This window comes from Harpia harpyja, chromosome 19 (genome assembly GCF_026419915.1).
Source record: "Harpia harpyja isolate bHarHar1 chromosome 19, bHarHar1 primary haplotype, whole genome shotgun sequence".
Lineage (NCBI taxonomy): Eukaryota > Metazoa > Chordata > Aves > Accipitriformes > Accipitridae > Harpia > Harpia harpyja.
In genome coordinates this window covers 8,969,072-9,040,008 of record NC_068958.1, presented here as the reverse complement: position 1 = coordinate 9,040,008, position 70,937 = coordinate 8,969,072, and the positions used below count along the sequence as shown (strand labels likewise).

Below are 70,937 nucleotides of genomic sequence, written 5' to 3'. Positions count from 1 at the left end.
AATTTAGCTTAGAGGTCCTGCTTCTCAAATCCTCCCATATGAAAAGCCCTCAGAGAAGATAGTGAGCCTATGGAAAGCAGCCCAGGCCAGGCTTACTAACTATTCATCAGTATTCCCTTTAGAGAAGGCAAATGTTATTATCCTCTTTGCCAAAAGGGAGTGTGAATACATCTGCTCCTCCACCCACCCTCTTGGCACCCCCTCCTAATGCAAACTCCCACAACTCACCCTCTGTCACAGCTCAACAGCCCATTACAAATGGCTGTGTTTAAGCAAGGTCTTGCTCTTCATTTACAGCCCTCTCAGTCGCTCCGATGGGTTCCTTCCCTGGCCTTTCACAGCCTCCGTTTGTTTCAGGTTAAGAAAATGTCAAGCTCATTTGGAAGTTCCTTGCCTCTCCTTGCTTTGCTGCAGCCGTTAGTGGTCCTCTCCCTGCTGCAGGAAGCTGACATTTACATCGCAAGCTAGGGAGGAGATAATAGCAGCTAAGTCGGGCTTTGCTAATCACCAGTTATGTCCACCTTCAGAAATGAGCTCAGGTGGCCAGAGCTTATTTTCCTCATTTCCTTTCTTTCACATTCTCATATCCCTACCTACCCCTGCCTGGTCCTCCACCCTCCCACCCCATCACCACTTATTTATTGACTGTGGTGGTAAGGTGTCATTCAATGAAATACAGGGTAAAAAAAAAAATCACTAATTTTGGAGACAAGATTAGAATTGTCTGAATTTACTCCTCCTCCATACACCATCATCCCGCCCAACTCTCCCCACCCCTTTTGAACCCAGTGGGAAAGATGCTAAAGTGCATTGCTAAAGAGCTAGCGATTAGGAGGGTCTGAATATGTGATCAGCCCTGCTCATGTTGGAGATCCTGGGACACAGTGGCCTTCAGGGGTGAGGTAAATTCAGTAAAGAAAGCAGGTTGTGCCCATTGCTTTTTTCTAGTCCAAACACGGCACCAAACCATAAAAAGGAGCTGGCATTTCCCGTTACTGGTGAATCTCATGCATATGGGGCTGTTTGACAAGGGGATGGATTAGGTGGCATCTGGAAGTCCTGCTCACCCCTAATTTTCTATGATTCTGCAAGGCTGACATTTAAGGATCAGATCAAGACTGGAAACAGTAGCTTCTGTGGGGGTCTACTAATCACAAGCTTCTTTCAGATTTGAAAATGAGTTTTGACCAGGGCTATTGATTTCCTTCCTTGCTTTGCTTTTTCAATGTGTATGCATATGTGTGTGTTTGCAATTTTAACCTGAAAGACTGGAAGGCGCCACTCCCTCCTCTTCCTGACTTCTGTGCACCTCCCCTTTGAAGCCCCGATAAGGGACTTCATTAAAAAAAAGCAAACTGCAGCAGTCAGGAAGTGCAAGGGGAGGAGAAGTAAGAAGAACTGATGAGGACAGCAAGTGTTTGAAAGCTGAAGAAGAAGAGGAGGAGCTGTGGCAGATGTTGCCAGCTGTTGCTCAGTGCGTGGGTGTCACATCAGCCCACCCCTACAGAGCAGAACAAACCCACAAATTAAGTCATTGTGCTGTGGCCCTGGTGCTGTCCTTTTCTATTTTAGTTGATACCTCTCCCCAGGCCTCTTTCTGTCCTGTTCTCGTAGTCTTCATCCACCAATGTTAGTTCTGGCTGCTCTGTTCTGTGCTCTGGCCATTGCTGCTGTGTCCGATGGCTGTCAGCCAGCTGTGAACAACTGGGAGAGGGGAGCTGGGGAAAGCCATCTTTATTCATATGATTGAAGTCCTCTAAAAACATGAAATCAATGCAGTCTGTGTGTTTTGTATAAAAAAAAAAAAAAATCTAGTTGTTTTATAGCCTCTCTCTTTTCCCTCCTTGAAATTTGCTTGTTTTCCTGGAATGACACTTTGCTTTATCATCAGAAACGGAGTGCTGACATATATTCTTCCTTCTCCATATTACACTGCTCCCTGTATAGAGTTGTCTTCTACCAGCCTCCAGAAGGCTTTCCCTGAGGTGCCAGGATTTTCTGAAGCTCCCCCATGCAGAAGCAGCTTGCCCCCCACTGCCCCCAGCCTTGCCTATCATGCCAAAAATCACATTAATCATTATGATCCCTTCCTTTCCCTTCTTCTCCCATTTGAACAAAGAATATTAGTAAGAGTTTTAAAAGGGAAGCATTTGTATAGCCAGAAGTGAAAGGCCAGCTGTCCATCTAACCTTAAATCTACCCCTTATTTAAATTCATTATGCCATCTTTATTCTTTTCATCACCTACTATTTTCCCCCTAGAACCTTCACCTTATTCTGTATCTAACACTGGCGCCTTTTGAGAGTGGACTAGTGAAATGTAACGTAGGACACTGTTGTCTGTAGGACAGTCACTTCGTTTTGTGCAGACAGTGATCTTTTCTCTTTTTATCTGTGACGGTTCCTCTGTCACCCCTCTGCCCCAATCTTTATTCCCACTCCTGCTCCCAAAAGTCAGAAGAAGAAGGTGAAATCCCCTCAGCCCTTGTAGCTACAAAGGTGTGACCCTCCCACTGCAAGCTCTCCAGCAACATTTCTACCGCATGCAAATTTTTATAGCATATCAATGAAAGGATCTTGAGGCCAAATGGAAATGGTGCAGCTGCTTGAATTGCTTGAGGGGAAAGAAACCCATTCAAAGAGGGTTTTATTATTATTATTATTATTATTATTATTATTATTATTTTAAACATTCAAATGAATGACCCAATCAATTTCAGGCCTCTCTGTTCTGTGAACCCTTCCCTGGAATCCCTGTGTGCTTCAGCTGCAGGACTGGCAGCTCTGCCTTGGAGAACGCAGAGCACTGCTACAAGTGCTGCTTCTCACCCCTGGGTCCCTCCAGCCCCTCTGGGGTTGTCATCTCCCTGATCTGCTGTCCCTCCCAGCCCACGATACGCAGAGGGTTTCAGCACCCAATGCAGGAGAAGCATTTCCCTGAAAATCCCTCTGCACTGGGTGCAAGGGGAAGAGTCCTGGGAAATCTGGTTCCCCTCTCATGAGAGCTGAGTACAGGATGAGTCCTTATCACACTCATGGGGCTGTAAAAAATAAACTTTTATGGGGAGGGGCAGAAACAAGTGGGTCACCAGAGGGGGTTCTCTTCAGCCCATGCATAGCAGAGTAAGCCCATGCAGTATCTGAGTGCTGCTGTGTCTAATATTGGCTTTGCATAATGTGATTAATTGATGGATTTTCAGAGTGTGTGACTAGCACTGGACTGGACTTCAGTGCTTTTTCACTTTGAAGACTCTAACTAGAGACCCTCAGCTTCAATTTAGTGATCAATACTCTGACTAGAGCAAGGCTAAGCCAGCTGCACCTCTTGCAAAGCCACATGTGCCATGCCTCATCTTTATTCTCCTTCTGAGTTCCTTGACCATTGACCTCTCCAGCAGCAATCAGCCTCTCTGGCCCTGTCATTATCCTTGCTGTAATGATGAAATAATAGCTTGCTGCTCTAAGCTTGCCATCAGGATTGTCCTGAGTGCAGATGGCCTGGTATGCTATCCAAGTGAGGGAAAGTGCCAGGGGATGTATCCACAGACTGCAAGAGCATCCGCAGTTTCAGTGGTCCAGCTCAAATGTCCTTCCTCAATGGCACTTCTGCACAGCCTTTGGGGCCAGAGCTGCAAGCAGGCTGGGTTTCAGATGCCATGTGTATCTGTAAGAGTGCAGGTCCATTCCCTCCCTCACTACTGCACAAAAAAGTCACCCTGAATGTGTTTATTGAGTTTTTCTGATGAGGTGCTAGATCCTCATCAGGACACTGTCTTTCTTTGGATTCATGCACTGCCCTTGGAAAAACTACTTTTTCTCTCTGTGCATCTGTTTACCTGTCTTATCTTTTTTTTTTTTTTGTCTGTCTTATCAGTGCTGACTGCAAACTCCGTAAGACTGAGGTTGTCTCCTCAAAGTATTTGCACGACACTTAGCATGATGAGATATCCAGGTCCTACATTAGCAGTGTGAGTGTCTGAATGCATTTGCTGAAAGAACAGGGCATTGCAGGGCATCACACACTGCCCTCCATTCTGGATAGGGCCTTTCTACAGAGTTCAGTGTCTGGAAGGACCTCATTTCCACCTGTTTCCAGGCTCCTAAGAGCTAGTGTCTGCTGCGAAATTCACACTAACTTCCCTGCCCATCCACCTCTTGTTTGTTTGTTATTTTAATCTTCCTCCCTAGTCCACAGTGTGAAGAGAAAGGGCTGATTGACAGCTTAACTGTTTCAAATCAATAGAAAGTGCACTTGGAGATTAAAGCAATTTAAACAAGGTGTTTATGTGGTTTGGAGCTAAAACTGCACTTGAAGGAAACAAGCAAAGGAGCTGAAGGAAGTGGGTCAGCCACGAGACACAGGGAAACTGCATGAGCAGAGGTAAGATTACAACAATACGTTGGGATGGCTTTTTCATCAAAAAGAGATCACTGCTTTCCATAAAGGAGGCCTAATCTCAAAATTGCTTTAGCTTCCGACTGATTGTTCCATCGATTTAAACATGCTGGCCCTGCCCCTCTTTCTATCCTGATGCTCTCTAATCTCTGGCACATCTCTCTCTCTTTCAGTCTCCGATCCACTGTTGTTGTAACCCGGCTGTAGAGACAACCCCTCCTAGAGAAGCACTGTCTTCACCTAAAAGAGGTCCCCTGACTACGTTTGGTTTGCTGGGCTGGAGAACAGACACAAAGCCCCAGCAGTGCTGTGACTTCTGTCTCTATCTGATGAAGTACCTCAGGGGCAACTTTGAAGCCATCTCAAAGATCCCATTACATTTTTTAATCAATGCAAAGGCCCTGTCCCCTTGCTAAATTACTTGATCTCCTCCCTTTCCCAGGCTTTTAGGTAATTGCTGTAGATGAGCACTACTGCCTATGGAGGATAGCTGAGCCAGGGCTATTGATCAATCCAAATGTGCTGCTGGCATGGTTTAGAAGAGCTTTACTAACTTACCCCAGGGGCAGATCAGGTTTTTTAGCCAAATCAAGCGAGTTTCATGTTCTTGCTGTTTTGCATAGCCCTAACGAGGTGGTAATTCAACCCTTCCTTCCCTAGACACCCACTGTATGATGGCAATAATTTGGCCTGGGACATGCCAATCTTTCTCCAGTGACCACAGAAAAAGTCCAGACAATGGGTTTATACTAAGTACTTGATTTCTGGCCAGCTGAAGTTAGGCGGGAGGGATCCCACTGAGTCTCCCATGAGGGAGCATCACCATGCGAAGCAGATGGGTCAGTTCTCCCTACGCTGACTGAGGATCTAACCCTGTGTGGAGGCAATCCTGCAGAAGAGAGAGCAGGTGCTTGGGGAAGCTCGGTGTAAAGGACAGGAAAATTTGGTTTGTCTGTTATTACCATATTAAAATCTTCAATAGATCTGCAGGTGTAGATCAGCAAAAACCCCTGGCCTCCAATCCAGACACAAAGGTTGACAGCTTTTGGGGCCACCACAGATGATAAGAAGTCCTCAGGCCAGCTTTACAGCAACCAGACTGCTGTAGAATAATTCCCGATTTCTGTTAGTCTCAGGGAGGTAATGTCAGGTCCCAATTCTTTAGCAAGGACTTGAGAGCAGAGTGGGTGGTAAATTACTGTTTACTTTCTGTGTCACCAGAAACATGCAGCGGGATTCTGCCTCTCTGGCTTCACAAGAAGAGCATCAAGTAGAAACACCTGCTCCTTTGGTGGTGGAACCGAGCATATTTTGAAGGCCATCCACAGCATTGATGTACCCTGTTTCTAAGTGTTTATCATTTTCTTGGTGATAAGTGTCCAGCTGACATACATAGTAATTCAGATGGCACCACAAGAGCTGTCACAGCTCTGTGCAATTAGAGTGTGCCTTATAACGGCATGCTCCATCTTCCTGGGCGACGTGGTGCTTGCAGACATGCTGCGTGTTATTTGGTTTGTCAGCTCGGTGTCAAGTCTTTCAGCTGTCCTGCCCTATGGACTAGGCAGTGCTTGCTCCAGTGCACAGCCAGCAAAGCTCCTGGGCTTTCCAGGAGCATGTGTGTGTCCATGCATCTTGGTGTGGGTCATGACCCAGGTAACTGGACATGGATGAAAGAGTTCAGATTCGTCCTACCACTGACATAAAGAGATTAGCTTTACTGCTTTGTGAGTCCAGTCGCTGATCTCCAAGGCAGGGATCATCACAATTACTTGCCATAGCATCGTTTTGAATATGTTTTACTGAAAGTCCTGCCTGGTGTTTGACCCATGTCTTTTGAAATGGACGGCTTGCTCTGCAGGGAGGGGGTGGTAGCCTGTGTGTGAAGGGGCAGGACTTTTGGAGATGGTTAATTATAAGGAGCTTTGTTTAACAGAGAGGCTAGAGGTCTGAGTGGAGTGTTGGTTGCCATGTAGAGTCCAGAGACACCCAGGCACTGACAGGGACTCACAAGCTGTGAAACACAGCTCTAACACGGCCTGTCACTGGTGGATGGTCTCCAGCTGAAGCAGTGCCAACTTGGGCTCCTGCCACGCAGGGTCCAGTCTTGCAGCTCTTCTGCACTGTGCAGATGGGGTTTAGCTGGGGACTCCAGGGTGCACACACACACAGCTTGTGGATTTACACCACCAGATCAATCTGACAAGGGGACCCCGTGACTGCAGATCTGCTCATCCGCAGTGGCAGGCACAGAGAGCTGGGAGGAAGCGCTGTCCAAGTAAACCTAGGAGAGCATGAGATACACTCCTGAAAAGATGGCTTTGCCCCAAACACCCTGCTTTTCATTTTCTGGCAGGTGTCGGCCATGCAGGTTGCTCAGGGTGCAGGGGAACTTTGCAGGGAGATAGTGAAAATTTGGGATTAATTCAGTATCAACAAAAGCTTCTACAAAACCACCAGCCTCCCGTGGGCTACTCCCCCTGTCATGGGCTGGGGAGCCTGCTATGAATGGGGAGAGAAAAGTGTCACATTTACAGCTTTTAGCCCCCTCCCCTGCATGCGTGCGTTGTAAATCCTGGGTCCATGCCACTGCTCCCTGCCCACCTCAGAGCTCGTGCACATACATTATCTGCCAGCTGACAGATTCAGCAGTGACAGATTAGTTGAGCTGGAGAAAGGCCATTTGGACCCTGAGATGCTGGCGAGGCTGGCAGAAGAGTCCAACAGCCGGCAGCAGGAGTGCACGGAGTGGAGAGGTGTGCGTTCCTCTTGTAATCTCAGCAGAGCCAGAAAGCCCAGCGAAGCAAGAAGGGAAGTTTGAGCCATGGGGCTGGATAAAACACATTTTACTTCAGGTCCTGAGCTGGCTGCTCCTGCCTGAGGCCTTTTGGTGGCTTGAAGGCTAATCTCTCACCTAAGCTCAGGAAATGCTCTCCAGCACATTTCCACTACTTAGCATCCAACTGTGTTTCTCCGTGAATATAGGCAGTAGGGTGGAACAGCGAGTTTTCAGCCACGCAGGCGAGGAAATAACTCACACTGTGCTATTGCAGTGCTGTGAGCCCTTTTCCCCACATCCAGCATGCTGGCAAAGGCTTCCACGTGGAGATGGAGAAGCTGTAGGGAGATGCAAGTGTGATTGCACAAGTTGGGAGCAATGTTACAGAGACGTGTGAGAGCAAAGCAAGGTCAACTCTGACACCTCTTCGTGCAGTATCAGTGGATGCATTTGCATTGCCAGCCACTAACCTGTGCCAGTTTGCACCAGCTGAGCACTTGGGCCATGAGTTTTGTGTGCTGCTTGCATACAAAATGTTTTGCGTTTCCCTGTGTTCTGCTTGTAAAAAGAAAAAGGATTGTATTGGAGCTATAGGAAGGATGTCTTCATCAAACATGCTGAATAAATACTGTGCCTTATTTATGAGGCTTTAATTCTCCACCAAATTAGAACCTGACTAAAACATGAATCTATTCCCCAGTTCCTCACACAACACAGAAAACAATGCCAATTTAAATCCAGATTAATTCAGTTTTTGAAGGTAAAGGCAGGTGGAAAAAGCACTGAGCTCCCACTGTGGCTAATTCTTAGGAATGTGACAAACCAAACTGTCTCCATTTAGGTGCTGGGGAGGAAGGTGCAGCTTGGCACCTGAAGGTGCAGATGAACCATGAACTAAGGGAGATGGAGATACATCACCCAAGAAAGTGTCCCGTTTGCTCACGGTGTGCTTGTCACATCCATGACATCTTTCCTGGACCCAGGATGCCCTTCTATGATAGCCTTCCTCACCTCACCTAAACATGAGGAGCTATTTGTGTAGACAGTAGGCGCATGACATTGCGAATCAAATGCCATGGTTCTCCCTGGGAAAAAAGAAACTGTGAAAGGAGCTCCAGATTTCCCAGCTCATCTGATCTCACGGATCTGTGAAAATCTCGAGGGTGAAATGACTTGCATGGAGACCTCTGGCTGCTCCCGATGCTGTTTGCCTCCACGGAAATACAGTTCCCTCCAGCTTGCTTTTAGGAAGCCCAGTAATTGTTGCCTTATGTGGAACTGACTTGTCATGAAGTGCCATGCTGAATACCCATCACTTTCCTCTCAAACCATGAGGCCCAGTCTTTGAGATGTCAACTACAAAAGAGCCTCTACAGGAACAGAGACTATCAGTTGAAGGGCACCAAGTGCCACCAAAACTACACTGCCTTTCTTCTTGTCTGCTGCTGGCCAGACCCACTGGAGATGGAGAAGATCTGCTGGTGGGGAATGGTGTGGCTGTTGCATTTCAGGGTGCAGGCAGCAAGTATTTCCTTAAACCAATAAGCAAGTGGGCTCTCAGAGCCTGCAAGGAAACATAGCATTGTTCAGTAAACTGAATGAGACCATGTTCATTGATGTGCCTCACTGCACCGGTGAACACCTGCATACATTATGGTGGCTGCCAGCAGGCAATTCCAAGGGTAATGGCAATAACCCAGTCTAAAACAACTCCCCAGTAGTGTGAAAGGTGATGGGAGAAGATGGGGAAATTTCCTTCCTAAGGCTATTCTTTCTCTGCATTCTGAAGTTTGAGATTTCCATTCCCCCATTCACAGGTATAATGACATGCTCTTAATGGCTGTAAAATTACAGAGCTCTTTTTTAACTCCAACTACAGCATATCACTCTCTGACATCCTGCAGTAGTGAATTACATGAGCTGACTACACAGTACATCAGGTGTGGTGGGTTTTTTTTCTTTTAACCTGTATTAAATTTGCCTAACCATTAATCTAATGGAATAAGACTGTAGTTTTCATATTATAAGATAAGGCAAGAAGAGCAATAAATTCCTTTTCACTATAACTCGTATAATTCTAAAATACTCCTGCCATTAACATTCCTCCCCAGGCTAAATACCTTCTGAGAATTCTGACCACATGGGGTACTCACAGACAAACTCCACTTAGGCCTTCAGTTGCCTTTGTTTCCCTTCAATTTTTCAATCTCAATTAAACATTGACATCTTCCCCAGTGTGAAATGACCCAGAACATACTGTGCTAGAGTCTAAGTATATCCAGGCTAAATTTGGCCAAATCTTTTCTTCAACAGCTGGGAGACATGGGCAGTGGCTCTTTACCTAATGCAGAAAATTCAAATCCCAATTCCCAAAGATCAAATTTCTTTCTGTTCCCTGAAGCAGTAGAGCTGTACTGTGACTGTCTGCCCAATATCCTCATGCCTGGAGAAACATTTGAAAGCCCCTTTGCTATCATAATTTTGATGATCTAATGTGATCCAATCAGTAAAGATTTGCTTTGAGTTGAATATGTTGCTAAACTATCTTTACAAATCAAGAGCCTAGGTACTATCCTGGATGTTTCACCACTTTGGAGTATCAAAACCAGAACTCCCAACAGGTTACAGGAATATGACCTGTATGAATAATATGAATTGTTGGCGAATAACACATTGGAAAGACCATTCCTGACATAATATTAACCAAGTTGGATCTTTCCTTTTGTTCATCATACCCTTCCTTGGATGCTGTAGTCTTTGCTGATCCCAGACCTCTCATATCCTGTCTCGACCCTCTGGCCACTGCTCTGCCTCAGATCAGCAAACACCAGCCTTCAAAACAATCAGATCTCAGAAAATAATTTTTTAACTGGGAAAGTCCAGAATGACTGCTACAATAATACTACTCTGCAATTATAGAGAATCTCAGAGCAATCTTAAAAGGTAGGAGAGTATCATTAGCTACGTTTCACAGATGGCAAGCATGGGGAAGGGAAATGATTTATTTGAAGTCATACCTCAAGGCGGAGATAGAGGCAGGAAAGGAACCCAGGAGTCCTCACTTCCAGTTCCATTATAGAGTGTAAGTGGAAACCCACTGAGTGCTTACAAGCCTCTCCAGGTACAGGAAACACCAAGGCTGCTCTAGCAGACCTGGCTGCTGGCCAGCTGGAGAAAGAGAGCACATATGGGGTCCAGCTGAAATAAATGAAATCCTCTCATGGGAGTTTCAGACTTAATTGGCTGTTTTATGACCAAGTAAGCTAAGAAAAATCTCAGGCCACATCCCTTTCCTGTAGCTGAGCAGGCTGTGAAGTCCAAACCAAGTCCCATAAACACTGCTTGAGCCTCCAGAGACCCTCCTTCTGGTTTGTGCTTAGCAAAACCTGTCCCTTCTTCTTGCATGAGATTAGCCTTTTTTTTTTTTCTATGAACTCATCTCAGTGGCATTGACAAGGGAAACCACCAGGATGAGATTTGTTGGGGCTGCAAGCCTTCTGTGAGGGTAAATGCAAACATGTTTTCCTGACACTCCGCCTGCATACACCTTCCACTTCAGTACAGTCAGCTCCAGCACCAAAAATTAGGCTCCCTGGAGACCTACACAGCAGGCAAGCTCTGAGAAGCTCTATCAAGAAACCTGCTGTCCCCTAACAGATGTGACCAAGAACATGACACATGCCCATGGTTTGCTTCTCTTTGCCCATATCTCCCATTTGCTTTTCAGTATCTGCATCACTTTGACTTTATTAATTTCCCGTTTTTCTTTCGATCTCCCTTTTTCCGCCTCTCTTTCTCACTCTCCCCTCCCCTCCTGGGCTAAGCCACTTTGCCCAGGCAGTTTGGCAAGGGGAGCTGTACAAATGGAATAAGGTGGGGTCACAGCATTTGAGCTATTTTTTAGTGGCATAATTACAGCCCTTGGGGACCTGGGTCGAATGCTGGGATCCATCACCGAGCAGAGCAGCTACTCCAGTTCGGGGGAGGCTGTGGGTACCAGAGTGAATGTCCGACACAGATGACAATAGAGTCAGGATAAGATCCAGAAAAACAGCAGGCAGGATACAGAAGATCTCCCTGGAGCTGGTTGCTCCCACAAATATGCGTCAGCCCTTGCTTAATGCGTAGCCCAGTGGCCTATATTTGCAAAAGGTAGTGGCAAAAGGGACAAGGAAGCTCTAGTCATTTCAGGGGAGGCACAAGCCTTCATGATAGAGACATGCAGAGAGGTAGGAGAATATGCACGCAGCAGAGGGCTGTGGGAAGGAACTACAATACCAACTAGAGGAAAGCAGATATCCAACATGCAACACCCTTGGGATCAGTCTACGCTTCTAGCATAATGATCACACAAACTCAGGGCTCCTGCCACTAGCCTGGAAGATAACCTCTTGCCATCCTCCCTTCTAGTATGTCTTAGCTAAAGGCAAGACATAACCCTGGTAGTGAAGGCACATTGACACTTAATGCTATCCAGTGTTTGGCAAGGAGATGCTATAATGCAGCTCCTAGTATAAAAATCCTACAGAAGACAGACCTCCGACTGGCAATGAAGACATGGCCCTATTCTTTTTCCTTTCACCATTTTCAGGGCTGCAAGGAGCAAATCAGACTTTTTCCTAAGTGCAGAAGTGCAACCTGCAGAGTTTAGAAAGGGCAGAGCAGGGCCCTGCTCCCACAGTTTGTTTCTAGTTTGTTTCTCTGAAAATGCCTTGAGTGTTCTATACTTATGCTGTTGTCAAAGGTGGCAGACAAGCCAGTGCTGTTATTGTGCTGAGGGAGAGAAATAGAAATAAAAATAATAACCATGTGCCTTCACTGTGACTTGGAGTCATGGGAGGGAGTACAGAAGAAAGAAGGACCTGTGACCTCGTCTGCTGCCACCCCATGTGAATTCAGAGGACTTGGTAACATTTTAGATATCAAATACAGTCTCAAGTAGTCTGATGAAGCCTGATACTTCCCCTGTCAAACACCCAGATATCACAAGACAAAGTCTTCCCTCTGCACAGGTTTGGGCTAGATTTTCAAACCAGGTAATCACTTGGTGGTACTGATTTTTTCAAGGTCCCTAATCCAAATGCTTTGGCACCTTTGGAAATAACACACTGAGAATTTGCTTCATCTGGCAACACAGATACCTACAGCAGTGAGCTATTTCGTCTTCTGTTGTAGACAGGGGAGAGAAACAGAAACCTCTAGGGTGCAATTCATCCTGTGCTGATGTCTAAAACAGGTGAAATGAATCATGCCCTTGACATGCCTCTTGCGTCCATGGACTGGAAAGGCAGCCTGGTGCAGTGAAGCCAGACAAACAGCACTATGGACATCCAGAATGAAGAGAGGAGACTCTCCAGGCATTTCATGGGAGACACTCCAAAATGAAAGCAACCAGAAAGGATTATTCGGGAACCTTTACCCATCTTTGTACAGATAGACTGGGCCATTCCCCTCTTCTTTAGCTTCTTAGCATTTGTGGTGCTGGGCTCAGAGGACCAAGCTCCCAGCACATCACCTTTTCTGTGGGGAGAAGGCTTGCCCCAAATGGTACCACGTTTCGCTTGGGCTCTAGGTCTCCACCCCATCCTCACAGGGACCTTGAGAGAGACACTTGGCTGCTCTTCCACTGGCCTCATGATGGAGCCAGAGCAGCGTGTGGACGTGGCGCAGTGTGCCAGGGGAGCCTACCTGCCAGGGAAGGGGCGTGAGCATCCATGCAGCTCACTGTAATTTCTCTAATGGCTTTCTTTGGCTTGATAGATATTGAAGGAAGCTTGTTGCCGGGGCAATTTCCATGGAGAGATAATAAGAGATCATTTTCAAGTGAGCGAAACTTTAATGGCACATTCTGGTAATGAGGCAGCAAGGAGAGTAATGAGCGGAGACCTCAGAGTGCGAGCGCATCATGAGAGAGGGGGGAGAACTCTTAGTTCACTGCTCAAGGCAGACATCTGAGGCCTGATCTTTGTCTCCTTGAAGTTAGCCTGGAGTTTTGCTGCTGACTACAGGGAGAAGAGGATTAAGACCTAAGTGCTGGTAATGGGGCTGGATGGCTCCATAGAGATGCCCCAGTGAATTCACTGGGGAAGCTGGAAGACTCTGGTAGGGCTCAGGCACCAAACGCTCCAACCTTCTCCTTCAGCAGAAGGTAGGTTGGAAACGAAAGTCGAAGGAAGCCTGGATACTCCTGTGCACAATCATACGCTTTCCCTCTGAAACCAATAGGAAATATTTTAGCCTGTGTGTGTTAAGGGACTGCATTCCTAGATGGGAAGGAAGGGTGTATAAGGGAGGGCGAAGGTCCTGTCTGTTTTAAGCTCTATGTTCTGTGATGGGCATCTTCAGAAATCCGTAGGAAGCAGGTCTGAAATTCAGGGTAGCACCAGAGGGTTGGTAAGCAGACATCAAGGTCCATGGATAGGGAAAGCCAATGATAAAGAAAGGCTAAGAAAAGCACTCATCCCCTTCAGCTTTTACATCCGAGGAGGAACTATATGTATTCCTCTGGCCAATTGTGTGAGTATAAATATGGAACGCAGCAGCCAATATAGAGCATAAAAGCCACTTCTGAATTAGGAGAGCAAACTGTGCCCATGTTAGACCAGCCAGTGCAAAGTCACAGAGCACAAAAGACCATGGAGAACCTGTGTGGGGCCAAAGATACCTAAGGTCCAGGATTGTGTTTTCTAGTCAGTTCTGAATCTCAGATAAACCTAGGAAGATTTGGCCAGGAATTAAACTACAGAAGAGGCTGTGGATGTCCTTCCTCCACCTGGAGGCATGAAGCACCTTCAAGCCTCTCAGTTCCTTAAATTCATCTCTGCAGCTTGGTTTTGGCCTTGCTCTTAAGGAAGGCCCTCAATCAGCTACTTCTTAAGGGCAGCCAAAGCCAAAGCCAGTTGTTTACCTCCTCTCAAAAGAAGGAAGGTGAAGGGTCTGCTTTCCTCTAGCTTTGTTAACAGTTGTTGAATTAATCACAGCTTTCTCTTCAAAACCAGAGACAATCTGTCCAATTAACATTAAAGCTCTGGCAGTCGCTTGCAATGGTGGGGAACTTTGCAAGCGGCACTTTGACAACCGTCGCTAATAAGTCTAACATTTTTAAAGCTGCTCACAAACAAAACAGCCCGGTCACACCTTGTTAATACCCTATGCTCCCTGTTTGCATGAGCAGTAGAGCCAGCCTCCTTTTTATTCACTTTTATGATGAATCTCAGCAGAGCCCAAGTCCCAAAATACTTCTCCCACAGACCTCTGTCTTTGTCTGTCACATCCCACCACCACCACCCTGGGTTTACCTAGGCAACTCCTTTCTCCTGTAATATACCCCCAACCAGGCTTTAACACTGGACTGCACCTGAGTGAACAGAGCTCCATGGAGCTGTAGGTCAGAAAAAATTGGCACATTGAAGTGTTAGGTCCAGCAGAAAAGGTGATTAATAATGTCTTGTAGGGGTCATGCCATATGAGCAGAGAACAGCAGAAGTAGTAAGGTGTGGAGAAAGAGTTATCCAGTTAACTACAAGCCTCTTAGTCTAACCTTGACTTCAGATTTCAAAGTGAATTTTGAAGGAAAGAACAATTAAATACCCGGAGATAAAGGGGAAATGAGATAAGATGCAACATGGGTTTACGAAATGTAGATTGTGTCAGCTGAACATGATAGCTTTGTTTTGATAAGATACCTGATTTTCTAGACAAAGGAAGTGCTGCTCATCTCCTTTATCTAGACTTCAGTAAGGTATCTGATAGGTGCCATGTGGGAAATTATTAGCAAAGCTGGAGGAAAGGAGGATTAGTAAACTGTAAGGTGAGGTGCAACTCTCTGGAGGGAATTTACCAAAAGAGTTTCTCACCGAATAGTTTTGGAACTGATCTTTTCTTCTTGTGGATGATCTTGGCAGCAAAAGCATCATCCTGAGGCTAAAATCACCCCAGTGACACAGAACTGGAAATTTTGGCAATGCAGAGGAGAATGCGAGTACAAGTCTGAAAGAACTAAGTGACCTTGAGAGTAAGAATAATTTAAATGAGATGGAAAACAAGAAGTTTGAGATGACGGGTCACAAATCTGAGGATTTGTGATAGCCTCAGATATAATATAGGAGATGATGAGCTGCAAATGATCAAGGACTGTGGTCTAAGTGACTGCAGACTGACTGAGATGTCAGGCACAGAAAGGCAAATGCTATTCCTGGATGTATCAGGAAGGATATTTCAGCAAATACAGACAAAAAATGGTGTCATTGACTCTGTGTCTGGCTTCTTAAGGTCAAGATGGATAAGCTTAACCTTGCATGAATGCAGAGGAAGGCTGGATGATGATACAGTAGATGGAAAACAGATCGCAGAGAAGAGATCAGAAGAGTCAGGAGCAGCATGTTTAATTTGGTGAAACGCAGTTTGACATGGGAGAAGTTCCAGAGAGGTAAAATGGCTCCGTAAGCTGACGGGATACAGCTCCTGAAGCAACCATAGCACGAATGCAGTCAGACCAGAGTTGGGAGAAAAGGTTCCCTGCCTGCTGGTGGAAGATACAAGGACAAAAGAGAAGGTTTTGAAGTCTGAGCTTTTCCTTTTACACCTGCAATGACAAGGACTGGCCTTGCTAACCCAGGAGGTCCCTGATGTTCATGTGCTCCCAGGCAGGGCACTCCTCCCTTGAGTCTTTCCTAGTATTCTGGACAGCTTTCTCATTCCTGATGCTCCTGAGAATCCCTTCAGGCTCCTGCCAGAGAGTCAGTACATCTGTGTGGGAAACTGAAGTGATGATTGCAGCACACGTAGGAAAATCTCAAGTCTAATAGAGCCAGAACAGGTAACAAAACCAGGGAAAACAGGTCAGCAAAAGAGTTAGCATGGTGTAAGAATGCAAGCTATCTGTCCGGGGTCCTGGTGATCTGCTTGCTATCCTGTGCTATTGCATTTTTACTGCTCTGGGTTAGCATTTCTTGCCACTTTCTTCCTAACTTACATCAACATATAAGACAATCACCTCTGCATTTTGCTGTCTAAAGATGCCTAAAAAGGTAAGCTGGCATTTGGAATCAGGTGTGCTGATACAATTTGTGCAGTGCATGTTTTCCCCTTTCCTGTTGCTCCTGCATTAGAGTAATTTTAACCAGCATATGCTTTTTTTCTTTTGCTTTATATTTGCCTCATTTTCAGGCCTTTTGTGAAACTGGGACAAGTGCTTTCTGATGAACCAACTATGGATTTGAGGAGCTCGCTGGGAAGGCTATTTACTGGGTGGGTATGAACTAGGCTCAAATCTAAAAGAACTGTTAATGCCTTGTCTGGCACAGGGCTATCACACGTGTCACAGCTTTGATTATTGCTGCCTGCCATGCTGGGAGGTCAATGTGAGATGAAAGAAGATTGGGAAACAGTCAAATCTGAGCAATCAAGGTGATATGTCCCTGGAAGGGGCTGGGAGGGAGAGAGGCAAAGGCTTTGGTGAGCCTGCAGGTTTTCTTCTCAGCTTTGAACTAGCAGGACACATGTTGTAATAACATATAGATGATGTTATGGTAGGCAGAAAGCTGTTTAAGGAAATTTTTACAAAGTTTTTTCCCCTGCTGTAATGATTACACTAGCAGGTGCCAGCCATTGGGGAACTGCTGGGCCCTGAGGAAGGAAGAAGCAGGAGCTGTGGATTAGGGATTGTCAGTGACTTGTTGCCTCTTAAAAAACACTAACCTTCCTGTATGCAAGGGGGTGGAGGACTGCATCATGTCGTGGACGTGGGCTCTGCCTGTCTGTCTGCCCCATCTCTTTAACATACATGCAGGGGCAGCTTGTCCTTTTGATGTACATTCTCCCTTGTATGTTGGGAACTCTACTAAATCGTAATTGTCACTGTTATTTTCCCTGTCTGCAGCTCCCCACTCTTTTAACCCAAGTTCTTTTCATAAACTGCACAGGAGAGAGGCTGGTGGGCAGGATTTGGCTTAGGGCGTGATGGTTTAGCTTCAGAGGGGATGGGGACAAGCAGTTAGGGCAGCAAGTGGCACCTTTGCTCCTATGCTATATGCTTATGCCTGGCCAGTTGCCCCAGCTGGTGATGCTTCTGTGTCCGCAGAGTGACTCACATGCTCTCCTGGATCCACCCTTGCCATACCCCCTAAAAAATGCCATTATCTGTATTTGTCAGAGCAGGAAACTGAGGCACAGGGAATGAAAGGGGTCCAAAATCAAGGTTTACAGCCTTAGAAAGTATTCAGGAGTTTTTAGCATTTGGTGCTTCGTTCAACATGACATGAGATTTGGGTTATCTGATCCCTGTGTCTGAATGACAGGAGCATCCCACCCCAACTCCATCAGAGCTGTCTCAGCCCAGCACGCAGGTGTGTGCCTGCTGGCTTCTGTGTCACCCACTCCCACCCCTGCCCCTCTCCTTGCCCTGGCAGCTCAGGAGCTCTCTCTCTTGAGCAGGTCTGTATGGGGAAGACAGCTCTGCTAAGGCCCGAGTCCTCTTTCAGATACATATGTAGAGTGTCAGGCTTTATCTCCCTGTCTGTGTTGAGCTACCAGATAGGAAGCCCTCCTCCCCTTCCTGCGGGATCACCGTGTTGGCAGGTTGATGGCAAACCTCCGAGTGTCAGTATTTGTTCCTTCCAGAAAAGGTCAATGCCCAGCACTTTGGGGCTGTGGCACCACGACCTTTTCAAAGCGTGGACAGATGGAGTGGCTCTGTGGAGAAAGGCCAGGGCAGGAGGGCAGCTGGCAGTCTTTCTAGGAGTCTGTTTTAGTGGCAGAACATACAAGTCTCCAAAACACATACACATTTATGGCCAGCTCCTCAGCTGCTCTGAATTGGTTTACAGCCAGTGACTTCAGTGGTGCTGTAGTGCTTGAACCAGCATTCAGGCAACCCCCTCCTATTTGCACGGTGCTTCTCTAGTTCCTCCGCACACTGCGAGACCACTCGACTCATTTTCTCATCGTGCTCCAAAGGTCAGCCTTTCCTCTCTCTGGTGCTTAGAGAATCTTACCCCCATGCAGGAGGGGTAAGAAATGGAGGCACATCTGACTTCTCCACCTGGGCCATCCAGTCTTATTATCCATCCCGCACACAAACCAACCCGGGCACAAGGCTGTAAAGCAGAGGGGATAGGCTTTAGCTGCCTGCCTGCTGTTAAGTGCCATGCATGGGACCACCACTAGGGTGTATGAAGAGAGGTCAGAACTGAACTTGCAGGTGATGCACTGTGCTGCCCCTCTCAAAAAGATGCTTTGCTAACATATTTCCATGAAATGAAGACAAAAGCTAAATTATATTTGCATTTCAAAGCCTGTATACATCTCACTGTGTCAGGATAAGAATTACCTCCCCCTTGTATCAGTATTGTGAAAACAGGTTGCAGGTGTATGGCTCAGAAAAAAGAAGAAAATTATTTAGTCCAGGGTCCTAGCAGCCACATTTTCCATGTGATTTTTGGATGTCTTGGTTTCAGGGTGAGACGTAAAAGTGTTTGCTAACTGTTTGAACTCAGTGAAACACCTATCTCACCATCCTGCAGATTCAGAGCAAGGCTCATGCTCAAATGCATGGCAGAATTGGGGCCCAGATCTGGAGCTATTGCAGAGATGAGGAGAATAGATAAAGCAGATCCCATGCCCTCTAGAGAACACAATTGGGTAAAATTACCTTACTGGCCAAATGAAGTGAAGCACGGAGTAGGTTTAATTTGTGTGTTATGTTCTTGTTAATAACAATATCTAATTAAGGCATCTGGCGACAACTTAATGGGCAGAAAAGGAAAAAAATCAAGAAGGCTTTATCGAATTTTTATTTCAACTCCAGCTCTCCGGATTTGAATGAATCCATCATTGGAGACAGAACCTTGTTTGTCTGAATCCATCTTCAGCCTAGTAGTGTAAGTTGTAGCTTTATTGTCTAGGACCTGCCTCTTAAAATTAAACTCGTCATTCTTATGAAGATGATTGCTTGAAGGGGATATTAACCTTTACGATGTGATGATGGAAGTTGTTGTTGTTCATTGCAAGAGCCCGTGAAGATTGTTGGGAGCTGGAAGTGATGGAAACTGGACTGGGATCTGGCAACACAGATGAGAGGTGGAAATGGAGTTTGTCTTTGATAGGGCTCCTCTTGTCCCATTTTTCACATCTGATTTCATTGTGGAGTTATTATTATTTATATATATTAAAAAAAAATTTAGAAGAGCCTGAAATCTTATTTGTATGTGTGTGCAGCATCTCATGCAACAAGATCCCTATCCCTGCCTAGGAACTTTATGTGATCCTAAATAAAAGATAGGTGATTTATCAATAGCAGAATGGTTAGTTTTGTTTGTTATGTGCTGCACATTCCCTTTCCTCCTCCTGCTGCTGGCTTGCAGAAGAGATAACCATGTTGTCCGCAGCCTCTTGCCTTTGCCTTTTTCTTCCTGTTATCTTTTAATATGGAAGACATCAAGGCTGTGCATATCAGTATTGCAAGCGCTGGACCCTCAGATTGTTTCTACACTGCAACCCAAAAGTATGACACCAGCTTGTGCAGACAGACCACAGTTAGCTGTAAACTCAGGGAAGGAAGCGATGTTTCTAGGACAGTTCAACCACAGCAAATCTTAACCCTCACAAAAGGTTGTACGAGTCCAGCAAGGACACGAGTGTAGCCCTGACTAAACAGTTCTCTGTAAAATGACACTAAGTTGTTTTCAAGCTCTTCTATATGTGATTGATCTCCTGTAACAGGACACGTGCAATTAACCAGCAGCTCCACTATTAATAACGATCCCTGAGTATGTGGATAAAATGAATTGGTGTCTCTGTGGATTATTGCCTTTCTCCATCTGACACTTCTTTAGATGAATGACACGGAACAAAAAGGGAATCTTAAGAGTATATGAATGAGTGTGTATTAGGGTTTATGAAGAGATTCCTACAATAACTGTCATGTTCCACCTGACGGAGTAGCTGTTATGTGAACATGCCAAAGTACCACTTTCCTTGCTGTGATCTTTGTTCTCACTTGCTTTCCCTGCCTTATGTTAAAATCTCCTTTAGCTGATGCCACTGAATGCAGCCTGAGTGCAAAATAAGGACAGGAATAAAGAATGAGGTGAACACTTACTGTCAGAGGCCTCCAATCGGGCACCAAAGTGAAAGGAGGCCCGCTGTTTCAGAGGCAGATAGCTTCTGCTGCTTCCACCAGTGACAGCTTCTCTGGAAATCAGGACACATCGATTTATATCCTGTTGGAAACCGAAGATCCAGGTGCCACTGTGCTAAGCACTTTCAAACCTCTGCTCCAAAGGGGACAGCTACATCAGGCAGAGGAAGCACTGGAAAGAAAACAAAGGCATGGAGGGATGAAGTGACTTGCTTTCTGTGTCACAGCGGGTTGGTGGCAGAGCCAGGAAAGGGGACTCTCTGTACTGGACCACTGTGTTGGGTATCCCAGGTCCTTAGCTGGAAAATCCTGGCAGGGTCGTCCTGTTGTGTGAATGACAGTGTGAGGAAATGTGATTTTTCAGAAATGAAAACTTACCTATGGTCTTAAACACGGTTTTGTGGTGGATGCAGCAAGATGGAAACTGAACCCTTATGTGCCAGTTACTGGCCTTTGCTGAGGGAGTGCTGGGAGACCTGTGATACTGGGACAGCACTGTGGTCCTGCTGCCCGTGATACCAAATGACAGCAAAAACTGTAGGGTCTCTGAGACCGTCTTGTGCCAGTGGAAGAAGGGGAAGGTTTGCTTTCATGCTCTTCAAGGCCATGTTGCCTGTCGCTGGCTGCTCTGACCGTCTCCAACAGAGATATTTGCTGCTCTGAGCTATATGTTAACAAAATATCTTGGCTTTTATGAGTTGAGATCTTGTTGGGATTTGGTGGTGTTGGGGTGCTCTCATTAAAGAAAAGGTGCAGCTTACAGGTTGATCAGGTTTCCCTGCAGCCTGAGACGAGAGCCAATTAACACAGGCACAAATCCTTCCTCTGGCCTGGCAGTGGCTGGTGCAAGGCTGGCCGGGGCCACAGTGGACTTACAGGCAGACTGCCTACACCTGCCCATGGACATGCACCCTGAGATGGTTTACAAAAGGATGCCCTGCCTTTGCAGCAGCAGCCAGCCCTCATATCCTTTCACATCCAACAGCACGGAGAAAGCTCCCTTTGCATCCCAGCTTTCCCTCCCCATCGTCAGCCCAGCCCTTTTTCCATTGCTGCCCTGGATTTTTCCATCCTATTTTCTTTCTCTGGCCTCCCTTTCCTTTTCCCCCTCCATCTTTCAGTTTGGCTTGTCACACACACACAGTCACACACTCAATCCTCCCAGAGCCGCAGACCTGCCAGCAGATCTTGAATGCGGTGGGGCTGAGGCATGCCCTGTCACCTTCTGTCCCTCCACATCTCCCCTGCCCTATTCCCCACTGATCTATTGCAAAGGACAGGTAACCTCAGCCAGAAAGACGGATGCCACAATTACATTCCCCTTTTCAGCAGCTCTTTCCCCTTGCTTCTTCCTGATGGAAATTGTGGGCAAGAAAAATCTATTATTACTCTCCAAATCATATCAAATATTTATCAGGGTAATTCTCTAGTTATCACCACCGATTGCAAGCCTTAGTCACGTAGTAAATCTTGTTAGTGTCATCTCTGGGAACGTGTCTCGTCTGTCTCCTCAGCCAAGTGCTGCATAAACCAGGTTGCCCCAGGGGAACTTGGCCTATGGGAAAGGCAGTGGAGAAGGAGGAGGCGGAGGCGATCAAAGATGAGTGCTGACTTCCCAAATCCCCTTTCTCCTACGACCCAAGATGGTGTCCATTCAGGATGGGTCTAAGGGGAGAGCAGGCAGGTTGCACGTGGAAAGGGGAGGTCTGCTGGGCCACACCAGCTGATGCCTCCTTGATGTGCCAGGTGCTGTACAGATAAGCTCCTTCCTAATCAGAAACTGTCTGAAATAGGCCAGGCTCAAAAAGAGAGGTGTATTAACTTCCTCAGGAGAGAGATGAAGTGAGTTACTCAGGGCTGTATGGCAAGTCAGTGGCAGAGGCCAGAACAGAGATCATGGTCTCTGGCTCTAAGGCTAGTGGCTTAATTACATGATTATTCCTTTTGGAGCACTGTGGCTGGTTTGAAACAGCACTGTCCTGGGGGTCCTGTAAGTCAGGGCAACCTTGACATCTCTGCTAGCCGTGCCAAAGACTCTCCCCTTCCACCCACTGTGTAAAGGACTAGCAAATGCAGCCACTCTAGCTGGGCTTTTTTTGTTGTTGTTGTTGTTGGCACCAAAATGTTTCCAGATTGTACCTATTTTTAAACTCTTTATTGGGTCAGATCTGGACAGCTTGGAGAATTCAGCTCTTCCCTCTTTCTACCCCTGTGCACATAACTTATTGCTGCAAAGAGAAGAAATGAGCAGCAAATTTCCTCTGCCAGAGCCAATCAATCTGGCACCTGTCATCAGCATCACAGCAGCTATAAAATATTTAATTTCTTAATGATGAATTGGCAGATTGTTTAAAAAAGACAACAAGGAAACAAAGAAAAGGAAACAGACAGTCACAATCTGCAGTCACACTCTTTGCCAGGCTGAGCCTTTGGAGCCGATAGCAGGAATGTGTTTTTCTATCCAAGCTACCTGACAGTGCTGTCTATTAATAAAGCCCTGCTAGTTGTTTTGGGGATGTTCCTGCTCAGATGGTCATTGGACCCTTGACTTGCCATCCTAGGGACCCACCACTGATTCCTGATGAGACTCAGCCTTCAGAGGAGGATTTTTTTCAGAAAACAGGAAAACAGCTTCTCAGTGGCACAGATCTTGCCTCCCTCAAGTGCTGATACACTGGTATAAATAAGGAAAAAGAATGACCAGGCTAGGTCAGAGCACAAGCTCATCCAGCCAAGTATTCTGTCTCCAGCAGTGACCAACGTGTGCTTTGGGAAATGTATAGGAATATGTCAGTCATATAGTGCTAATTTCTCTAGCAGCCTCCAGCAATCTGCAGCCCAGGGAGATCTTTGTAGTTTCTAGCTCCGACTGGAATTTTCTTCCATGAGCTTGCCTAGTCATTTTTTAAAGTTATGCAAAGTTTGAGCATCCACAAAATCTTCACTCAAATAGTCCCATAATTCTCCTGTGTGAAGCTGTATATCTTATTTTGTTTTCAGCATATCACCTACTAATTTAACTCGATGTTCCCACTTCTTGCATTAAAAAGACAGTGAAAAATCATTCTCTCTTCACCTCCCATCCCTTGGACATGTTTGGCTCACAAAACAGGGAGCGGCATAGAGATGGCTGGGCTAATGGAGACCAGAATTGGTGAGTCTGCAGTGGACATTCTGATTTCATAGGGCACATCAGCTTGCATGTGCCCATGGATACCTTCTGCCGCTGGTACCTGCAGTAGTGAGCTTGGAGGGGAGCCAGCATCCTTACCTGTATTACGGTCTGTTTGCAAATGCATCAGGTGATGCTGGTGGCATTCACCGATTCAGCTGATGCAGCTGCAGTGGAAAGGGGAAGGCACAGAAAGCAAGACGCTTTGCTGAAGCTATATGAATTACTTATAGAACTTAAAAAACACGTCCCTGTCCCCATGTCAATTTGTATCCATTCCTCTTGCACCTCAGTAAATCCTGTAAATACACAGGCAACCACACTGCCTGACCAAAGAGTTTCTTTTTACTGTAGCCTGTTCTGGTGGGCTTTATTGTAAATACAGTTATATTTGGGGTTTTTTTGTTTCATTAACTTCTAAGTCCTGTTCTTGGGACCTTTTAATTACAAGAGTCATAAGGTTTCACTAAAGCAAACCCAAACTTTTAGCCATCACAGAAAGACCTGGATTTCTAAAGGCTTGCGAAACCCTCCTAAACGCTAGGGAAATGAAGAGGAAGTGAGCATTTTTCACTTATCACCATTTATTATTTTTAAGTCAGTCTCATGATTTGAAGCGGTGACGCTCCTCAGTGGCGTGACCAAACCTACACTATTCATCTGGGCTGGGGGAGCGTGCTGGGAAGTTTGGCAGACGTAAGTGGGTGGCTGGCAGCTCGCATGTGGTGCCTTCGTGCTTCCTCCTCTGCCTCTCCTGGCAGCGTGTGGGGAGCCAGGGCTCCAGAAGACATCCATGGCGGGATCAGCCGGTTGTGGTGGGATGGCAGTGTTCAGCAGATAGTGAGGGTCATGCAGCATCTTAGCTCAATTTACCAGGAGATATCTGGCAAAGCCCTCAAGCTCTGTCTGCTCTGGTGATTTGTTTTAGCCCTCCTGCAGACATCCTGTGTAAATATGAGAAACAAAAGCTCCCACTTGTACAGGAAGGGCTTAACCTGCTTTCAAGAGGGGTCAGTGCAATTAGGAGCCGTGCCCATCGCTGCTGGGAGCTGGTACATGATGGTGAACTGCCGCTTCAGACCTCCCCCCCTCCCCGCTGCTGTGGGTCTGCTCTAGGGCAAAACAGGGTTTCCCCCAGCTCCTGTGCAAAGTCTCCGAACCACAGAAGAATGTTTCCAAACGCACCAAACCACATTGTGCTCCTAAGGGCTGGTTGCTGTGGATAAGATGAAATCAAAGGACAGTACTTTCGTGTCAGACAGCTCATTTCCCTGTTAACTCTGGATCTCTGTCTTCTGCAGATGGTGTTTAAAGAGAAGTTCGCTCCATTGATCCTGTCTAATATCTCTTTGGAAGTTCTGAGTGGAAAACAGCCTGCTTATCTCAAATCAAAGCTATTTTTTCTCTGCCTCTGGGCCAAAACACTGCAACAGGCTTGGCCCTTGTGGGAGCAGTGGATGATGAGCAGACGTGGAGCTGCCTGCTGCCTTTCCAGGCATGGGGAGAACCTGAAAACCAGCTTCTTCCCACTGTGCCACTGGCTGCAAGTTTTCTGGGTATGCAAGAGGTAATTCGAAAGTAGTATTCCAGCAGCTCCTAGCTAGGTGGTAGCTGATTGCAGCACAGTAAGTCTGAAGAGGCATCTCTTTCCCATCTATTAAAATAGACACCACCGCCAGCAAAAATTTGGGAAGTGTGACTCAAAGTGGGGGAAGGAAAAGGGATAGGGCTTATTGGTAGCTAGACACCCACATCAGGAGAGCATCTAAGCAAAACCGCTCGCATCCTACCGTTGTCAACGTGATTTCAAATTAAACATATGCTTAAGTAGAGAAGGGACTGAGAGAGTAGTTGGCTGTAGGAAGTTTTTGGCTCGCGGTGATAAAAGGCACGTTAAAGGTGTCTGTGGTATGGACAGTGTCAGAGTCCTCTCTACCACAGCGCTTTTCTATAAAGCTCTAAGAGCATGAGGTTAAATAGATCCTGCTTTTCCTTCTCTCTTGTTACCCAAAATCAGCCCTGGATACTGGTCTGAGGGCGTCCCCCTGCCCTTGACTCCTTGCCAGGCACGCCTGGCTGGAAACCTTCCTCCAGATGGAGCAGGCTAGGAAGGGTAAGGAAATGCAAAGAGGAAAGAAATAAAAATGTATGAACGCTCCTAATTTTGCTTATGTTTTGGCTGTCATTTAGACTGCTATAAAATGAATATAAAATATTGTGATTCCACTCTAATAACATTTTTCATCCATTTACGCTGGCATAAATTTCCTCTGAGTAGAAATTTTTGTCAGAATCTGGTTGGGGCAGATCCTTTATTTTATTATTTGATTGCAAAGAACCTACTTTCTCCCAAATATCTTTTTTTTTTTTTCATTAAAAAGTAATAATTGAACTTGGCCAGCCAAAGCCACCTATTGCAGTGAAGGTAGTCCAGCTAGAGAGCTGTACTGTGAGAGGGAACCAGGAATATCTTGGGTGCTGAGGTGGGAGCATTGCCAAAGCTAATTATAACACTTGCAGCCTAAATAGTTTGGTTCCTTGTTAGTTGGATTAAAAAGTCAAAATTTCTGTGAAAAAAGCTTTGCCAGAGGAAGGTTTTTGGCTGCGTTTCTCCACAGGAACACCGTCCCCTGCCGTCCCTCCTCACCCCTCTGCTTCTCCAGCGGGCGTTGTGGTGGGGCGGTGATTCACCCCTCTACCTTCCCCTTTCCAGGGAACACCTCGCTGAGGTTGTGGCAGGTACACGGTCTGAAAAAGCAGCTTCTCAGAAAAACACCCCCCCAGCCATCTGTCTCTGTGGACCAGTTTCACCAGCTCCAGGGATTTCATCCCCCAGCCCAGGGATTGCGTGGGGGCCCATGGCAGAGTCAGGCACTGCCGGCTTGGGGTTAGGATGGCTGGCAGCTGGGGCAGGGCTGGGATTCAAACCATGGCGGCGGCCCTGGCTTGTCCTCGCCATGGCTGTGCTTCCCTGGGGTCTGCAGTGCCTGATGAGGGCAGGGGAATGGGGACTGGCTTGCATGGCATGGGGCTAAAAATGGCTGCTGGGCTTGTGGCGGCTGCTGGGCGCTCGGTGCCTCACAGCTGTGACAGGCCGGGGGGGGCTGTCGCTCTGGGGACACAAAGGCCACCATGCCTAAGGCCACCTGGACGGAGCTGGGTGGCGAGGAAGGACAAGGCCCCCTTCCAGCCCCAAAGCGTTAAAGCTGCTGCAGGCCGGGGGACTCAAACGCGAACCCTTTGCGGGGAGCGGGCCCAGGGGCCGCTTGCTGCGGGGAGGGTGAAGGCAGGGAACCGCAGAGCCCAGCTGGAAGCACGGGGAGGCCTCCGCGGTGTGGGGGGACAGGGCAGGCCTCCATTTTGGCAGGGGTCCCCTTCCGCATGGCTGGCAGGGCAAGAGGAAAAAAGCAGGGGCCCGAGGAGGAGCCCCTGCGCACTGCAAGCAGCCCCCGTGCTCCTGCCTGCCCTCACCTAACACCAGGCCTTATTTATTTTCCTCCTTTCCACACCAGAAAAGCTATTTCAGGCCATGGCTCTCTCAGCCGTTGGTTTCACAACCTGGAGCCCCGGTGCAGCTAGCCAGCAGCGTGCCCTGCGTTGTGCATGCCCGCTGCTGTCAGACTGCTACACTTTCCTCCCCTCTGGTGCTTTTTAAAAATTTTTTACTTTATTTATTTATATTTTCTTGGTGAGCGCAAAAGCCAGAAACAAGGGCCATGAAGCCAGGAGTGCCCCACGCTGCCACTGTGTCTGTCCCTGCAGCGGTGCTGCTCGCAGCATCTGCTTTGCAGCTCTGAGCGTGCAGGGCTGGACCCGGCAGCAGCCTCCTTCGGAGGCACAAGCAGAACAAGCCCTGAAAGGCTTTTCCTCTCATTGCTCTCCAGCCGTTTCCTCGTGGTCTGTCCTCCCAGGGGCTTAGTGTTCTCTGGGACAGTCTGCCCCAGGACGTGGTGTGGGCAGGCGGTCAGGGAGAGCTGCGAGGGCTTTGGGCTCCAGCTCCAGAACAGGGGGCACTGGAGGGGAAACTGGGGCCTTGTGACGTGCACATCTTCCCCTCTGCTTCTGTCAGGCTGGACCACAAGCCGGGGAGATGTGGGAAAGCATGTGCATACCCCAGGGCTGTGAAAGCCATCATTTCTCCCTAAGCCTGACAGTGCATGTGGATCCATCCTGTTCTACCTGCCCTGCAGGGCTTCTGCCCCAATGGTTGGGGTTTTCTTGCATTAGCTCATTTTTCCCTTGCAATCATTCATTTTCCCCATGCAATAGCTCATTTTTTCCTTGCAGAATAGCCTAGGGCTTGGTTAGGCTCCAGGGCTTGCCTGCATATCTTGCTGCTTGTGTGAGGCTCAGTGGGAAGAACGGCCGGAGCTGCAAAGGGCAGGGTGAATTGCCAAAGCTTTGGGCTGGAAAACTGGCATCAGCGCAATGGGAGAAAACATGAGGACTGAAGGAGGGTTTCATTTGGAGTTGTGCCTTGGAGGGGACTAGGGGAACGGGAAAAGGCAACAGACCGTGCAATGACAGCAATAGCCCCGTGGAGGGGCAGGACCCACACTGACCGCAGAGGACACGCAAACAGGTCTGGCTCCCGCGAGATGGCTGCAGCATCTCAAGGTGCCTTTTCCCACCAGGGAGCCAGACAGCAGCAAGCAAAGAGAATGCAATGACACCCGTGGCCCCGAGTGCTGCCAGCCATGTGCCCTGCCCTCCTCATGCTGTGCACGCTGCAGGGTGCCTCTGTCCCCAGCTCTGCTGCTGGACGTCCCCTTCCCAGGTCCCCCGAGATGGCAGGAGACCACGTTGCGCTTGCCAGTCACTGCTGCTGTCACTGATCGGGGCACTTTACAGCTGTCACCATAGGTGCTGTCAAGGCATCGTGATGCCATTTGCTGGTGTTGTTAATGAGTGTTCTCTCCCATGGATTCACTTAACAACATGGCACAGCGCCTGCTGACAGGAGCTGAGGACCTGCCATGGCTGGAGCAGGGTTTCTTAAGCAGTAAGAAGGGCCTGCTGGGAAATCTCCAGGATGGGGAATTTTCCAGGTGACATACAAGGCAAAAAAATCCCCATTTTCCACTCCATGGCTCCTTTGCTAGGGGATCTTTTGCTATTCCCCTCTGAGGTCTCCGTAGCCTTCAACAGCCCTGTAGTATGTGGGGCTGATTTCAATCCTGTGCTGAAGAATGTCAAGATTGCTGAAACATTTGGTCCCCCAGAGAGCATCACGGCACAGGTTACCCTGCGACCACCTCTCGGTGTGCATGTGGCGGTGGTGGCCGCAGGACTTCCCGCTCCTGGGTGGTCGGTGCCGGGAGCTGGGACATGCCACCTCCAGGGACACCCAGGGACACTGAGGTTTTGCTGGCTAGTTCCTCTGCCTCCTTGGCCCCTGCGAGTTTTGTCAGCCAGGAGTGTCTCTGCAGTGCACACCTAAAGCACATGATGGCACTGCAGGAGCGCAAAACCGCCTCAGCCTCCTCCAACTCAACTGGCTTTTTAACCCCTCCATGGAAGCGAAGCTGCTGCAGGTGCGCTGGCTTTCCAGGGACAAGGTGTGGAGTGAGGTTTGGGGAACGGCGATGCCCAGTGCTCTGCTGTCCCCAACTAGGGCAAAGCCTTGAGTCCGAGCTGCTGGCTGCTCCTGCAGGATCACCCCATCTCCTTGGGACCAGAGGAGACACAAGTACATATAGTGCTGCAACATGGGCCTGAGCCTGTGTTTGTGAGCTGGTATCTCCCAAAATGCACGGTGGATGCTTTGTGCAGTGGTTCCTCACAGCTGTACGTGGTGGTGTCCCTGGTCTTGGCGTGCCCGAGACCATTCCCCTCTCTGCATAGGCCCAAACAAACCTTCCCCAAAGAGACCGGCTCTGCTTAGCCAGGCAGCAATACAGGTAGGCCTAGGGTTAATTTGGACAGTGGCACTTGTAAGCCAATGTACCCCAAATGCATCTGCCTGGGTGCACTGAGGAAAGCTGCCCATGCCCTGGGCTCACGCAGACCCAGTTGCTGCCACCTCATCTGGCTTCACCTCCTGAGCTCATGCAGGCAGAGAGGTAGTCTTCAAATACACACCGGTCAGAATCAAGCCCTGGTGCAGGTCTTGCATGATAATATCCTGCTGGCTGGCAGCTGGGTTTTGGAAAAGAGCGAGCAAGTTTGTTGGTTTGCTGGTTCCTGAAGTTACCGATCCTCTAGCCAAAAACCAGGGAGAGCCGTAGAGACGAACAGAAAGGCTGCAACAGCATTTCCATATAGCACATGCTTTTTCCTGAAATAATCCGTGCAGGAGAGAAACTCTGTAAAAAGATCTGGATGTGACAATCCTGGTATTTATCTGTTCTCATCTACAAAGAATTGAAGAGGTATAAACCCAGCAAGTTCTGCCAAATTGTTGCCAGATCCTGTAGAAAGTGTGATCCTCTTCATAGAGGTTGTCTTGAATTATCTGATGGACACAAGGTGGATGGCTCTGCTTTTCCTCCTCCTGTTGTTCCCGTAGGAGTAAGTTCTCTCTAAGAGTTTTCCATAAGCAAAAAGACATATATCCAGGAGAGAAAGGGAAAAAAACCCCCCTCTTCCAAGAGTGGAGGACAGAGGGGCTCTGATTTCTGCAGCTCTTGTCTGTCTCTCTGGATGAAGCACTCTTTGCTTGATATTGCCCTGTTGTAAATGCAGCTGATTGATTTTCTTTCTGTTTCTTCTTTTGCACTTGTTTATTTTAATAAAGATAGATTTTTTTTTTTTTTTGAAACCTAAAGCAAAATGTTCCAGTGTCTCCACCCACCCTCCTGGCACTAAGTGCTGATGGTTATTTCAGTGGTTATAATTTGATTTCTGCCTCTCCTGCTGGGCTGATGTGAGAGAAAAAAATATTTAGAGAAGTTGATTTTTAATTTTTTTTTTTCTGGAGCAGGGGAGGCAGAGACTGGGAGTAGTGTGTGAAGAAGGAAAGAGAATCAGCAAGAATGTACTCTCATTTTCTAGGCCATTTTTTTTTCAAGTTTGCAATCTGATGGACAAAAATCACAGTACAGCTCAACTAATCAATTGATCTCTGAAGAATGGAGAGCACCTCATCTCTTTAGGCATTTTTGTGTTATTCTTGGTCTGCTGCAGGGACTGATCATAGCTGCTCTATGACAATGACTTTAGGTTTGTAGCCTGAACTGTGATCATCTCCATTTTGGAAGTGGAGAAGCTAAGGCAGAGAGTAGTAAATTGGCCACTTCCCCTGCAGATTGTCTGTGCAGCCAAGAACCACGTACGGCACAGGTGCTAAGGGCTGATTTCCAAACCCAGGATATAGTTAGCACACACAACCCAGACCACATCTTCAGCAGCTCTCAGCTCCCAATTAAACTTAGACAAAACAAGGTTTTCACTAGTGCTTAGCAGCCAGCCCTTCTTCAGTGAGAATACTGAGCAGGAGATTTTCAAAGGAGTTCAGCTACTCCTCAGCTCTTGGAGTTTCTTAGGGAAAAGCTCCTGCATTTTGCTAAGAGGAATGTTTTTTTCTTTGCCAAAAATCTGACCCTTCTTTTCTAGGCACAGAATTAAAAACTTGTTTATCACTTTTTTCCTAGTTTTTTAAGGAATAGCACCCCTCTTTTCCCTCTGATTTTTCTGGCTTCTAGGAACAGGGCTAGTGATTGCTTCTGTGCATATCTGAAGATAATAGCTTTGCTAAATAATTTTTCCTCTTTTAAAATATGTATCAAGGTTGCCTGCTGCATAGTTTACATTTCCTGCTGTGGAGAAAAATACTTTAATTAAAATGGAAGGGAGAAAAAAAAAAAACCCACACAGAAAAAGAAAAAGCCTCTGTAAAAAGAATCCTAAAAGGCTTGAGAGAAGTCAAAATGGGCAAACGAAGCCCTTTGGCAGCTAGGATGCATTTTGCATTCATGCATGCAGGCTTTTGGGGACTACTTTGCTCAGTGCCAGGAGGGAGGCGTTGGTGAAAGCCTCGGTTGCGTGAAGAAACCCAGTTGTATTTCTGTCAAGCAACAAGAGACCTTTTCTCAAACTGCTTGTCCTCCACCTCCTATGGCTCCTGCTCCAGTCTGCATGCAGGACAGGTGGAATAGCTTGGTTGCAGATTATCATGTCTTAAGAATAAGAAGGAAACAGGATCTTCTACTTACCTTGGCCCTGCCTCTTTCCTTCACTTAAAAGCAAAATGTTAAATTAATCTCCTGTGGTTGCTGTATTTGATTATGGGACTCCTTGTACCTCCTCTCCCTCCCTTGGCTTTAGCTTGCCCCTAGGGAAAGCACAGCAGCAGCAAACAGCAAGAAACTCCTAAATGGGCCAGGCTGATATTAACTCCCAAGACAGATGAGAGGGATGAGAAGTTGCAAGTACAAAATTGCTGCTCAGACCTGAAGATTTTCTCCCTAAGTCTAGTTAGGGACTGAAAGCATTGCATCTAGTTTTGACTGCAAAGTTTGACAGAGCAGGGGAAAGGGAGGCACCATTTATAAGTGGGAGTGCAGCATGAGTCTGCAAGCCTTGCCTGCAGGAAAAATGGTAAGACAACTCTTTCCTTGTATTTTTAAGCAAAGGAAGCAGCCTGTGAAGTGCACCCACTCCCATGCCCACAGTAGGTCTACGGTCAGAAGAGATGAGCTAACTCTCTCTACACCCCTGTCTTGAGATCTTTCTGGGAAACTCTCCCAACTCCCTTCCAAGTTAGTGAGCAAGTCCATCCAAAAAACCACTCTGCCCTCCCAAAGCACACCAGGCTACCAGGGCTTCCCATTTAAGGCCAGCCCTGATGCACTGCAGGTGCTGCCCACAGCTGGTGGATCACTGGAGCTCCTTGGCATGGCCAGAGGGAGCAGCAGCTGCCAGCCCTGGGTTTCAGAGGGCAGCGGTGCTCCAGCTGGGTGGCAGTGAGCAGAAAGATCTGCTTGGATGGATTAACCAGCCTTGCAAAGGTCTTTTTCCAGGCCAGAGTATGGGGGGAAGAGGATGGACTGAAAGCATCACAGTGTGCTTCCCTCTGCTAAGCTGGGATTTGTATCTAGCTCATTGAGGATAATTAGATGATCACCATCAGATGGGTAAGCTGAGCTCTCACTTTCTGCACCATCCCTCTAAGAGAAGAGCATATTACTCCTGTTTTTCACCAGCCTGAACCAGCAATTGTCTCTTTGAGCTGTGATGCTGTACCTATATAATTAAGGCTGTCAGTCAAACTCAGACACCTAAACACACAAGCTCCATGGCTTACGAGGATTGATCACAGGACTTTATTGCTTGGCAGTCAAAGCAGCGCTTTGCAGGCTCTCTTTTCCCTTGTTGGAGGAACAAACTGTGGGGTTGTGAGAAGGAAGCGTCCCTGGGAAAGCAGTTAGGTGCCTCCAGTGTTTACTGGATATACTAGCTGTGACCGTGGGTCCTGGTCACTGTTTCTGGTTCAGAACCTGCTTCTGGGGCTCGGGTTACGGGTGGGACCTGCCTATGCTGGCAGGGAGTTTGAGTGCTTATCTACTGCCTTCACTGGCCGGAGCACCCAGCAAAATGGTGAGAGAAGGGCTTGAACCCAAAGCAGCCGCTCTCCTCCATGCACGGGGGTCTTGTGGGTCAGCAGATAGACCATGGCGGGGGACCAATGCTGTAGGGATGGAGGCATGGCATTGGGAGGTCTAGGCTTGCGGGACAGGCACTCAGCCTTCCTGTCTCTGCAAAGTGCCAGGCGAAGGTTTATCAGCCCTGTTTTTGTCTGCTGTTGTCTCCGCTGTTTTGCAGGATGTGCATGGAGTCAGCATGAATGCCAAATCTATAGAGGGGAGACTCTTCTTTGCCTTCTTCCAGTGGAAAAAGCTGGTGATCTGGCTCTGTGTAGGTAAGAAGATCTCAATGCATGCTGAGCCCTGCTCTCTCTGAGCCAGCACTCACCGCTGTGTCCCCCTGCCTTAGGGCCTTGGTGAGCTGGGGCTGTACAGAAGGAGAGGACCCTCCTGGCCACTGATGTCTTCACTGGAGAGACCCCCAAAATGGGAAGTGACAGAAAAGGGGAGGGAGGAGACGTGTTTCTGTAAATCAGACACATGCAGCCCTAAGTGTCCCCACAGACTGAGGTGGGGAGGACTTACACATGCTCCCAACACATGGGCATTAGCAATGGGAGCACAGACCCTAGTTATGGTGTCCCCTCTTAGCTGCATATTGATTGCACCAGCAGTTGTGTTTCCAAAACAGAGCCCCCTTCTGCAAACGGCCCTGCCACATGCAGCTCTTCTCTGCACAGGCTTTGCACTTGTGTTTGTCACTAGTAAACCTGGCCTTCTCCAGAGGAGCTTTAACTGTGCCTGTTTTGTGTGTATGTTTAGAAAATCAAGTCATCTTGGATGTCTTTGGGGGTGTGGAGAGCAGAAAAGCATCTAAAAGGTGATTTGTTTCCCAAAGTGTAAAAACCTTTTTGTTGTTTTGCACAATTGTAAAATGAATTTTCCCCTATGCCCACACAATATGCTGTCTCTCCAGCAAGGGCAAATGAGGAATAACTTCTTTCAAAAGTGTTAATATTTGCAAAGACCCATGTAAGACCTGTAGCCTGTGTGATACGTGTGCACAGGGCTGTGGGAGGCTAGAGCAGGGTTAATGTGCTTCTGTGATACACAAATTAAATTCCTGTGCGTGTGTGGGAGGTCTAGCAGCCACCCTCTGATAAATGCTGCTGTGATCTTTGCAGGATTAGGGTCCAGAGGTGGGTGTTTACCTGTGCTGTGTGTATGTGTGTAGCAGCCCAGAAGTAATCAGCTGATGAAAGCCTCTGGGCTGTGTGTGGAGGAGGTCCAGGAGAGACCCACTGACAGAGTGCCTGTGCAAGTGTATGTAACTGCTTGTGATCTCCCTCCAAGAGTAAAAGAAACCCAATCCTAATTTCATACCATAGTTGAAAGGCTGGTTGTTTGTCACAGGAAAATTCACTGCTGCTTAATGACCAAGATGTGACCAGTGTCATTGTATTTAGTTGGGTGCAAATGATGGAGGACTTTTTCCCTTCTGCATCTGCAGTCCCAGATTCACCTGTGTGGAGCAGGGCACTCGGGGTGAGCTGAGCTCATGCTGTGAATCAGCACAGCACCTTGATCAAGGTGAAGAGCTGCTCAGACAAGCTATCGTCCATGTTACGGAACTGCTTTTGGCTAACCTTTTTCCTGGTGTGAACCTCTTGATTTCAGCCTGGGAAGCAGCCCTGGTCAGGACTGGAGGATTTCTTCTGCATGTACATTTCTTATTGCTGTGAGCCTTTGCTGTTCTCAGCAAAAGCTTTTGTCCATCGGGCTTTGTACCCAAGAACCACGGTGTGGGTTGCAGCTGCATCCTACTGCCTGTCTGTGGGATAATGGATCACTTTGTGCAACAGGGGCTGTTTGATGGCCTTCATGGTCCTCTGTCCCCTGTGACATCCTGAGGAGCAGCCAGCTGACAGCTATGGAGAGAAAGGACCAAGGGAGCCCACGCCGTCGATGTGGGACTCCACAGCTCACCCCAGCAGCAGGCATGGCCGGGAGGGCTGCAGGTTCTGGGGAAGGGGAGCCAGGCTTTGGGGCCAGGCCAGCCTCACGGGGAGCATGTCGAGAGACCGAGGGCTTGCCAGGCTCAGGGAGTGCCGCAGTCAATCCTCTCCCCTCTCTGCACTGTCACCGTGTCATTTTACAGATTGATGTGAGTGATTGCTGGAGCGCTGTGAGGCTTGAGCTTGCAAGCAAATGTGCTTAGCTGCTGGGGAAAAGGATGCTGCATTTACTAGGGTTCATCACCAGAAGCCCCCGTTTAATTTTGTCTAGCAAGGGGCTAACTCAAATACAACCACTTGGAGGCTCCAAACTCTGAAACAGGGTCTGCTCGTCTGCAGGTCTGATGGCTGCAGGGGCTCGGGAGGTGCTGTCACGGGGGAGAGGTCCTGTGGGCTGCACAGTGGGGTGGTCCTGGCTGCGGTGCTGCGGCCGTGCAGCTGCTGCGCCTGTGTCAGCCTCTCCATTGCCTTCTGCAGGTCTGTGCCTGCAGAGCCTGTACTACTCTGTGGCGAACTCACGTGAAAGTCCCATTGCCTAAGTTACCTTTTCTTCTTCCCTTTTCTGACCTCAGTGCTACTGCGGTCTGGGTTAAAGGTGGGGCACAATTCATTATTGTGGAAAGAAGAGGCAACAACCCTCCCAGGATAACACCTGGGTGAGAAACAGCTCACCCAGTAATGTGAATCCCTGGGGACTTGGTGGACTGTGTTCTGCCTGGCAGTGACTTGAGGGCAGGGCAGACAGAAAAGTGGCAGGATGAAGCAGCATTGGTGAGCCTGGAGATGCCTTAGCTAGACTGTAGTAAAGATTCCCTGGGGCTGATGGTCACTTTCAGAATGCCTTGTGGACATCCCGCAGTGCTGTTCATTGCCTGTCTCTATCTGGAGGAATGAATGAGGCTTACCTAAGGCCAATGATTTTCTAAAACTCAAGCTGTTCAAGGTCCTGAACAGCTTGGCATAACTTTGGCATTAGCTCTCCATCTGTTTCCATCTAAATTCCTCTGTGTAAAGGAGTCCTTTATGTGCTTGAGGGGAGGTGGCTGCGGCTGGCTGTTCATGGGACTGAAGTGGTCAGGAGCTGGGAGACAGGACAACATGGTCACAAGCTCAAAACCCTATGTTTGTGGACCTCTTTAAGAGACCTCCTGAACTATCACTGATTCTCAGGCACAATCTTAAAGCCTTTAGGAAGGGCTAGTAGGAAATGAACCTCGTTTCTTTCACTGGAAGCATCTTGGTGCTTGCCAGAGATGCTTTGTGTGGAGAAAGCCTTTTCTTGGAAGGTTTGTTAGTCATGTCTCATTTGTTTGGGGAATTTTGTTGAGAGATGAATCAGTGTCTCAGTGGCTGCTGATCGGTGGAGACTGGCAGCCTGGGGTTTATGTGCAGATATGCAGGAAGGGAAATAGAGCTAAGTTCAGCTAATTGTTGCACAATGGCATCTTGACACCACTACAAGTGAGTCAGCAGGCCAGCAGAGTGATGCGATACAGATGCGTGTGTAAAAAGTCCTCTGAAGGACAATCAGAGAGGAAAAGATGTGCTGTTGAACTGATGAGTGTGCAGCAAGGCTTTGTCATGGGCGTCATGATTTTGTCATGAAATGAATGAATAAATCAAATTGGAAACTGTGATGGGTTGACCCTGGCTGGATGCCAGTTGCCCACCAAAGCTGCTCTATCACTCCCCCTCCTCAGCTGGACAGGGGAGAGAAAATATAACAAAAAGCTTGTGGGTTGAGATAAGGACAGGGAGATATCACTCACCAGTTACCATCACAGGCAAAACAGACTCGACTTGGGGAAATTAGTTTAATTTATTACCAATCAAATCAGAGTAGGATAATCAGAAATAAACCCAAATCTTAAAAACACCTTTCCCCCACCCCTCCCTTCTTCCCAGGCTTAACTTCACTCCCGATTTCTCCACTTCCTCCTCCCCAGGAGCACAGGGGACGGGGAATGGGGGTTGGGGTCAGTTCATCACACGTTGTCTCTGCCGCTCCTTCCTCCTCAGGGGGAGGACTCCTCACTGTTCCCCTGCTCCAGGGTGGAGTCCCTCCCACAGGAGACAGTTCTCCACAAACTTCTCCAATGCGAGTCCTTCCCACGGGCTGCAGTCCTTCAGGCACAGACTGCTCCAGCGTGGGTCCCCCGCGGGGTCACCAGTCCTGCCAGCAAACCTGCTCCAGCGCGGGCTCTTCTCTCCATGGGGCCACAGGTCCTGCCAGGAACCTGCTCCAGTGTGGGCTTCCCACGGGGTCACAGCCTCCTTTGGGCATCCACCTGCTCTGGCGTGGGGTCCTCCACCAGCTGCAGGTGGAGATCTGCTCCACCGTGGACCTCCCTGGGCTGCAGGGGGACAGCCTGCCTCACCATGGTCTTCCCCAGGGGCTGCAGGGGAATCTCTGCTCCGGCACCTGGAGCACCTCCTCCCCCTCCTTCTCCACTGACCTGGGGGTCTGCAGGATTGTTTCTCTTACATGTTCTCACTCCTCTCTCTGGCTGCCATTTCTGTTGCGCAGCAGCTTTTTCCCCTTCTTTAATATGTTATCCCAGAGGTGCTACCACTGTCACTGATGGGCTTAGCCTTGGCCAGCGGCGGGTCCAACTTGGAGCCATCGGACATAGGGGAAGCTTCTAGCAGCTTCTCACAGAAGCCATCCCTGTTACCCCCTGCTACCGAACCTTGCCATGCAAACCCAATACAGAAATGTAACTGGAAATCTGCCCCCTCTCTTCTGGATAAACAATGAAAGGATGAATAAACGTTCCCCAAACGTGTACCAAGAGAGGAACGACTGAAAAGGGAGATGAACTGGGAGGCCAGAACTGGAGGGAAATGAGATTTTGCTGTCACTGCTGCTGAGGAGGTGGATTAGAAAAAGCAGTAAAGACTATTTTTAAAAGATGTGGGTCATTCCTGGGAAGTTCTACAGGATAGCTCAGTAGCTTTCCAAAGCTCTTCATTATGCAGCCTGCTTCAGCTGCCCTAGTCCTTGTGTCTGATACTGCTGTGGCTGCTCCCCTCATCCCTAAACTTCTGCCTCTCTGAGTCTCTCTTGGTAGGTTTGGATCTCACTGGAAGCCTTTCCTGACCAGCAAATCCTTATACTCGCTCATGGGCAGACCTTTTAGGAGAGACCTTGAAAAAGTTCTGTGGTTCCATAACCTGCCTTTCAGGCTGCAGAGCTCAGGTATTGCAATGTTCTTCCCTCAGTGTTGTTGTGTCTTGAACGGACGCCGTGCAGCCAGAGACCCTCCCCCTTACGGGGCAGCCTTGAGTGCTGCAGAGGAGATGGAAATACAGCTGGGCATCAGAGTGCACTGGGGGAAATCAGACTGACTGGATGACATACCTCTGAGAAAAGGTCATAGGCCATGACAGTGGTGATAGAGGAAGAGCGCAGTGCTTTAACTCCAGGCTCTAGCTGTGCCAGGAGGGATGAAAAGGGGAAAGCTGACAGCAATGCTTTTTTGGACGGAGCAGGAACCATTGTGGAAGTTACCAAATGCCAACAGAGAGAAGATACTGAGTGGGTCAGTGCCTTTTGCCTTTTTCAGTGTGAGGTACTACAGACCAGCTTTGGCTGCTGGTAGTGCTGGTCATAAAGTGCATGCCTTTTATGTGGAAAAACGCCTCAGTTTGGACAGGGTTGATCAGATGGATGTGACAAGAGTGGTGTCTGAGCAGGCTGTCCCATGTAAAGTGTCCTGGCACTTTATGAAAGGATGAAACCTATCTCTTTAGAGCAGAAGAAAAAGGAGAGTTGTCACATTGGCAGTGGTGGGGCCACATTTCTTCCCTGAAGACAACTCTTTGACTTCTCATCTTCCAGTTCTCTCTGCTTTTACCACATTGCAGTTTCTTCCACAGCAGGAGTTGCCTGGATCCTTTGCCTGGTATGAGGGTGGGCTGGAGATGGGTGTTGGGCAAGCAGGTGTGTGAGGGAAATGATAGTTGGGTTGAGAGCCCTGGTTTCTGCAGCAACTTGAAGTTCTCTCTCTTAGTGTTCAACTTCACAGCCCTTTCTGCCTCTCACTCCTGTCGCTGTTCATCTCCTCTCTCAGTAGGTTTCTCTTTCTCTCCCTTTTAAACATGTCCTTTCAAGCAGCTTTCATACTGATGAACTTAAGCTGCTAGATCACAGCTCCCTCCCTTTAACTTCTGTCATACCCTGATCTCTGTTCTCAGTATTGCCCCATCCCATCTATTTTCTCTTGCTCTAACTCCATCCCAAGTGTGACAGTCCAGGGCTTGGAAAGTTGGGTGCCTCCCTCAGTTCTGCCTGCCCACATTCAGGGAGAGCAGAAAGCGAAGTAGACTGTGGCAGCTGTTGGCAAAAGCTTTCATTTGGGCCCTTCTTTCCTCTAATTCATTAGAGGAATTATTCTATGGCCTCTCATTCTTCTTCTCTATAATACATTGCATGCCTTAAGCAAAGGTTCACCCTCCTAATTACCAGCCTGCTGGGTATCCACACTTGACTTTCTTTCCATTTCTTTATCATCTTGTATTCTCTGGCTAACTAGAGATCCCTCACAATTTTACTGGTATGTTGATGGCACTGCATTGCCTTATGGTCACTAAGATAAGACCCATCTGTCCAGGATACAGCTGGAGTCCTACTAGTCAGGGCTTTGCTGATTTGATGCCACCCCAGGAGTTATCTTGGAACATCAAAAAGGTCCTCAAGGGATGCTGATCTAACCTGGTGTAAACACTTGTCAGAGAAGGACTTAATCTCTTGCAATCTATTCTTTTGCCAGCTTATGGTGCCAAAGGTGCATTGTGGTCGGCAACGGTTACTCCATCCATGGCCAACGCTTTGGGAAAATGATTGACTCTTACCACGTTATCATAAGGTACTGAATCCTTACTAAAGCCTTAATGATTAATCAGAGACACAGGAATGATAATGCGCATGTGACTTTCTTGCCTGGCAAACATAACATCTAGGATACATCAGCTCAGGTAATCAAATAACTTTCTTGCGGTTCAGGGCCAAGCACAGGCACTGCAGGAGCCCGAATTTGTACCACTCATTCACAGATGTTGTACTGGGGAGCTGGATAGCCATCTCCAGCTCAGTGGAGTGGCAGGCAATCCCAGTGTTACAGGACTACATGCATTTTTACTCTGACTTGAGAAAGTAATTTAATTTCTCTGTGCCTCACTTCCCTATCTGAAAAATAGCAGTTGTCTGCCACTGCTGTCTGCCTTTTTGTTACAAGGGAGGAACTACTGGTGTGTCTGTGTGAGGTGCCCCATACCAGGGAAGCAGGCTGCCGGGTTGGGGCATAATGTGTGTCAGTGCCCTCAAGTGAGTTCACAGGAGCCAGTGATGTATCTGACAGCACACAGCTGCCTCCATGGTTGGGAACAAGTGATACTGAAACTGGACAAATTCTGGCTTTGATTCTCAGATTAAATGATGCTCCAGTAAAAGAGCACAAGAAAGATGTGGGCGAGAGAACCAGCACTCGTCTCTTCTTCCCTGAATCAGCTCTGCCCAACCCTCTGGAAAATAACAACAATGATGAACTGATGGTATTTGTCCCATTCAAGCCCTTGGATTTCTCCTGGCTGAGGGAAGTATTGCTGAAAACAAGGAAAAAGTGAGATGTCTTTAATGAGGGAAGGTTGAAACCAGGTTATTTGTAGTGATATATTCTATAGCTCTAATAATCATGTATCTTTCAAATATTTACTGACCTGCATAATGCACTTGAGACCTTATTTTTCACTAATTAGAAAGACCCCAGTCTCAGCCACATTGGAGACAGATCTATGGGAATAAGTGGAAAAGACCAGGAGATCCTCTGTTCCTCTGAACACCCCTGAGTCCTTCTGAGCACCCAGCCAGAGCAGTAGACCACAGCTAACTCAGGGATCTTTATCGTGGCACTGTCTGGTGTGCGTGGGCTTGCCTCAAGTATCTCTCTGCCTTTCTTCTACAGATGAAGGTGGGGTTTTGGTGCGCCAGCCCCCCTGCGAGTCCAACGGGAACGTCTCTCAGCTCTGTACTCTCAACCCATATGTCACCTATGAAGCGATGTACAAACTGCTGCAGCTGAACGCATCAAGTAGGGTATGATGCTGTGCTGGAGAGCAGATAGATAAGCGTCAGTGTTCTGTGTCTTCCCATATACCTTACTGCTTTAGTGCCATGCAAGGGGAAGGAAAACCTTTTCATTAGATTAGCTAGTCCCTTCCCCTAGTAAATGGAGTCTTTTCCTATAACATGGTGCTTCAGGTTTGGAGCCCTGCTCCTACCCAGAAAAGGAAGACTTTTCCCCACCTGTCATAGCACTGCAGCATAATTCTTATTCCAGTCTGCCCCACCACCCCTTGCCATTTTGCATTCAAGTCCTTTTTTAGAGTTACTTGGGTCCATAGTTCTAGACCTCAGAAAACCTGGTTCTCTAGTGACAAGCAGCTGTGCCATATAAACCCTTTCATACATGTTCCTGTGCTTTCACTGTCTGAAGACCATTACTTATAATTACCTAGCAGAAAATGGGAGGAATTTTGGTTGGCATTCCTTAAAACACTCTGTTCTCACAGATCTCTGGCCTGAGGCTGGTTGTTATGCCCACTGCTTCTGGAGTGCAGTTTTCCCCTTCACTGCATGATGGAGGATTATTTCATTAATGAATCTAATGATACTTTGTCTTTGGTCCTGACGATCTTTGTGATGGTGCTGTGCAATCTTTAATTAACTTTAAGCCTGCCAGGCACTACTAGGATGTTTATAATTTGCAACAAATGCAGGAGAATCTTGAAGGCCTGGTGTGGTAAAATAACATTGTCCAAGGTCATGCACTGACTCTTGGCTGGGGGTGAGATTAGATGCCAAGTCTCCTGACTGCTGAAGCAATGCTGTAAAAAAAGTACATTTCCCTGCTAAAATGTTTGGAAAGTGCAAAGTGGGACAATCCAGGGGAGGAGTGCAAAGTGCTCGATTAGGCTTGGGGGACCAGAGAGCATGTTCAGCTGCTCGCGAGCGTGGTGGCTGTGCTGCTCCATCACAAGGCTTTTAAGGCAGCATTTGAGTTTGTACTTGGCCATGTTAGCTTTACGTGAGCAGAAGGCAGTTTTGTAGCACAGAAGCCAAGGGCAGGAATTTAATGTGTGGATTAAAAGAGAGGTATCACACGAAGGCTGCCAGCAGGGAATACACACACAGAGGCACATGGAAAAGAAAGAGATGCAGAGACCTTGTATAGGCTCTGTCATGGATGTGGATTTGTTAAAAAGTGTGCTGATTTCTTCCATTCAAAGCTTTTTGATTTCCATGGAGCTCTATGTTTTATCAACCCACAGGTGGTATGTTCATGAGCCCTCATCTTCTGCAGCACCTTTTCAAAAGATGCTCCTTGTCTGAGTTTTGAGAGTGCTGTCCATGCACCTGTCCTGTTTCATTTACATATTTTTTGCTATATTGACTGTGGAAGAAGCTACTGGTCCGAGCTGCAAAGGTGTTGCTCGTGTCAGTATTGTAAAAGTATGAGTCTGAAATCCTAAACAGATGTTCTTTCTTTTCTCTTCCCAGAGATATGCCACCACAGGAATCACTGCTTTGAACTTAGCCCTCCATATGTGCCAAGAGGTCAATATTGCAGGCTTTGGATACCCTTGCAACCATGACAATACTACACCAATACATTATTACAATATGGATCGCTCACTGAAAAAAGAGGTAGAAAATGCCTCCCCTTCAAACTAAGGTCTTCTCCATAGAGGAACCTACCAGTCAAACCTGGGAGTCAAGCAGTTGAGAGGTCTGGTAACTATTGCTGGTGTTACCCATGGAAATTCCTTCTGGGACATGCCAGGGGAATGTGTTGGGACATGCTTTGTTCTCAGAAAGCAGTTTGGGCACAGATGTTGGCACCTTCAGGGTGCCTTTCATGTGTCCTAGTTTGGTGATGAGGGTCCTGTGCAGTGGAAGTCCTGCAAGGGGCTGCAGGCAAAGTTGGGTTGGACAAGATCCAGTGCATTTTGGGCAGTATGAGGGGCACTGTAAGGAATAATCCATAACTTTGCCTCACTTGTCTCTGAAGCTCTGTCAGCACAATATTGCTGCTGAGAGGAGCTGGCTGCTGAAAATGATCGAGTGGGGGATGATTGCTGACATAGCCAGCCCTTCCTTCCAGGCCCAGAACTGCTGAGAGAGGGCTGTGCTGCTTGCTGTCTCCTCCAGACACCACTGATGATCCCAGCTGGGCTTTGCCCTTGTTCCAGGTTGTTTTGAGCAGGTCACAGTTTGTCCTGTCGCATGTGGGTGGGAGATGAATCCCTGACATTCAGAGCGTTTGCCCTTTCCTCCATTGGCCTCTGCTTTCCACCACTGACTGTTGCGGTGGAGGTTGGTGTTGCACAACCCTTCTACCTTGGGTAATCCCCTCCTGTTCTGTAAACAGCCATCCTGTGCTCATCAGTTATTTGTGAAAAGCACCAAACTGAGATGATAAGCTGGTCCTCAGCCCCTAAGAAAGGGAGGGGGTGAGAGAATGATACCTGCCATGGGATTTCAAACTCCTTCCTAAGTAGATTGGAGTGAGAGAGAGTCATACCCATCACTTTGGAAAAGGGCCAGGTTGACCACTCAGAGATTTCAGTGTCTTGCTAATTGTTGGGAAACATTAATGTCTGCAGGAAACAAGAAATGTTTCTTTTATTGTTCTGTTTGAGAATAAATGCACTTCTGGTTTCAGGGAGTTGGCACTGTCTTATAAGAGGGGGATTTCTGGCCAGGACAGGTGAGAATTACCTTAGCATCTCCTCTGAGATCTTCTCATGGCTTTATGGCCCCATGTAATCCCCTCTTTTTTTTTTATTTCTTCCTCAGCATGCTGTCTGGAGCTTTCCATGTCTCTTCCAGCTTGTTCTAAGTATGGAGCCACCCTGCCAAATCTACTTTGTGTGCTGAAGACCTTCCACATTTAAGAAGCCACCTTAAACCAAGACTTATCTGTGGCTGGCTCATGTCCATGGGGCACCTCTGGGGCCACATCTTCTCATCCTCTACCACTTCCTTCCAGGATGCAGCTATGTCATACTTCCCCTTCTTTACTTCCCTCGTTGCTACTTTCTTCCTGGCCTGTTATCATCATGGGTTCACCTCTGTTGCTGCCTCACCAAAGTGCTGCCTCTACGAGCAGAAAGAACCTACAGTGATGAACTTACTTACAAGCTGATGGCTATGCTGGTACGACCACTTTGCTGCAACCTCTTCAGCCAGGCGCTCATTGGGAAGAAGGCTTCTTGTGCACAGCTATTAGAGGGCAAACTCTAACAGTGGGGTTGGCTTAATTTACATCAGGTTGCATGTGTCTTACAGCAGCAGCATTTGGGGTGTGGGAGCATTAGTACAGTACCCATATAACTGCTAACTATTTCCACGGGAGGTGAAACTTCTGCTTTCCCTCCCATTTCCTTCCTCCCTCCTCTTCACTGTGGCCAGGCTTTCAGGGCACTTCCTGTGCTATTGGTGTCACTCCTTTTCCTGGGTAACTTCTCTTCTAGTATCTCAGCCCTGCCTCCTGGAAGCTTTCTGTAACACCCTGTCTCTCATGTTCTGCAAATTGTTAATGCCCTTCATGTTGCTCCCACTGCTGTTCCCTTTTGGCCAGCCTGGTTCCTCCTCCATTAGAGCTGAAATGGTTTTTTCCTGATTGGTGCATGCAACTCATGGCCAAAGAAATGCTGACAAAACTCCTCCAAAGCTGCCTTGCCCTGGGAGACTGGTGGAAGAACTGGAGGCCCTGGTCCAGCTCAGTCTGAGAAGGGTCCCTTGAAGGCTGAAAAGGGATGACCTAATCTTGCACATGCAAACAGAACTGAACTGAGCTTGGGACAAAAATGCTGTTTTAATAAATTCCTCTTCATCAGCTAAACACTGGCTTCAGGTTTTAGTCTGTACACAAATAAGTCTTTACTCTCTAAATAACACGGTAGCCACACAGGTTTTGCAGATTCCAAAAATACGGTGTTCCAAATGCATGCAAATATGTGTTTGGATTTGGCTCGACCACTCTTTTAGAATTTATTGCTTTGTAAGTGATGGAAGTGGGCTCTCAACTATGTGGACAATTAATATTCTATGTAATTCTCCTGGTAGAGTAAAATGGCATAAAAATCATAATGTCTAAAAGCTGATGTATAAAGCATGCTATGAACTAACCCCAGGAGATGGTTAACATTTTCTCACTAGGTAACGCATATACAAGAACTTCACCACGGCTTGCAGGAGCTGTGTCTGCACTTTCTGCCGCAGTTGTTGCAACATTTTCCTGTCATGTAGTGTCAAGTCATGATAATGAAATCATAAACATGAGGCTCAAGAGTCTTAGCATTGGTCACTGCCTGTGGCAGTGCTCTCGGTACTTGCAGCAAGCATGTCTGCTACACAGCTTTTTGCTGTTATGTTTCAGAGCTGGCTGGTTTTCTCTCAAAGCAGGGTTCTGTAATCTCTCTAGGTAACCACAATTCATTAGAGCTGCCTCTTGTTTCAAACTTTCCCAGAGTGTCAGAGCAATGTGGTAGGGGCTTAGTATTTAACCATGCATCGGTGGTGGCACTGAGTCCCCAAATCAAACTTTCTTGTGTCCAGTTTAAAAAGTCTGAGATATGCAGTCCTCCACGCCCTACACATCTTTTGTATTTGATAGTCTGAATAAATCCTTGCCCTACAGCAGACTCATTATTATCAAGAGAACTGGGGGAAAGGAGGTGGAATATGCAGGATAAGGCAAAGCCACAGTAATACAAAACATATGTAAATTAGGCTACAAGATACCATAATAAGGATGTAATGGAGGGGGAACGAAAAAGAAAATTAGTCCTATTGTTGCTTCAGTAGCAAAAGCTAGCTTCGGTCTGAGGTGGTAAATCCACCTTTCTTAGGGCAGTGGAAAGGTAACTATACTCCTTCTAAGCACAGGGCATTTCATGCCAAGGCACTGTGAGCATCCTCACATCGATGGCGACAGTGAATCCCCGGCTTTGTGGCCAGCCGAGGGGCAACCATGGGTCATCTGAGGCAGAAGGGGAGGGAGCTGCTGGCTGTTTGGTGCCAGCCTGTCTCTCTCCAGGGGTCAAGGGAGCTCCACCACCACTCACTGCCTGTCCACGAAAGCTTGGCAAGCAAGTCTGGATGCCTCCACCATCTGTGTGAAATCCTTCCAGCCATTTAGATTAAACATTGACTTCAGTAAAATGTAGGGCTCCTAACTGACCTGACATAGTCCATATGGAGTAGCTGCCACAGATAGTGACTATCTTGACACTGATTAATCGCTTCTTCTAGTTGTGTATTTGTCCCTGGTTACTTGACACAGTTCTTCCCTAATAGCTTTTGAATAGTTCTGGGGTATTCACATGACCTTGGCTTTGGGGAATACCCCATCTGATGACACTCATTACCTAATTCAATGTAGGCTTGGCTGCTTTTCATCAAACTAACTTGGACACTAGCTTTTGGGGTTTTTTTCTTTCCCCTGTGTACACCAGTATCTGTCCTTTTCTGCAACGGGAAACACCTTAGCTATGCTGGATTCTCTTTGATTTAGGTGGCACCATTTGCAATGGGCTGGGGCTGGGTCTGTGCTATATAGCATGTAGACACTGTCTTGATTCCACCTCCATGTCCTTACCTGTCACTTACAGTCACAGGCATGACAAGCATTCTGCATTACTGATGCTCCTTGCTTTGAAACTAGCAGTTAAATGATCTGTAACTAGAGTCAATCATTGCTCAGACAGACAGCAGCGAAGCTGTCTAACACCCCAAACTAAATGCAGTTTCTCTCTCAATCTGAATGTTGTTCTCTTCTTCAAAGGTACGAGATCCAGAAGCAAAGGCAATAGGTTTTCCAGGCTGATCTTCCATCAAATGTGAGATTATTACACCCACTTCGTATGGGGAAGTGTCACAAGTGAGAGTTAAAAGCATCAAGGCATTCTAGTAAGGACCTGTTCTGATGATACCAGTTTCTCAGCTCCTTCACCAGCCTTGGTGCAGGGCGCGTGGTTCAGCGCTGTCTCTATCCAGTGTCTGCCAGGTCAGTCAGGGGTTGCTGTGTGAGGCGGTGACTCACCAGTTCCAGGAAGCAATGTGTTTGTGGAATTTGCAGCAAAAGGATCTTAAAGCAATTTTCAGATATTTTTTTTCCCCCATTTTTCCTTGTGATTTATAGAAATTGTTTTTCCCAGCAGAAAGGCTGGGAAAATTCAACATACTGTTAAATTTTTGAGACATTTCCTTTTGCTTTTCCTATCCACTCAGACAACTTTTCAGACTTGGACAGGTGACTGACTTGCTGAGTATAAGGACTGGCGATGTGTCAGCTGAACCTCAAGGACTTGGTAACTGTATACACATCCTGAGCCTAGACCCCAGCTGCAATGTGACATGATTTAAACATAATTCACCACAGGTAACTGCTAAGCCCAGTCATATTAGCTGATACTGTGCTAGTTAGGAAGGCAAATATGGCCAGTGCTGCAACCCATCTGAGAGGAATACTGGGTCAGCTGGTGTTGCCTGACAACATGCCTGAGCTTCTCAAGTACTTTGGGAAGTTCTTGAGGTCCTCCCCATCTCTAGCTCCACAAATGCTTTGTTGTGTAAGTGCCAGCATCTTAGGAATGATCTCTCCCATCTGATCCACGACTCACAACCAAATAGTTGTTACAGATGGCCCTTTCAGTTAAAATAAGACCTGGTTTGTTTAGTCTTGAAATAATTCTTGCCATGCTCCTCAGCCTCCATTTGCAGATAGATAGACTTGGGGAACTGCTTAGGATGACTACTGAGGAAAATACATCCTCTCTTCCGGGTAATAGCTGTTGATCCACATGTGATACTGGGTTAGCTGTGACCTTGAAATCACCTTAGATATAGACAGCCCTCTGTGTTTTCATGGCTATCACCAGTTGTCTCGTCCAAGAGTTTAGCTAACTTTTCTTTTTGGCTGGAGTTTACAAATTATTTTATTTTAATATAAGCAAGGACAAGATGTTTTGTCAGTCCAGCTACACTGTGGCCATCTTATGCTATGTAATACCTTGCTTCAGATCACAGAGGTTGAGTATACACTGTCTGCTGTTGTGTTACTTATAATAATGTTCAGGAGAACAAAGATTACTTGGGCGCGTGTTTTTAGAAACACGGATCTTCTGTAACACCTCCTTTCTAAAAGATCTTTGATGATCCCACCAGTAAATTGCAGCATAGTGAATCACGTTTCATTTTAGATGTTATTCTTGTCACTTTAAAGGATTCCAAATAATACTTTTGTTTCTTGTGAACCGAAAGAGGCAATTACATAGACATTATGGCTTTCTACAGTCATTGCACATTGTTGCATGCAAGCTGAAGAATATGAAGTTAACCAGCATTGACTTTCTAAACTGGTGGCTGGGTTTGATTTGCTAGCTTGCATGTTTTCTGCTTGTGCCCCATCCCCTGCAGTTTCTATATGATTTGTCCTTGAGCAAATTACTACTGTTATTGTGAAACTGTCCCTTGTGTTAGAAGCAGCACATTCTTTGAACGTCCTTCAAGCCGTACTTTCCACTTGACCCCTGAGCATGGCTGTTGGACCGATTTTGTGATGCTCCCAAACTCTCCAGCATCTTCAGTGAGTCTCCATTGAAATGGTAATTTCTGGGGCATACTTCAGGCTCATCTGAGCTTTAGATAAAAATTAAATGTGGATTGCTTCATTCTGCATATTGAATACTAAAAGATGCACTCATTTGTCCTCTCTGCAGACACATGATGCTCTGCCAATTTCCTTAATCCAGGCACAGAAGCAGTCAGCAATTGTTTCCACTCACTTTTGATTCCATCTGTAAAAGGAAATACCTGCAATCATGAGAGGCTTTTCAGAACAAGGATTTTGTAGAACTTGCCCAATTTCAACAAACTTTTTGTCTGCTGGCTTAATGGGCACTATCTGGCTGCACATCAGAGCATCAGTTTTAGTCTCCATTGTGCTGCCATATGTTTTTCATTGCAGAGATCATCTGTTATTTTAGGATTTCCCCATCTCTCAGTGGCCCTCTACTGACCTGCCAAAGAAGTCCAATCCGCCTCCCGTCATATTTTAAACTTTTCTTTATGAGTGGATTGCTCACTGGAATCATACTGCAGCTTATATTTAATATTAATTTTCACAGACTTTCATGAGCAGTCATTGCCTATTCCATCTACTTCTAGACTAGTATCCCACCCCATCTCACATTTTTGCAGCCTCTCTGTCTATGTGGTGTTAATAATACCCAGCAACCCTATGGCTGGATCCCCAGTAACACTTCTTAGTTATCTACAGAAAGACAGGAGTAGATACATGAATGCACTACCATTTATCAGAGTAAATGAAGGCAGGGAGCTTTATTAGAAGGCTCACAGCTGATTTAAATTAATATTGCCAACTGTGAGGTTTTACAAAGCTTCTTCCAGAAACAATAGCTGTGTCTGCACCATAAATTAAGGACGGTATTGAGATGTACTCACTTTTGTAGCAAGGCATCAAACACAGATTCCGGCGTGACCAGGGCAGATAGCAGCTCTAAGCCCAGCTGGGGTGTCTGTGCCTCTCCCAACTTGCTGCCCCCAGCAACCCACCCACCCACCCAAGAAAAGGGTGAGGAGGGGCATAAGGTCCTGGGCTCTGACTACTCTATGAATCTCTAGTATTTACTCCTTGTCCCTGGCCATGTGCAGCTTGTTCCTGCGATAATTGTAATACTGAGCTCCAAACAGGTGGATAAAACCTAGATGTACGTTCATAAGAGGTCAGCCATAGGTAAACCTGTTGTTACTTGGCTCAGGAAAACATTTGCCACCGCTGAGTACTTCTCCACTACTTGCCAGCGTGGCGTAGCTGGGAGCATGGCAGGGGTACAAAGGCAGAGTCATTCGCTCTGTCCAGTGCATTTGAATTATGGGATGTGAAGCATGACCTTCCAGAAGGTGGACTCAGAATTTCCCAAAGTTTCCCTTTTTTTGCCAATTTGACCAGAGCTAATCTGAGGCAATCAGGTGACACACTGATACAATCCATAGTCTTCTTTGATTTCTAGTCCAAACTATACATCTCATTACTTCCTTTTTTCTTGTTTTTTAAAAAAGCTTTTTTTTTTTTTTTAAAACAATTGCAAGAACAGCAATTCACTCAGAGCATGTCTAAAAACCAGGCAGCTACTGGTTTCACTTCCCTCCTTGGTCTCTGCAACTCTCAGTGATGTGCAGTGAGAAGCAGGAGTGGTGAAACACAGTCCTTGGCATTTCAGAAGGTTTCCCACTCCAGGTCCTTGAGTGATACCCATGCTGCTTTCTCCTGCATGCCTGGCCCCCTGAAGATGCCCAGGAGAGGATCTCTTGCCCTGTGGACACTCGTGGTGCTGCTGCAGCCGGCGCTTGTCCCATCACAGCTGGCAGGCTACCTTCCCAATCCCTGTTTGGAGGTACGTGATCTCTAAATGAGCACAAAATCCTTCTGTTTTTCTCTGGTGCAACTTTTCCCTCTGCTTGGGAGATTTGTGCATCAAGTCTGTTGTGTGTTAGTTGTCTTACAAAAGCCTATCTTTTTTCCAAGGCTGTTACCAAGGCAATTGAATCGTTTGAAGTAAATGCTGGTCTCAAAAACATCTGAGAACCAGAACCAGCAGCATGAACCATTTTTCTTGTTGCCTTTCTGTACCCCTGAGGTTACTGCAGTACAGTTAATCTAATAGATTATGTTTCCCTTGGAAGAGATCCAAGCCTTGTCTATAATTTCTGCAAAATACAGTATTTTTGCCTGATTTGTACTGTAGAGTGATTTCACCAGTACCCCAAGTACCTGGCACTAATCAACTGCCTTTTGCAAACTTTTGCCGACGATTATCATTTACAGAATAACTTCGTTTAGAACTGCCTGCTTATCTGCAGTGTAAAAGCTGAGAGCTGATCCTGGACAGAAAATGCATCCTTGTGTGTTTGTTTTGCTGGCTCTCACAAAGGTTGCTGCCAGTTCATCCATAGCCTCAAGGAACACTGTCCTGTAGTTTTGCACCTGCTTCAACCAGCAAGAAATGTAGCTCTTTCTGAAGAGTAGGACTGGTTCTATTAGAAGTGGGAAAAATGCTTAGGATATATAAGATTATTTCCTAAAACTCAGGGCAGCTCATTTAGAAATTAACTATAAGGTTAGTCATTCTGCTCCTGCTTTCCTGACAGTGTCATTTTCTCGCACTTCATAAGAGCAGATGTTGACCATGATTGGATCTGCCACTCTTACAGGTCATCCCTAACAAAACTTTCAGATGCATGGGACTGAATGTCTCTGGAGTTCCTGCTGAAGTCCCAAATACCACCCAGAATTTGGATCTCAGTTTCAGCAATCTGAAATCACTGGGGTCAAATTATTTTTCATCAGTCCCTGAACTTCAGCTTCTGGATCTTACAAGGTAATGAGCTCTTTTATGTGGATACTGGTTAAGCTTGTTCACCAGCTGGGCCGCCGTGGTTGCTTATTTTGGGGTCTGTTGGTCTTGGCTGTTCATTTTTTTTTGCTTGTGACTTTATCCCCGTGTCTGTCTCTCTGCACATCCCCATGGTCAAGTGATGTACAGCTTTTACTTCAGTTCCGGAGTGCATACTCTCTGCACAGAGCTGGATCTGTCAGTCTGATCTTGTAGGTTGGGATGTGAGAAGGAGAAGGAAGATGTTTTACTTCTCTCTGAACAAGAAAAATGTCAGACTTTTCACTGTTACAAAAACTCTGAAGTGGAACATCTTGGGTGAGCTGTTTTTCTAATCAGTTTAAAAAAAAATAAAATGAAGGTACATTCATTTTCTAAAAGGCTGTTTTAAAATATCAACATATTCTCTTTTCCCTTCTCACATGTCTGGGGGAGGAGATGGGGGAGGCTTATTAGCAAATTTGAATTGATGTATAATTTCCACTGACTTGAGACAACAGTTTCTCTGGGTAAATTGTTTCACTGAAAAATGTCACTCAGTCCCATCACAGTTACAGCTCTGAAGTGGCTGAGTGGCAGAGCAGGTTTGCTGTAAGGCACTGTCTGGAATATAAAACTAATTTTGCTTGAATTCACTGCTGAATGGATTTGGGTCTCAAATTTTGGATCTTCCTATATGAAACCATCTTTAGGTGGCCACCCTCTTTTTCCCCTCTTCCTTTCCTCCTTTAGAGCCAACATAGCCTGGGGTCTGTTCCCTCTCAGATATTATCAGCAAAACTGCTGACAGATTTGTGAGCTTTGCCACTGCTGCATCATGCTGGTGCCAGTGGGACTGCCCAGATGTGGCTGAGGCACAGTCTGAAGGCTGTGAAGGTGCAAGGTGTAAGGGAGTGCTGTATCTGGTTGGCTCTGCCATCAATGATGGTTATTACGGTGTTACTTTGGCCTGAACAGAAAGCTAGAATTCTTCTTTCCTGCTGCCTGCATGAATTTTTGACCTTCACCGTGGCTCAACATCTCTTGCTTTGCAATTGAACTTCAGATTTAGAGAGGGAGAAGGAAGTGAGAGAAGGTCCTCTGCTGTGGAAGGGTTCCCTTTGCACATTCAGGAGTGCTGGCTCTGCCCAGCACAGTAAAGCCAAACGAACCCCCAGTGTGAGGCTGAACCTGAGAATGTTGCACCAGCGCTTAGTGCTGTAGCATTAGTGAACATGAAAGGGACAGTGTTTCATGCACATTTATTCTCTTTTCCTGGCCAACAGGTGCCAACTCCATACAATAGAAGATAACTCCTTTAAGGATCTTCATAAACTTTCCACCTTAATTTTAACTGCCAATTCCCTCCAGTACCAGGGGACAGCAGCCTTCTATGGCTTAACATCTCTGAAAAAACTAGTACTGGTGGAAACCAACATAACCTCTCTGACTGACCTACCCATTGGACACTTGCATACCCTGCAGGAGCTGAATCTGGGCCACAACAACATTGCTTCATTGAAGCTTCCCAAGTATTTCACCAACCTGACCTCTCTCAGGCACCTGAGCTTTCTCTCTAACAAGATCACATATATCTCCAAAGGAGACCTTGATGCCCTGAGGGAAGTGAACAGGCTGAATCTCACACTGGTGCTTTCCTTGAATAATATAAAATACATACAACCAGGGTCCTTTGCAAAGATTCACCTTGGTGAGCTGGTTCTAAGGTCCTCTTTTGAGAACTTCAGTGTGATGCACACTTCTCTTCAAGGCCTGACTGGTTTGCAGGTCACCAGACTAATAGTTGGAGAATTCAGCAACAGTCAGAGACTGGTAGACTTTCAGAGCGGACTCTTGAGTGGACTGTGCCAGGTACAAATGCAAGAGTTTGTCTTAATCTGTTTCAGGGAATTTGAGAATAACACAGACACTCTTTTTAACTGCATAGGCAATGTCTCCAGTATTCGGTTGGTGGACCTCCAACTTGAAGAGGTGTCAGAGGTTCCTATGTTTTCTCAAGTGAAACAGCTGGAATGCAAGAAATGCAAGTTTAAGGAAGTGCCTGCCGTGAAGCTGTCTCTTTTCAAGGAGCTGAGAGTGCTTCGTATTACCAAGAGCAAACACCTCATTAGCTTCCAGCAGAAATTTGAGAGTCTGAGTAACCTGGAGGTCATAGATTTGAGTGAGAATCGCCTCACCTTCACTGGCTGCTGTTCCCCTCAGTTTCGCAAGTGTCCAAATTTGAAACACTTGAACCTAAGCTTCAATTCTGACATCAGTGTGACTGGAGATTTCACTAATGTAAAGGATTTGTTATATTTGGACCTTCAGCACACAAAGTTGTTCGGTCCTGGCTCCTACCCTGTGTTTCTATCCCTTCAGAAACTCATTTACCTTGATATTTCCTATACCAGAACTCTTGTTAAATCCCAGTGTACATTTTGTGGCTTGAACTCTTTGCAAGTGCTCAAGATGGCAGGCAACTCCTTTGAGAACAATAAATTGGCCAACAACTTCAAAAACCTAAGTCACCTCCACACCTTGGATATTTCAAGTTGCAAATTAGTACAGGTGGATCAAAGTACATTTGATGCCCTCTCTGAACTAAAAGAGCTAAACATCAGCAACAATAAGTTGCTGAGCTTTGATCCTGTAGTCTACAAGCCGCTCCGAGCCCTCACAGCCCTGGATTTTAGCAACAACCAGCTGAGTGTTCTGTTGGAGTCAGCCCTGGAAATCCTGCCTGATAGTCTGGTCCAGTTAGACATCTCTCAAAACCTGTTTGAATGCTCTTGTGTATACTTGAACTTTCTGAAATGGATCAAGGAAAAGCAGGAGCTACTGCAGAACAAGGAGTTGATGATATGCCACACACCTGCATCCATGAATAACGTGAGCCTGTCAAGCTTTGATCTGTCATCCTGCCATCTCGATGCAAGTACAGTGTCATTCTCAGTGATCACATTGCTCGCTGCAGTGGTGTTCCTTTTCCTGATTTACAAGTACTACTTCCAGCTATACTACTCATTGGTGCTGCTCAGTGGGTGTAAACACTCTGCGGAAAGGGGTGACACCTATGATGCATTTGTTATCCACTCCAGCAAAGACCAAGAATGGGTGATAAAAGAGCTGGTTGAACCCTTAGAAGGAGGAACACCTCCCTTCCAGCTTTGTCTTTACTACAGGGATTTCCTACCAGGGATACCCATTGTCACCAATATCATCCAAGAAGGTTTTCTGAGTAGCAGGAATGTCATCGCGGTCATCTCTACTAACTTCCTGGAAAGTAAGTGGTGTAGCTTTGAGTTTGACATTGCCCAGTCCTGGCAGCTTGTTGAAGGAAAGGCTGGAATCATCATGATTGTACTAGAAGAAGTGAATAAGGCCTTGCTGAGGCAGAGACTGGGGCTGTCCCGATACCTGAAGAGGAACACCTATCTGGAGTGGAAAAACAAGGAAATAAGTAGGCACATCTTCTGGAGGCAGCTGACAGGAGTCCTGCTAGAAGGCAAAAAATGGAATCATGAGGCAGTGAAGCTCATGTGAAGAGAAAGAGAGGTCACTTCTCTCCTGTGTCCCATCCTGGCTGTGGCTGATGGCTGGTGCTCAGGAGTTGGTTCTTCTGTGGCTGTTCAGAGTTGGAGGAAGTGGATGGAGGCACTGTAAAAGCACTACAGAAATACCTGCCTTGCTGGTGACCCTTTCTCAAGGGAACTTGCAAGCTAAGGAGTGACAACAGCTAGAAGAGCTGCACATGCCTGAGCTCCACGTCTGTCTGCAGCTGTCAATCAAAGCTGGTCCAGCAATCCACACAGGTCTGGTGGGTTGGTGAATAGACGGACCGCTCTTACTGTCATTTGTCTGCCTCTGAAACTGAACTTGCATCCTGGGACCATTTACCCAGTGGAACTTCAGGGTCTTTTGCTTTGAGTGGACCCCAGGATCTCCAGGGGAGAGCAAAGGTGCAGGATTTTTGGCTCTAAAAATGGTGAGAAACAGAAACAAGATTTGGATCCTGAAAGTCTTGGGTCTGCCTCCTTAGGCACCATGACTCAGGGGAAAAACCCTACAGAGAGAAATGGGATGCCCCACAGCCATAAACTACCTGGCAGCTACTCAGTGAAGCTGAGCAGTTATATTGTCAGTGTGGGGGGAGGTTGCCATTGGTGGGAAATTTCCCCAACATGTTTATTTCAGTTTTCTTTAGACCAAAACCAAATACTGAAACCCCCAAATATTTCCATCACCTGGAACTCTTATTTATATCCAGATTATATAGCATTTGAGAGAGTGGTTTGAGGTTTTCTTGTGGGATCCAAAAATCAGTGCAACCAGAAGCAGCCATAGAAATGCTTAACACCTTTAAAATCGAGGTATTTCTTTGCTCCAACTGCTTCTCATCATCCAATGTTTCTGGATATACTGTGTGGGACTGCCCTATATGAGCAAGATTGAGCCTGAGCAAAATGTTTTGATGTTTACAGCCAGCCAGTTCTAGCATAAGCTTTTCCACTCTCTGGACTAGCCTTAATTCTGTTGGAAGGTGCAGCCCATGAGTTGAAATGGACTTCAGATATGTTCAGACCTAGCAATGAGGCTGAGAGTCCCTCGTCCTTCCCCCCATCACGCTGTGGCAGCCTCTGGTCCTGGTAGGCATCTCCACATGTGTGGTCAGCCTTTCCCAGGGTTCAGCTGCTAGGTTGAACAGGACAGTCACTGGACGGGAAAGTTGCGCCTTTGTTTCAATAAGAACGTGCCTGACATTTTGCAGGGAGAAGAGATAGAGGAGAAAAGTCTGGGTTAGCTAAGCTAAATGTATCCCAGCACTGCCCTGAATAAAGGGAAAGAAAGTCTAAATGCCACTGAATCGTATTACAGAGCACTCCATTGATGTGTTGAATATTGAATAGTGCTGGAGTATTGCTCTCTATTTATGAAAGGCTTTGGTTGGGATTAATCACTGAATTACTCTAGTTTTAAACTTGCAAATCCTTCTATAATCAATGACGTTCTACAGAGGTAAAACAGAAGCAATTGAGTGGTGAATCAGATCTGATATTTATTCAGAAGAAAGGGCCTGATCCATCTCACTTTTCTAAGCACCAGTCAGCGACATCTCCGTGGAAGCCAGTGATAAGTGAGATCAACATCAGACACTGTTTGAAAAAGAGGGAGAGCTAGTTCCAGGGCTTGCGCTGGCAAAAGCTGAATCACAGTTCCTCTCTATGTGTGGTGTCAGTAGTATATTGGGATAACACTACCAAAAACCCCCACAGCCCTCTCTACGTTTTTTTGTGACCCATGAGACGAAGCTTTAATAAAACTAAGCCCAATGCTGTGTTCAGTTGCCCAGCATGTTTGTTTTGCATCTGCTAAGTACTGTTGCAGCAATTTCCAAAGTGCGGTGCGTGCTCCTTACCTCTGCTGTAATTGATGGGTCCTGAGCGCTGCATCTTGCCAGCAGACCTGCCTCCTCACCCAGGGGCAGAGGCTGCTGGAGCTGGGGAGGGGGTGCACTAAACCAGGGCACAGCTTGAGGTTCCCTGGATTGAAGCCAAAGGAAAGCACGGAGGACAAAGCAAATATTAGCCTGGATTTCAGCAGCTACAAGTTAAATTGGAAAACAAAAGAAGGAAAATTAAATGGGGTGGGAGTTCCTGCTCCTGAATTGAGCAGCACTGAAGCTGCATTTCTCCCTCACTCTTTCTCTCTGTGGCTCCTCTACAAAAAATTGTGTATATGTATTCCTGGCACAAAGCACAGAGTCCTATGATTCTTAATTGTAATTATAATAATGAGTTTCAGAAAGCCTGCAAGTGGTTCTGGGCATTATAATAAGGGGTTAGGACAGTATTGTTTAAAAAGCGAGTGTTTGTTGAATATCAAAGCAATTTCAGGAGGAGAGCTGGGGTGATGCTGAGAGGAGGCTCCCAGCTGTACAATTTAAAAGAAACCAGTCACTTGTTCTTCTCTTCCTATTCAGAGTCTCCACAGCAGAGATGGATACGTGAGTTGCCCCAGGCTTTCTTACTGCCCAAGATAAAGCACAAAAACCATCATAGCTTCTGGACGTGAGAGTGAGACGGTGCAGTGAGACAGAGACTGAAGGCTGGGGTGTTCAGAAAACAAGGGAATTTGGAAGAAGTTCATCCTCTGCAAGCCCCACAGTCACTGTCACTCCTGCTTCCCTCCATGCATTTAGAGATTTCACTTGATCTCAGCGGTAGTTGGTGCTTGGAAGACACAAGCTGATTTCATTTATTGCTGAAACCTTCAGCAACAGAACCAGGATTTTTTTAATTTTTTTTTTCTGCGTGGCACAATGAGGCTCAGGAGGACAGGCTGGCTGGTGACATGAACACCTCTTGATGGGATCTGGGTGCCAGGTACAGCCATGTGCTGTAAATGTCCATCCATGCAGCCACGGGCTCTGCTGGGTGAGCGGCTCCCAGCCCTCCCCTCTGCACAGCCCGAGGGGTCATTCACCTGCCTGGCAGTGCCTGTCTTCCATACTTTGTGGTTTATGAGTCTAGGGGGGAAGAGGCTGTGTGAACAATTATATTTTCACCATTTACCCAGCAGAGAAGAAGTTGATTTGGTTTTAGAAGACTCAGAACAACTTTCTCCAATACTAGAAATGGGGAAAATATTGTGGTTCAAACAGAAACACACACACATATTTGCCTTTGTTATAGAAAGCAAATTTCCAAAGGAAAACTGAACATTCTCTTCTCTCCAAACATGTTGGCATGCATTATTGTTTGAAAATGTTCACGTGCAGCAGGTAGCTTTGATATTATTTACTTGTTTGGGTGAATAAATGAGCAGCCAACCAAACACCCATGCAGGTCTGCTTTCATCTCTCATGTAAATAGCTGAGCATGTTCCAGTTATTAAAGCATCTATTTTACCCAGGTCATAAAACCAGATGGAGATGAAGCTCCAAAGGGCTGTTGCATCCAAGCTATTTCATTTCATTTGTAATGGGGATGTGCCCTGATTTCACTATGTGCTTAATTTGACCCATGCAAAATGCCAGTACAGATGAGGCTCTGGTCTTGCATTGCAGAGGGTGATGTCTCAGAGGCAGGCCATCATGATGTGCTGGCATCATCTCCAAGATGTGGTTTGTAGTGACGGCTCTGAACAGAGCAAGCCCTCATTAGCATGATTGCATTTGTGGTCTCCACACTGTAGCAGAGACATTATGTAAAAGCTGAAAACTAGAGCCATTTGCATTGATGCCCGCCTGGATCTGGCTGGCTGCAGGAACAGCACTGCGTGAATGCTCCCTTGGCCTCCCCAAGTATTAGCACAGACTTCCAGTGTCAGTTAAAAAATCAACAAAACAAGAAAAAGCAGCTGGTTTCTCTGGACCGACTGATACTTGACAGGAACAGGTTGAAACTTTTCTGGAAGAGTGTTTGTCCTTTGGGAAATACTACTTTGTAGGTGGTTTATGTAATTTAATGAGGTAGTATAGTGAATCTATGGAACAGAAATTGTCATAGCAGGGTTTCTGGTTTGGTATTGCATGGGGTTGTAATTTTGGAACAGACATTTTGCATGGAAACAGTGATTTTTGCAATGTTTTGGAGGGATTGGAAAAAAGGATTTCAAATAAAAGTTAAATTGCTCCACAACATCATTTAAAAAAATGTTGGTTTAGGCTTATGCTGTTGCTTCTGAGAGTACCTTTTCATTTTGAAATTTCTTTCTATTTATATAATCTGACTAGCTTCCCAAAACAAAACAAAAATGTAAAAATGTTTCCACCTACCCAAATTAAAAAACACAAATTTTATTTTGTGGGAAAACTCACGATTTTTCATTTTTGTACCTTGCTGAAAAGCAGAACTTTTGACAAAATGGAAATTCCACTTCCATGACAGGTCTTACCCTGTCTGAAAGTTAAACCTTCCCCTGGCTGTATCACACGTGTAGTTTGGGCAGTAAAAAACCACTGAAGAATCCCCAGAATGAATTTCACTAAGTGCCTTTTGCAAAACATCTTGAGTAGTTGCAGTCAATCAATACGAACTGCCTGAGACTGAGAGCAATTGAACATGGTAGGAAAGAAGCAATTCCTTAACAAGTTGTTCTTTGCCATCGCAGCTCAGGCCGAGAATTGGGATAAAGGACAGCAAAGCATGATTTGCAGAAGAAAAGCCCATCTGCCAGTAGCATTAACCTTCCTCAGCTTCAAGGTCATGTAGAGGACAAAGTCAATAATCCGCCAGCCTGGACCTCCCTGGGCTGCTGCGAGCAGAGAGATAGAAACATTGCATAGTTCAGGACAGCTCTGTTAAAAGCCTTGAAAATCAAGAAAAAGGAATAAAAAGAGTAGGAAAGGGAGTGGTGCAGGGTCTCAGAAAAGTGGCCACAATTCAACAGCTGGGTGAATCTCAGCTGCTGGAAGTGCCTTGGTCCCAGGGTTTCCACCACTAACAACCTAAAGCACCTCAAAGGCAGAAATTTTGTGATGAGTCTATAAGTGCTACCTTTTTACATAATGATGATAAGAAAATGTTTTGAAATCAGTGCCTCTGGGAAGTTGCTTTTAAATCAGGTTTTTGCATACCGGTGCCTATTCAGAGAGCAACTAAGGCAACAGTGGTGTGTCTTCCATCACTCCTGAGAAGAGGGAGGTGATTCTGCTCTGTTCAGCAAGTCCTGCTGGGGAGACCCCAGATTCGGGACCTGTGAGGTTCTCACCCTGGTACTTCCTTGCTGGGAGAGCCTGGTTTGCCCTCTTGAAACATCATCCTGAGGCATCCCGAATGAAAATGGTGCTTTGCATGTTCCTGTCCGTGTCTTCACAGCAAGGGCAGGTCCCGGAGGCTAACTCACACTGGGCCAGCATTCACTACCTGCATTAGTCCTGTTCCTACCTACGTGGAGGACAGGGACTGAGTCACCATTTAAATAAATTTAAATACAGATGAAACTCTGGCCTTGATGTCTGTTGTGTACGTGCCTTCATGTGTCCATTAGGGGAGCCTTAAACTCATTCTGCAATGCTGTCTATGACCTCAGTCTGCAAAAAGTGTGATTTTAGCTATTACATTACTGCCACTGGATGCCCTATCAGAGAAGCATGACATCCCTTAACATTCCCATGCACTGCTTCCCCCAACAGCCTCCCCTTTTAGCAAATGAAAAGTCTGCACCTGAAAGCATGTCTGTATTTTCCAGCTGCCCAAATTACATCTTTGGGCCACTTCAGCTTTAGCAATGGTATTAATATGTCTTCTGTCCTTGCTGTACCCTGCGGCCCACACTCCAGAGCGGGTATTGCTTTAAGACCCAAGTCTGTGCAGGAAGGATGGAAATGAGCATCGTTATGGGCATCAGCCTTGTTCTGCAGGTGACACAGTGGAGCCTGGCAGCCCTTGGGGCTCCAGCTGGGGCAGGTCACTGGAAGGAAAGCACTTCAGCATCTCTGTAGCCCTGCAGAGATGCTGAAGTGCTTTCCTTCCAGTCACCGGCCCCAGCTGGAGGGCAAAAGCAGCCCAGCCCAGATCTCCCTTTGTGCCTGCCAGGCTACCTGATATATAGAGGGAATGAACCAGTACATACAAAAAATCCTCCAGGTCACAATTTGTTATTCTTCACTCTGCTTATAGTCATTCTCAATTACAGGACATGAGTTACAGGAGGAGAGACAGTCCCAAGGCAACAGACATCTGCTTGCCCTATCTAACCCATGTATCTAAGCTCCCCCATCAACAGCACATACCCCTTTCCTCCTGGCCTGTCTGAGCCCCCCTCTCACACAGGGTCTCTGTGCTGTGAACTGGCGGGCAAGGCGTGGGCTCTGCTTCCCAAAAGGCTTTAGGCACCCCGCAGCACCCTGCTGTACCCCTTCTTCGACAGCATCCTTCGCTGAACCGCAGCTGAGAGGGTGCACGAAGAGGAGCATTAAGGAGAGGGTTGAAAGGGTGATGCAAATAAAGTCTTGACCACCTCTACAAATTAGATGTGTAGCAGGGAGAGGGTATATGGCCCCCGCACTCCCCAAATCCTCCCACCAGAGCTGCTCAAAACACTCATTATGGCAGTGGGGCAGATCCTCAGCTGAGGCAGAGGACCCCCCCTGCTCAAAGGGCTCGGGCCCCTATCCCTCCAGCCAGAGGATTTCTAACGCTGCCGGCAGCGCAGTGATAAGAGAACTGCAGCCTCCTCTGCCTGCAGCTCCTGCCTCCCTTATCGCCACATCTTGAGTACTATGCAAATAACAATGGGGTATTGTTAGGCAAAAGAGATTTAATTGCAGCCTACACTCCCAGAGAGGGTAAAATAGGCTTTTCTCCAGATCTAATCTCCAGTCTTTATCTTTTCTTCTCCCCCTCTCTCATCCTTTCCCTCTTCTTAATGTTTCTCTTTTCTCTCTTTCAGCTCCCAGCCACCAGCGAGTGACCAACCCAAAATGTATGAAAGAAGGGAGGGGTGTCCTTTTGTTTTCTTTTTTTACATTTTTTAAACAGTCTTTAAATCCTTTGGAGTGTTGTGTCCCGCAAGAAGGATTAGCAGTAATTCCCCTGCCATCGCTTGCTTCCGACGCTCTGACAATTCATTCTCCTGAGATCCCCTAAACCCACTGCTGAATACATTAGCCAGAGGACACGGAGGGAGCTTGAGGAGACTGTTATCCCATGTCCCCCCTCCCTACAGCCTGGCCGTCCAGTTTAACACATGCACCAGAGGCCTCTGGGTGAGCACTTCTCCTCTTTACTAACCCAAATGAGACCCAAACTTGCCCGATGTGGCAGCGCTGGGATGCTCTGCAGTGGTTCACGTCCCATGCTGCGGGATTCGCAAGGCGATGCCTGAAAGTCACTCTCCTTTCCTCCCTCACGGACTCTGTCTCAGTGATGGAACTAGTGGGACCCTGTGCCCCCTCCCCTCCTGGGATGCAATCCCTCTGTTTTCTTTTCCGAGCAGTGTCGTCTGCTGGGAAGGGCATGCTACATCCCTGCCTGGCTTTGGATGCTGCTGAGCCCCCTTAGATGAGAAATGCTGCCTGTTGTCTTTGCCCTGCCTCGTTTTCTTTGTTGGTAAAATGGGGATCACAACCTGCCCGCTGTGATTTACTGGAGTGAAGCACTAAGAGGTAGATGGAGTCTAGATCAGAGCTCGTGAAAACTGCACTTTCTGTTCCTGAACTCCATTTTCCCCATCTTGGGGTTTTGAAATCCTTCTCTACAGCTCTCCACCATGCCAGCAAATGTGTGTCTGAAGTCAGATCCTTCCAACCCCTTTCCTATCACTGGTCCTGCTTGCAGTCACTTAAGTTTTGCTTTCTTTAAGGGAAATAAGTGCACTGACAGTAGCACAAGAAAAAGCAGTATTTGCCCCCCAGGACCCCCTTTGCAATTCTGCCTTAGTGGTAAAGCCCTCCCTGCTGAGGTATTTCTTTCTGCCATCTCTTCACTGAAGGTGTAAATATTAAAATAAGCTGTTAATAAGAAAACCCACAGTCTTCCCCCTCTCTGCTCCTCCTGAAACTGTGGCCCATATCTTTCTGACCTGCACAGAGTCAGCAAGTTTCAGTTCCCTGCCGCTTGCCCAACTCTAGCAGGCCATATCTTGCCCGGTGCTGAGCTGGGCCAGCCCTGCTCTACGCTCTCCCAGTTTTCCCCCACCTCTCAGTGCCCCGCTGAGGGCAGGTGGGTGACAGGATTTACCCCTCAGCCTCAGACAAAAACTGCCTGAGCTGTGTTATTCAGAGCCCTGATGAAAATAAAAGGATGCCTGCCTGCTAAAAAGTGCCTTGGCTGGAAAGCAAGCCCCTGCTCTGACCGGGGGGATGCTGCGGGGGTCCCCTGTGTGCTGGGGACGTGCCGTGTGCTGGGGAGATGACCTCCCCGCTTCCCTGGGACTGTGACGGGGAGAGAAGGATGACAAGAGGCTGGACCTGGAGCCTAAACCAAACCTGGGGATTTGCTTGCCCTCCGTGATAGCTGCTACTCTTGGAAAAAAGGGAATGTTTTCTAAAGAGCCTCATGAAAGCAAAGTATATCATGATTTCAGTGTGAGCAGACAGCAAGCGAGATAGGAGCATCCCCTTAGATTTGCCTGCCGGAGGTTATTTACCTCAGGAAGCTGCTGAATAAAAGATACAAAAATACAGCAGAAAGTAGTATTATTTGCTTCTTTCAAAGCATGATGGGAGGGAGAAAAACATTATAAGGGGTATCTTTGAGTCTTGCCAGCCTGGATTTGTCAGGGCAGAGTTTTCACGGAGCACTCTCCGGGTGACCCAGTTTCTGAGACACAGGCACAGACACACACACGTTCACACACACACACTCCGAGCCGCAATCCACAACTTTAATAACTGTGTGACATACAAAGGAGATTTTGATGCAAAGTGGAGCTGACAGAGAATTGGAAGGAAGTATCTGGGTTTTTTGCCCTTTTTTTTTTTTTTTTTTTTTTGCCATCCAGTGCCACACCAGGATTACAGTCAAGGTGGTTTCAACCTTCAGCGAGGACTGATGTTATTGTGGGTTCTGCTTTTAATGACATTTAACAAGAAGCAGTAGCTCAGGGGTAGGGGAAACAAGGGTTTTCTTTTCTTTTCAGGAAGAATTTACTAGGGCTGTCAGGATTAAATGCATGAAGTGAATACATATGGGGCTGCAAAGGGGGCTTAATAGCTTTGCTGCTGGTAACCACAGAACAGCTCTGAGACAAGGTTTGCCAGCCCTGTCATGCATCTGATGAAACATCTGTGTATGTGGAAGTGTGCATTTGAGGGCATGTCACGGCAACGTGGTCATGCTGGGGTGACTTTGTTGTCATCTATGGTTTTCTGGCTGCTGGTATGGTGTGGGTGACGTGAAGGAATAGTTAAGTAGCAGTAATCGCTGTTTCTGCAAACTTCCCCTCAAGGATGAGGTGGTGGCTCCTCCAGTCCAGGTGACAAATGTCACTTCTCTCACCATGATTTTATCAGACTTTTCGGTAGGATTGTGCAGTGAACAGGCACATATGAGCCTGGGTGGATTTGCCAGGACCCCAGGGCATGTGCTAGCTGGAGAGATGCTCCAGGTTGGGTACCCAGCTAACCAGCTCAAGGTTGACCTGGAATGGGTCCAGGCATCCCAGAAAGCTCACGTTCTTCCCTAAATCATGCCAGGCTGTTGGACTGAGTGCACCCAGGCTGACTCCAGCTGATTCCATGTCCTTAAAGCAAAACATAGAGACTACTTGCTTTAATATTGCAGCAAAAGGCTAAAAATGAAACGTCCTTATAAAATCTGGGGCTTAGGAAGGAACTATACATTGGAGGGGAAGGAACAACAGGCAAAACGACCAAAGGAGATGAATGCTGGGCCAAAGTGCACCCCTTCTTGAGCTTTTCCAAGATTTGTTCATGGCAGTGAGAGGCCTTCGAGCGGTGTTTTGGCTTGGACCTCCATTTAGAAAATATTATTTAACTGTAAATAAGCTGGTGATGCCTCGTGCCCCTCCAGGACATTGTAAGTGGCTAGACTCAAACTTCTGGAAACCCAGCAATGGAGAAATGGGGAAGATGGCACTATCGCAGAGCTACCGCAGCCCTAATTGTATGAGCTGGCAGAAGGCAGTGGGCATATCTCAGTAGAGGTGGTGCCAAATAAAGAGGGAAATAAAAGGAGAAGGTGCTATTGTCTGTGCTGTGTGATGATGATGCAATTCCCACATGCATTTCAGTCATGTGAACTTTAGCAGATGGTAGACATGTTTGCTGGACTAGGTTGGGAGACCTTGTCAGAAATCCCCCCATGTCTTGAGGCTTCCAGTCTGCTCCATTGAAGAGATCCAGATGCTGAGGCTCTGGCAGGGACCTTTTCCTCCTGGGGACTGACAGCTCTTTTGTGAAGGGACCTGGCAGAAGGTGCACAGCCCATTCAGCAGGAACATCTGCTGGCACCCTGGTGAGATAGCCAACTAAAGAAAATGAGCACTCACATGCCAAGCAGGTCGTACACCTTGAGCAGGGTGGTGGCGACTTGCTGTAAGAGAAATTTGGTGGTTTTGACTAATTTGGGGGAAACCCATTTGTCTTATGGTGTGGGGAATTTTTAATGAGGCAGCACGGGGCTGTGGTGGGGAAGAGACAGTCCTCAGCAGTGGGTGCAGAGCCACATCAGTGAGCATATAACAGCGGGTGGGATGTGTGTGTTGCGGAAAAATGCAGCCTTGAGCTCCTATTTCTCTGCCCAGCCCCTGTTCAGATGGGGACCCCTCTCTCTCCACCCCTCTAGCGGGAGGGGAGAGCACCCACCAGGCCAGGGACCCTCTCCCCCATGGGACAAGCTGGCCGAGAGCTCCTCGGTCGCTGTCGGAGCTGAGCTCAGAGCCGATGCACCGGGCCACCAAATGGGCTGCTCTCCTCTGGCTTAGCGCGATGGAGTGGTGATAACTGCGTGCTTCGTTGCTGCTCTTTGCATCTGATATCCAAACACAGCGCAGGGAAATGACAGCAATATGTGTCCCCCTGACACCCAGAGAATATAACGATATTGCTGTGAAAATGAGTCTGCTGCCGCACAGCTAAACTCTGAACTCTTCCCTCTGTGAAGGAGCTATGATTAGAATCTCATCTCACTCTATAATGCACAGCACCTGCAGAAGAAAATCCCACCCAGCAGCATGTAACTATTTTTAAAGGCCTTTTTCTAACGGGCTGGGAGATGGGGCTGGTGAGAATCCTGCTGGTGCCATGGATTTCTTTCAAACCCTTGCAGTAGAGGATGGAGCTAGACTTGGGGAACGTGGCTCAGAAAAAAAGGAAGTGGCAGAATTATTCTGCCAAGTCTGAAGCTTGTGCCAGCTCTCTGCATCGGAAAGCTGAATTTCAGCATTTTCTGTGTCTGTTAATTTTTTTATGTTTGCTGTACCTAAGTCAGCGACATGGCCCAGCTGTCAGAAACTTGCTGTGTGAGACTCGTGTGCTTTGAATACACGTCCAGACATGAGAGGGGTGCAGGGGTCCATTTCGTGGGAAATGTGGGCAGGAGTGTGTCCCAGTGATGCTCTGCTCTCCCATTCAGGGCTATGGGTCAGTTGTCTGCAAACAGGCAGAGAAGACCAAGGGGCAAAAAGAGTCATGCCCTTTGGATGTGGGACATGATAAGCTGTGAATTTTGGGCTGCCAATGCCAAAATGGCCCTGGACATTTTGTAGGTGAATAAATCTACCAACAAGCCCCAGTGGCATCTGGTAATGGAGAGGGAGTATAAGTGCGAACAGTTTGAAGCAAAGCCCCACTTTCCACTTGATATGCTGCTCATGGATGGAGTTTTACGCTGTTCAAACATAATTCGCTCTCCCTCTCTGAATGGAACCAGAGAAGTGTATTACATTTATCTTAATAAAACAAGTCGCTTTGCAAGAAGTGGAACGTAGAAAGCCTGGTTTCCTACGGTTGTCTCCCATGTGGGTTCTCTGGTGTCTGATAGAGTGGCTGAGCTCATATCACATCCTGGGAGTGGGATGGAAAGTGGAAGGGCCATGGGAAGAAGTGCTAATTTGAGTATATCCTCCCTTATAAAGCTTGTTAGAACTTAATTCCTCTGAGATGTCTCTTCTTCCATCAAATCTGATTGCAGGCCAGCAGGTTTAGAAAGCTATTATGCAGTGCCTGTGGGCCAGCTAGCCCAATCAGATAAGCCTTGTTTCCTTGGGAAACTGTGTTAAAAAAATAAACAGACCTGACCTGAAATCCCTACAAATTATTTGTCATTATATCCCACAGAGTTTGACCCACATACCTGTGCTTTTCATGGCTGACATTTATCACCAGGACTTGGTAGCTGTAATGGAGATTAGCATTAACCTGAGAAAAAGGTCCTGCTTAGTATGTGCCATTGACCATACAGTTTGCAGATTGAGCATGCAGCATTAAATAGATGTACCCAGCCACAAAACCGCTTCCCATTTTGTATAATGCAGGCCAACAGAGATTTGAAAAATGTTCCATTTCTGTATAGAAAGACTATTTTTAAAATTGAACAGTAAGTTAGTCCTCTATTGACTTTCAATTTCCATCTTCTTACATTTCCATAGCAACTCTGGCCATTTATGCATTTACCTTTGTACTTAACTTTCCTCTTTCATATCATTTCAAGTGGACTCAAGTGCTGCGAAAGGGTTAAACCAGTCTTTCAAATATCTCCCTGTTTTTAAGCAATTACTTGAAAATACATATATATATTTTAGGTTAAATTGACAAGTTTGTGTTTAATGAAAACTGTCTCTAGAATATTTGCCCTGAAAAATCCTTCAGGGCGATAACAAGGACGAGTCACCACCTCTCTCCTCTCACCTTGCTTTCTATTATGACTGTGTTCAAAATTCTCATACAGAATCTAAACTTGCAGCTGCGATAGCTGTGACAATCAAATGGCTGGGTATTGGGTAAGCTTACACTTTGGCGATTCTGGCTTTTTTTTTTTTTTCCTGTTTTTGAGTATTTACATGTGTATTTGGGAACGGTGAAAAAGCAAGCGCACTTCACATATTTTGTGCTTCTGGGCTTGGGGCAGAGGTGTGAGTTCACTGTGACCATCTACAGTGCATGGTTAGAGTTCCCACCAAGTTGGAGGGTGTTTGGTGGGAGTGTAGTATCCTGCTCTGAGACAATGCTGTCCAAGAGAGCTTAGGTAAGTGCAGTAAGCCAAGTGGATAGCCTTGGGCACAATGGTGAATCTCCATGCATGACACTGGAGAGCCCCACCAAGTAGGCATTGTTGGCTGAGCTCCTTGGAGAGCGGATTGGTCTTGAAGTCTTGGTTAATGTCTGCATGGGGCACTGGGAAGACAGCTTTTAGGTCAGTAATTGTTGTGGTTTAACCCCAGCCAGTAACTAAACACCACGCAGCCGCTCACTCACTCCCCCCCCACCCAGTGGGATGGGGGAGAAAATCGGGAAAAGAAGCAAAACCCGTGGGTTGAGATAAGAACGGTTTAATAGAACAGAAAAGAAGAAACTAATAATGATAATGATAACACCAATAAAATGACAACAGCAATAATGAAAGGATTGGAATGTACAAATGATGCACAGTGCAATTGCTCACCACCCGCCGACTGACACCCAGCCAGTCCCCGAGCGGCAAATCCCTGCCCCCCACTTCCCCGTTCCTATACTGGATGGGACGTCACATGGTATGGAATACACCGTTGGCCAGTTTGGGTCAGGTGCCCTGGCTGTGTCCTGTGCCAACTTCTTGTGCCCCTCCAGCTTTCTCACTGGCTGGGCATGAGAAGCTGAAAAATCCTTGACATTAGTCTAAACACTACTGAGCAACAACTGAAAACATCAGTGTTATCAACATTCTTCGCTCTGAACTCAAAACATAGCACTGTACCAGCTACTAGGAAGACAGTTAACTCTATCCCAGCTGAAACCAGGACAGTAATCCTCTTCTAAGTCCAGGTTTTCCATTTCCTCCCTATAGTTTCACAGTGCTTTTAGCTGGAAACTCTGGGGGGCTTTCATCCTGGCAACCTCTTGGCTTTCAATTTACATCGTCAATGCTGCTTCTCCTTTAATGTCTTCCCACCCCTCCTCCACCCAGTTGATTATTCCTACCACTTACTGGGGAAGGATGTCCCCTGTCCCCAGGAAAACAACAGGTGACTTAATTGCAGCACAGAGAAATATGGGACATGTTTCCCTGGAGACCTGGTGACACATTCAAGTGAAGCACAAGGGAGAACATATTGCTTTGGGTAGGCTTTTTCACTCTGTTCACCTTGGGCACTGATAACTCACAGTCGCTCTGCAGCAAAGACCTACCTAACTGACCAAGGTGTTTAAGTGCCAAAGGCAGTTTTAAATTTTTATTTTAATGGGCCTGGGAGTCTAAATCTCATTGACTTTCAAATCGACTGTGCAGATCAATGCACAATGCCCTGACAAGGCAAGATGGTTTCCTACAAAACGTCCTCCTGCACATCAGCCAGTCTACTTTTACACTGCTCCCGCAGCTTGGGTTTCAGTTCTAATCTTCTCCTACTGGGGGATTTCTGATGAGTCCTAGAGCCAGACCTTCAAGTTGTTTTGTGCAAAGATATAAGCAAGCAGCTGATGGACTGATGAAACCATTTAAGTGCCTACCTCCCATTGAAATCTGTTGCCTAACCTGCTTAGATGCGTCTGAAAAATCCTATTAAAGTACTTCCCTGCACCTTTAAGCACCTAAACACCTTTGAAAATGCATTCTTTGATCACTTAGGGATAGAAGGCCAGAGTGTTTCCAAGGATTTCTGCTCCTAACTCACTTGCTTGCTCCCTAAAGAAATCTCCGGTTTTGTCTGCATTGTGCCAACGTCCCATGTCACCTTCCCCTTTCATTCCATCACTTGTGTTGTTCCTCAGTGAAGGACTCTAAATAATTCCTCCCCTTCCTTACTGTTGACACCTTCCTGAGTATTTGCAGGCCGTTATTAAATCACCTCTTTACTCATCCTTATCTGAGCTGTACATAATTAGTTCCTTAATCTTTCCTCGTAGGTCAATCTTCTAAACCCTTAATCATCTTTATCTCCTTTTCCTGGAGCCCCTCCAATTTGCTGACACTTTTTTTTTTCATTTTATTTTGCATCAAGAAACAGCAAAACCCACAAGTTCCAAGAGCTTTTGAGACTGACTGAAGGCAGTGTGGGGCTGTGGGTTTCCCATTTTTGCTTCTGGCACAGCCTGGTGAACAAAGCTGGTGTTGGAAGGGAACAAACCATCTCCTGATAATAGCGATTTGGCTCTGCTAGCAAGGACTGGCTCTCCACACCCTGTTCTTTGCTGTCACAAAATCTGCATCCCTTTCCAGTTGAGTGCTTTGGGTGACAGAAAGAGGAGTAAGAGTTCTAAGTTCACAGTCCAAGAACAGAAGCTGAGCTGCTTCATAGCACAACTGGTCTTGGATGCATCCAGCTCCTCCCGCTAAGGATGCTCAGACCTGGCAGGTAGGTGCTCTGCAAGAGAGGCAAGGAACGGGTGTCCTGGCAGCTCTGGAATGGACTGGAGGTGCTGGACTATGGGGATGGGGGGAAGCAAGAACACAGCACTGGCAGCTGGTAGGAGAGAAAGACTCTTTTATTGCTTGCGCCAGTGCCAGATATAGAGGAGAGGTGATGTGTCATGCGTTTCACCAAAAGGAGCTCTTTTTTACCACGTTTTGTGTCTCTACTAGATGAGGTTATCAGCACTACTATCCTGACAGCCCTTTGCAATGCAGATGAGCTGTAAGAGTCTAGCACTTCTATCCACGTGGGCCACAACACCAGGCTGTTTCCCTTGGCTGTTAGTCCCATACCCCTGCGACTTTCCACATGCAGGAGCTCCAATCTACCTGTTCTTGCCAGGGAAGGATGCTGCTGGGTTCCCACCCTTGGTACTGCACCCCAAACACTGACACACCATGCCAGCTCCTGCCCAGCTCCGTATTCCTGCCCAGAA

General features: G+C 46.9%; 2 protein-coding genes across 2 annotated transcripts; both read left to right on the top strand.

The window, feature by feature from the left end:
* The first annotated feature begins 31,989 nt into the window (after nucleotides 1-31,989).
* Nucleotides 31,990-43,200, top strand: LOC128154730 (CMP-N-acetylneuraminate-beta-galactosamide-alpha-2,3-sialyltransferase 4-like). Its single transcript, XM_052815765.1, is given in 14 exon segments — nucleotides 31,990-32,022; nucleotides 33,247-33,343; nucleotides 33,831-33,888; nucleotides 35,363-35,500; nucleotides 36,095-36,131; nucleotides 36,257-36,309; nucleotides 38,095-38,222; nucleotides 38,865-38,928; nucleotides 39,796-39,891; nucleotides 40,453-40,651; nucleotides 40,993-41,004; nucleotides 41,007-41,117; nucleotides 42,582-42,728; nucleotides 43,093-43,200. Coding segments are annotated over 14 exon segments (1,281 nt in total).
* Nucleotides 43,201-50,093: 6,893 nt separating this feature from the next.
* TLR4 (toll like receptor 4) lies at nucleotides 50,094-56,837 on the top strand. The gene is made up of 3 exons (XM_052815587.1): nucleotides 50,094-50,506; nucleotides 51,324-51,490; nucleotides 52,771-56,837. Exons 1-3 carry the CDS (start codon nucleotides 50,384-50,386, stop codon nucleotides 55,028-55,030), a joined length of 2,550 nt encoding a protein of 849 aa, XP_052671547.1. The 5' UTR covers nucleotides 50,094-50,383; the 3' UTR covers nucleotides 55,031-56,837.
* Nucleotides 56,838-70,937: the final 14,100 nt, after the last annotated feature.

Bases quoted from the DNA above. Each gene is read 5' to 3' on its own strand.
- TLR4 (XM_052815587.1), top strand. From the start codon at position 50,384: ATGCCTGGCCCCCTGAAGATGCCCAGGAGAGGATCTCTTGCCCTGTGG. The intron at 50,507-51,323 runs GTACGTGATCTC...CCACTCTTACAG, and splicing joins TTCCCAATCCCTGTTTGGAG to GTCATCCCTAACAAAACTTT. The intron at 51,491-52,770 runs GTAATGAGCTCT...CCTGGCCAACAG, and splicing joins CAGCTTCTGGATCTTACAAG to GTGCCAACTCCATACAATAG.